Raw genomic sequence first — 72,089 nt, 5'->3', positions numbered from 1 at the left:
ACTAGTTCATTTGAGTCATTCGAACTAGTTATGGTGAAGAAGAATAAGGTTGATATGAAAGTGCTAATATGGCTAACCATTTGGTTAACTATTGTTGAACCAACAAATGTACATGTTTGTGTACGGTTACACAAACCTAAAATCGTGCATTTCATTTGTGTGTAACAAGCTAAGTTTTTGATATAACGGTTGAATATATTAGCTTGAATCTAATCAGGTTTTCATCTAACGGTGAATATTGAACGCTTTGGTACTAAACTAACATTGATTGCAAACCCTGGTCTGGAAGACTATATAATGGAGAACTCTAACAATTGGGAAACATAATCCCCACACCTCATGTGTGATACGAGTTGTATTAGCTAAAGTCGATTCTACTTTAACCTTAGGTTTCTTCTCGAGACCCTGTAGGTTAACGACTTGAAGATTTCATTGGGATTGTGAAGCCAGACCGATACTACTTTCTCGTAGTTGTGTGATCTGATCTTGATGATTCTATCCTGTTGAGTACAATCGTAATCATTGGCTTGAGATTAATATCTCTGATAGGAAAGATATAAAAGTAGTCACAAACATCTTTGTCTCATGGTTTGTGATTCCAAAATATCTTCTTTCGCCGCGTCGATTAAGATTATTGTGAGGTGATTGATAATTCCGGGTTATCAATTGGTTCATGTTCGCCTTGATTTATCAAAAGACGGAACAAAACTCGTAGGTATTTCTGTGGGAGACAGATTTATCTATAACCATAGACTTTTTTGTGTAATAGAGATTTGTTTATGTAAGTCTTCGACTTTGGGTATTGGAAACTCTTAGTTGTGGGTGAGATCAGCTAAGGGAATCAAGTGCGTAGTATCCTGCTGGGATCAGAGACGTAAGGAGCGCAACTGTACCTTAGATCAGAGTGAGATTGATTGGGGTTCAACTACAGTCCAGACCGAAGTTAGTTTGTAGTAGGCTAGTGTCTGTAGCGTCTTAATACAGTGTGTGTTCAATCTGGACTAGGTCCCTGGGTTTTTCTGCATTTGCTGTTTCCTCGTTAACAAAATTCTGGTGTCTGTGTTATTTCTTTTCCGCATTATATTTTGTTATATAACTAAAATATCACAGGTTGTGCGTTAAGATAAATCAATTAGAATATCCAACCTTTAGTTGTTGATTTACATTGATTGACACTTGAACATTGGTATTTGGTACCGTTCAATTTATTTCACATAATAATTAGGCTCACGGATTCCTATATGTTCCAATTGGTGATTACATTGTGAAACACAGATATTAGAACTCTTTGATATACTTTGTTAAGATTGAGTCTAGTTGATTCTCTTGAAAGTATATTAGACTTAGTCCATACAGATTGGTAATCGAAATATTGGGTGTGGTTGTTAGACCCCCGCTTTTTCAATAAGTTTGTGTCCATTAATCTGAAGGGGTCATCCGTATGGCGATATGGGGTAACGATCATCGCGCATTTTTCCAATGATCCAATGATATTGCCCCCATGACTTGCCGCCCATATTCCCGCTATGACTAATGGTTGATATTTGTTTGTTGTCTTGTACAACAAAAGGACTTACGGGTCATTACGATGTTTCTTTTAACCCCTAATGGTAGAGAGTTCCTTAGTTCGCCAATATCAAATGGCACGTCCATGCGGGAGCAATATTAAAAAAGCCCGTCCCTGTCTGAACCATTACAACTTCTTAGAATCATATTTCGAGACTTTTAACAAGACAATCTTGACTTGAAATTTCTTCTTTATAAATATACTAGTAGAAGTTATATGACATCGTCTCATAAAGATAGAATGGTAAGATAGTGAGTAAAATAGAATGGTTTAGTCTTCACATACTTGATACAGAAGTTCTCCAAATATCTTCGTCGATCTTTAGTCTTCATGGGTGATGTATGATACTCAACTACCAAATTCTAACCTAGTCCAAGACTTGACTTAGTAGACTAGAAATCAAGATATAGATTTGATCATCTAATATTATCAACAAGCTTTATATATCAAAACTTGTGGGTTCAACCGAGCGTTGCTCTAATAATAGCTTCTTTAACCAGTTTTTGGTTTCTTTAGTTCATCATTTTTTCCTTCCCTTAAATGAATACAACCATTATTTCACAATATCCTTCAATCCAGAAGTGTTTCATCCCTTTATATCTAGCCCATTTAACTCCTTGCAGTTGAGCTAAGCTTCAGGTTTTTTTGCACATGAAGCCTTGTGTATTCCAGACTTAAATCCTCTTCCATTACTTGCATCATCTCGTAAAACTAGGCCAAACCCAACATTCATGGTCTCAGAAATCTAAGAAGCATCATAATTCAGTTTAAAGCAATTAAAAATTGGGGCTTTCCAATGGACATTTTGTATGGAATTTGAGATACTGCAAGCATTTTGATGATTCATGTTTTTGCCGTTGTTACTATAGAAATTCAAATATCTCTGAATTATTACAGAAGTTTGAAAAGAAGATGCAGTTTATTTTTCTAAAACTTTGTTGCATCTTTCCTTCCATATGTACCAACATTTAGTTACACTGATTTCAGTTACATCTTCACCTTGTACCTGCCAAAAATCATAGTGATCTTTGAAATACATAGCTACTGCATTATTTTGCCCACCCCCATAAAATGATGGAATCATCCATATTGTTTTAGCAAACCAACAATCAAAGAGTAAGCGTTGTAAAGACTCTATATTGTTTTTACAGTAAATACATTTATTATCTATGCCAGGCATATAGCGGTTCAGAATCTGAGTTACATGAACATCACCATTTAAGCATTTTCATAAGAAAAGCTTAACTCTTTGAGGCAGCTGTGCAGTTCAATTTTTTTTTCCAGAATAATTCTTTTTTAGTCTTCAACATTTTTTCTTCTACAAAATATTTCGTACAATGACTTAAATGTGAGATACCATCGTAGTTAGATTCCATCTAGGTTTATCGTGTTCTTAGATATCATTCCTATATAAGAACAACCTAATACTTAAAATAGATTGAGCAACTATGTGAGGAAAAGATGTTATGATTATTTTATGGTTCCACTTAATCGTATTAGGATTAATCATATCTGATAAAAGGGTTAACATATTGTTCTTTTCAGAATATAGTTGATCTAAAGTGACATCTAGATCAGGTATCCATTTATCAGTCCATATGTTTATGGGTTGTCCACCTCCTACGTCCCAACAGATATTGGGTATTAAACTGGTTCTAGAACATAAAATTGTATTTCCTCACATACCGGTTTGAATACTTTAACCCGGTTCCCTTACCACAGTTCCAAAATGGTTTGCATGCGAATATGCATACCTATCTGGATCACGAAATGATGGCTGTCGTAAGTGAAATCAAATTAAATCACTTATTTCTACACACTTAACTGGTAATATAATGGAAGCAAGGATGGTTCCCACGAAGAGCAGTGACTTTTAGTTGTCAAAGTGTCACTGAGGGAGGTTTTGATTTAGATTTGAAACTAACAAATAATAGCAATTAAAAATATTAATTTGTAAGTAGTAGAGAGAGATATGATCGAGGAATCCTTCTTCGTTAATAAATATTCATTGAAGTAGTATATTCATGTATTCATAAATAATCATAGATTATCACCAACCGTAGAATAACAGGTACGCTTAGCTATTCTCAAAATTCCTTAAGTCATCGGATAGCAGGTACGCTTAGCTACCATATTCTATCCGTCTGAACCACCTTGAGGTACGCTTACAAGATGTAATTCAGTTGAATGCTTTAGGGTTTGTGAATTTATGGTTTATCATAGTAGTTAGACTCAATACGCTCGGTCTACTTGCTAGGGTTGTGTTTACCCATGATTGCTTTACAGAATCCCTCTACAAGGTCTCACATTATCTACTTGTGTAAGGAATTATTCAACAATTACGGATATACAAACCCTTACTAGAAATATATTAAATCAATAAATATATTCAGTTGGCCACCTAAAAAATCTATCAATCTATCATAAATATTCAAAATAGTAAACACAAACGATAATCATATGAATAAATCAAAATAGATTCGTATACTAAATAAAATCTTGTTTAAAACTTAGAATTCATCCTCAATTAATAGGTGTTTAGCTACTCATGGATGTAGAAACATTCATGATATACATATAATAAAAGTAAAGAGATATCGTTACGATTGATGAACCACTCTGAAACCCTAGCTTTCGTTCTGTGTGTAGTTTCTTCTCTTCAACACTTACAATTTCGTGACCCCTTGATAACTCTTTTCACATGTCCTAATACCTATTTATATAGGTTTACATTGCTTGGCCTTCAAGTATCTAAGTCGGTTCAAGAACCCGATCTTAAACTACGAAAGAAAGGACCTAACAATAATTCGTGAATTTTAGCCCTCATGGTTCGCGAACACCATTTTCGAACTAATCTTAAAATAAAATTCAAGGACTTTGTTCCCGAAATGGTGATTTCACAAAATCCAGTTACGCCCGTTCCCGAATTGGCCTGTAGACGTCGGTATTTGATAAATTGGTTTGGCAGTAACTTCTTCGTCCGAACTTAGAATGACCTCATTCTTTTTGAATTCTTTTTGTAATTGAATTCTCTTCAAGATGGTGATAAGAAATCCTGAATTTGAATGAGTTAAGATTGGTATTTGGCCCATGTCTTGATTCCGAACACTTGGAACACTTATCTTCTTACATATTTTTAGCACTGTGTAGCTTCTTTTTGGATGATTTACTAATAGAGACACATAAAAGAAAAAAAAACGAAAATATGCAAGAATAATAGCTAAAACAAGTATGGAATGGACACTAAAATCATATGAATTATGCACTTATCACGAACAAACATATTTTCCCATGATATGCATACGAGTATGCGTCTCACACAAATATGAAAGTCGATATATAGATACAACACTACATGTACAAGTACACGTAATACGGATTTAGGCATCTAACTATTTTCCCAGTTTGTAAGACTGATAACATTGTCTTGTATTATGAATATAATAGTTCTATATTTCTCTAAATTAATTCGAAACATTCCTGAATAACATCAATGACATATATCATTGTTTTCGAGAAATTCGTAAACTAAATAATTAGTTCTCGACTTGAAATTCTTTAATTTCTATGCAAGCTAGTCTATTTAGTTATGTGACAATCGTCTCAAGGATAGAAAAGTGAAAACAACTTGAGAAATAGGTGGTTCAGTCTTCACTTACCTTTTGTTGATGAAGTTCTCCAAAAGCTTCGGTTGATCTTCGCCTTCATATGGTAGCACGCAAATGATGACTGGTTCGTTTCCCAACTACCTCTATGCTAGACCCAGACTGTAGGATCAGAATCTCGCAGCTGCAACACTTCAACGAAATTATTAACAACATAACACAACAATGTCGCAAAGCAATTTCAGAAACGACATAATAAACGACATCAGCTAAATCATGAGAAAAATATGATGGACTTGCGGAAATTAGGAAGTGTATGAGATTAATATTTGTAAGGTTGCGAGAATGTCGCAAACCATATCCGAAAATAAAGGACAGATTAGCTGTCATCCACTATGTAATTCCCTATAAATAGACATTCAGTTGTAAAGGAAAAGAGAGAGATCTTTTTAGAGAGAGAAAAAAGCAATTAGGAGAGAGAAAATCAAGAGTGGTTGTTGTTCTTAATCCCTTTATCTTTTCTTGTAAGATTGTTCAAAGATTCATCAATAAAATTAAGATTGTTAATCCAAAAATGAGTTGAATGTTAATGATATTTTGTGAGGAGTGTAGTGTAGGATTTCCTGCAACTACATAATGACGCTAGAAACATGGACTGAAGATTGAAGATTGTTCTAAAAAGAGTTGAAGATTAATATTATGATTTATTAGAATTGAAAGTAATTGGTGAAAAAATTTACATAATCTCTTACAATTTGTTAGTATTGAAAGAATAGCTAGAAGGAGAAACGTATCGGAACAACCAACAACTGCTAGAAGAAGAAGTAAAAGACTTGCTGGAAGGGAGAGAAGTGAAATGGAAGAATCTACTAGAAGGATAAATAATGGAGAAAATCAAGTTCAACCGCCAGTTCAGCAAACACCGGTACAAAATGGAACAATAGATTATGATAGAGTGAGTGTACACACTTGGAGATCAAATTCAACAGAAGAAGTAGAAGAAAAGCAACAAACCGGGAACCATAGACAGGTAGAGAGAAATCAAGAAGCAGATGAAGGAATAATTCATGGAGATGAGGAAATTGGAGCGTTAGAAACGTTGAGACGAAGAATACATGAAGAAAGAAGAGCTGAGGCAGAAGAACGTGCAAATCTAACAAGGCAAAATCACGAATTGAGGATGGAAAATATGAGACTACAAAGTAGAAGATAGAGAAGTACTACAAGATCATATTCAAGATCGACTAGAAGAGAGATGAGGCGAAACTCACCCACAGTTAATGCTGGAAATAATATTCGAGAAGAAATACCAAACCTAATGAAGAACATCGCGAAAATAGAGAAATGACTGATGATCGTTACGTTCCACAAAATGAACCTTTTGATGATAGGAAAAATGATAGAAATCAAGAGAATGGACAACGTCAGGGACAAAATAATCAAGATGGCGAAGGGAATCGAGAGGAAGGAAGAAGAATTTTACATGAGAGAGAAGATCAAAGAAATCAACAAACGATTGAAGAAGAAATTGAAAGACACTATGCTGAACAAGCACGTTTAACTCGCGAATGTGAAAGATTGAGAGCCGAAATGGAAGAACAAGAGCTGCAGGAGGCGATTCGCCAGAATAATCACGACAATCGAGAAAAAAGACGTACACAAAACCGGAATAACGGTAATCTCAATGAAGAGTATGATAGAGTACAGATGAGGGCTGAAAGACAACGAACGGAATTGAGAAGAAATGAACAAAATCATGAAGGGGAAAATGAGAGACATCATCATATACGAATTCAAGATAGAGATGAGGAAGAGAATCGCAGAAGAAGACGAGATGAGGATGATGAAGAAGAAATGCAAAATTTCGCGAGAGAAGAAAGACATGAACGCAGAAGAAGGGAGGCGAAATTAAAAGGCCAATGGATCAAAATTTAGGCGTAAATGAACAAATCTTAAAAGAATTGGAAGAAATGAGAGGAATGCTAAATAATAGAGGGGAAGTAGGCAGAAGACAATTAGACGAAGCTATAGAAGAAGTTGCGAAAACTCCATTTACAAGAGAAGTACAACTAGGAGGAATACCCCCGAAATGCAATTTGCCTGCATTAACCAACATCTTTGATGGAACAACTTGTGCAATTCAACACATCAAAGCCTATGTGAGATGCGTGTTACAGTGGGAAAATCATGATGTCGTATTGTGCAAGTATTTTGCATCCAGTCTAACATGAGAGGCGTTAAAATGGTTCGAAGGTCTACTAAAAAATACAATAACATCTTTCAATCATTTGCAGACCACATTCTTGGGGGCATATATAAGTAACAATTCTTCGCGACCTGGTATTGAAGATGTGTTTGGATTAAAACAAAGGATTGACAAAAGTTTGAAGCATCTAACCAAAAGGTGGAGGACTATGTGTAGTGAGATGGCTGGACGTGTGGATGAGAGATATCTTATCTTGTCATTTATCAATGTTATGTTCTCAACCAATCTATTGTATGTCCAAATTTTTAGAGTCAAGAAAACAATCACAATGACCGAACTGCGAGAACTTCAGGAAGAGTATATTGCTCTAGAGGAAAGGAAAAATGAGATGGAATCATGCCCAGTTGCGAATACCAGTTCACAAACAGCGAATGCAAGATTATTACCCAAACTAATAAACACAATGGCGAGCACTTCACAAGGACAACAAGAAAAGGTGAGGGACAACAATCAACAGAAACTGGTGGCTATGGGAAGCCGAGATCAAGAGAAGTATGAAATAGAAAGAAATTTCTACAATCATGGTGGAAATAACAAAATTCAAAGACTTGATCAGCCGCGAGAAACTTATGGAGGTCAGAGGCAAAACTATCATAGAGGACAGGGAAGCCACAAGATAGTGTGAGAGGAGATCAAGATGCCACCTCTAAATGCAAGCGTGGAGAAAATATGGGAAGCTATAATTTTGATGGAGAATATACCAACACCATGGAACATGGGAATTGAACCACCTCCAAGCAACAGAAGTCACGAGTTCTGTTCTTATCATCATTTCCATGGACATACTACAAATGATTGCAGAAATATAAAGATAATTATTCTGAGAATGCTAGATCAAGGAAAGGTAAACCACTTTCTGGTAGGGCATCTACAATCTCAACCATTGCCGCCACCACCACTAGAGCATTACAGAGTAAACACGGTAAAAGAAAAGGAAACATTCTTCGTAGAAGTTGGTGCAAAAGCAAAGAATCTATTCTGTCACTCTATCGTACATTCATACAAGACAATTGAAGATTTTCATGATAATGTTTTTAGTAGAGTGTTCGCAAGAGACAATGATGGAAGAGAAATTATGAATATTGCGAAAATCTCGCCGCTAGAGGAATGACAGAAACAGACTATTTATTTTACCGCAGAAGAAGTCCCTGAAGGTGGAGAAGTACATGAAAATCCATTGGTGGTAAAATTAGAAATTAATCCAAAACCTAAAGAAGATGAAGATGATGAAGCTGAAGATTCATGAGAAATTAATAGAATTCTGATCGATACTGGAAGCTCTGTGAATATCTTATTCTATCATACTTATAAAACCATGGGAGGGAGAGATGATGATCTTATACCATCAACATATAAGATATATGGTCTTAATGGTACTGCCAACAAGCCTAAAGGGGAAATTACTATGCGAATCCCATTGAAGGGGATATCTTCTGAAATCATGTTATGTGTCGTTGACATAAAATCACCCTACAATGCATTGAGTGGACGACCTTGGCTACATGGGATTCTAGGTGTAGCTTCAACTTTCCACCAGTGCATCAAGTTCCCTCACCCCAGCGGTGTAGGAATCATAAAGGGAGATTGGGTTGAAGGAAAGAAATGTTACGAAACTGAGGTAGAATCCTGCGAAGGAAGAGCAACCAAGAAGGAAAGTTGGCGACACAAAATCAGAGAGACACAAAGAAGTGAGAGGTTGATGGTGGATGCCATCGAACAAAAAGAAGAAGAAATGTTTGAGGCTGATGCTAGTTCATAGTAAGAAATTGTGAACATTTACATCAATGAAGCAATAGCAGAGAATAACAAAGAGGCAAAGAATGGCGAAAGTAATAAAAATAAGAAGTGTATGAATGATTGATTTGTTGCGACACTCTCGCAACAAATAAAATTCTCAAAAATACATTTTATTGAATGAAAAATTGAGATTGCGAAATGCAAATACAATATGATGATATACGAGAACTTCGCAGAGATAATAAATTCTACAAAAGACAATCAGAGAACAATGACAAAAGAGAAAGGGGCGAACCTTTATGGCGTACACCCTAGTTCGTGAATAAAATTTCGCAAGAGGCAAATGTAAGACCTAAAGTACGTCATATAAGGGGGTACCTGTTGCATGGCTCAGGGAAAGGCTACACCGCCACCGGAACCTGAGTCATGGAGATTTGGGGTCAATAAAGCCCATCCGGGAGAGGCACCTTGGATTCTCAGCTTAAGCATATGACTTAGGTTGGGCGACTAAGGTAATAAGGACTCTCCCAAGGAGTGCAGAATCTGACCAAGGCGCCGAGGTACACGGTTGAGTCAAGAGTGCCAGGGGCGTCTGGAGCGTACCTTGCCATTCTTGACAAGTCTTGGCTTATACTGCACTCGGCCCGAAGAAAACCCCACTTAGGGTGCAGTCTCGTAACCATAAACCCTATAGGTAAAAGGGATAAGAGGCTGCGAAAACAACTGGTTGTTGTTAAGACCGGATGGGAGGAGCCAACCTTGTATGGTAGAGGTACGCCTCCTTGAAGGGGCAACCAGGGGGGAGATAAGGGCGGCACCCTCCATTAGGGAGCTGATAAGTGTCTTAAGACGCAAATGTCATGAGGCTTTTTACTCGCAAGGGTATTAAGGCTTGTCATATTTGTGCGACAATCCTGAAGAGGCAATAATACTAAAGAGAAAGATAAGACGAGATCAATGGGTTTTCGCATGAAAGTGCGAAGACGTCCTGCGATTTCGTCGCAAGACGACAATGTCATGGGGCTTTATTTTCGCAAGAATATTTAGGCCTGTCATATTGTCGCAACAATCCTGAAGAGGCAATAATACAAAAAAAAGTTAAGACAAGATCAATGGGTTTTTGCATGAAAATGCAAGGACGTCCTGCGATTTTGTCGCAATGACAAGAGGTGGCATAATAAGACCTTTAACTAGGAAGGCAAAATAAGACCACACAAGAATGAAATTTTGAAAAGAATCAAAATTCACTTCGCATATGATTGCGAAATTATACAAAAACAACTGCGAAGCTGAGGCACAAAATAAGAGAAATCTGCAAAATCTCTCATTTGAATACAAATAACAGAGGCAAGTATGGGAATGAATGAAATAAAAATGTTATTTGTCTCCACATGATAAATTTACGCAGAAAGTTAAAAATTAATGATTATATTGATTAACTATATTGCAAGGAAGAATTGTTTTAATGAATGCAGGTCAAAATAAAAGAAACTTATATATTAAGGAATATGGGGAACCAAGAGAATTCGCAAGTATACGAAAAGAAGGAATAAATGTACAAGTGTTACAGAAGATCAAAGAAAGAAACAAAGACTACTTCTTAGTTGATTCTTCATCATCTTCATCAGAACCTTTACCTCCATCAGAATCTTCATCACCATCAGATTCTTCATCATCAGCTTCACTATCAGAGATGATCAGACTAGGGGTGTTCTTTGGGATCTCCTGAGAGACAAGGATAATCAGAGTGAGGAATACTATGGTCATTGCAAACCATTTGAATAGTTTGATTGCGAAAATGCAGAGCGTCATTCTTAAAGTTCGCAACAGTGATCTTGAATTGATTCTTCAATCTAGAATATTTATGCGGAGAAGAAAGACTCTTTGCGAGTTCCCCTTTCTCAGCTTCAAGTTCTTCAATTCTGTGGCGATATCTACTCTCAGAACCTGCGAACAAAAGACAATCAATTAATAATTTAGTGAGAACTCAAAAGAGAAAAAGACTAGTAAAAAAGAACAGTTGGTGACCTTCTCTGTCAGAAATCATATCTTAATCAAGGCTGTATGCTCAGCTTGGAGACTAATATTTACGCCTAAATCTTTCTGGCATCATCTAAGATTTTCGCAGCCCAAGCGAACTCATCATCATTATTTATGAGAAGACGAGAACGAACTTGGTTTTCTCTCTCGCTAAACACATTTTGACGATTGGCTTCATCTCGTTCAAGTTGAACCTCAAGAAGGTCTCTTGGAATTTCGCCAAAGCCTTAACACCTTGATCAGAGATACGATCTTTATCATCTATAAGTTTGCTAATCTTGGTTCTTAATTTATTGATCTCTTTAGAATTGAGATAAAAACGTTTAAATTGGTTGGCTAAACCTAAACTAGATCTATGATCAATCTCTAAGAGGCGAAATTTGGATTTAAGTTCATTCAAAGACAGATGAAATTTTATCATTAGAGAAACTATTCAAAGATTTATTAAGATGTTCAAGAAGAGTGTCATTATCTAGGGCATCGGGAAATGAACGAAGAAGAGTGGCTTCATCAGAAAGACCATAAATGTCTGCAAAAAGGATTAATCAAATAAGATAAGACAATAGGATGAATGAATGAAAGGAAAGGAGAAAAATTGCATACCATAGAGCTGATCATTAGCTTTTTGAAGAGTAGAAATTTTGTTCCTTTGCGAAGAAGTGTCGGTTTCCAGTTGTTTGTTCTTCTCGCGAAGACCTTTAACTTCAGCTTCTAATTGTTCGTTCTTCTCACGAAGACCCTTAGCTTCAGTTTCCAGTTCTTCATTCTTCGTACGAAATTGAAGATTCTTCTTTTCAAGAATTTCGCGTCTCCTCTCCAAATCTGAGGCAACAGCGAAAGAAGCTTTTCCAGCCTGCGAAGAAAATACAAAAAATAATTAAAATAAAAAAAATTTTGAGTCACAATAATGAAGAAGTAAAAAGACGAAGGCATACCAAACTATTGAGAATTTAGGAAGCTAGGAGTCACTGATCTGGAGACCCCACGAAGAGAACTATCACCATCCAACAAAGGAGTATCGCAAATAGTTGCGAGAGCTTTGCATATACTGGCGAGGCAATTATCTCCATCCCTTGCCAAGAATCAGAGAAGATACCAGATAACTGTGCCATAGAGGATTCAGGTGGAGAATCTTTATTCGCAGCAGAGTCGTCATCATCATCTTTGTTGTCTTCATCATCTTCAGAACCATCAGGGAAATGAACATCTGAAGGAGGAGAATTCCCTCTTTTTTTCTTTGAAGAGGATGCAGATGATTTTCCTTTGCGAAGAATATCTTTACCCTTATCACCAGCCGTCGCAGCTTTGGTGGGTTCTTCTACTTCAGCAATAACCTTCACACACAAATGAACATAAGAAATAGAGGCAACAATATATTGTTTAAAATCATAAAAGAATATTTCTTACCTCATCTGTGTATGAGCGAAGAGATAGCAAGGTATTGGCTTTCCCAGTCCTGCGGCAGCTATCTTTCAGTTTCTGGATCTGTAGAATGTCGCAAGAATCAGTGAACAAAAGAGTAAATATAAATAAAGAAACATAAAGTGGGCGAAATTGGAAGAAATATACCTTTTTCACTTTATCAGGCCAAGAGAATACCCAGGGTCGATAAGCGGTGAGATTCGCAGGAATGACATTAGAACCAACAATATAGGGTCCTTTCAGCATCAAGGGGAAGACGCACCATTTATCATCTTTAGATTGGAGAGGGGTTTTATTTATTCCAGATTGCCAATCAATGTCATGCATGAGCATTTTAACTTCAGCAATAACATCCTTCCTTTTTAAGCGAACACCCCAGCGAGTATTCTCCTTCTTCATAGATATTAGTTCATAATTTTCGAAGAAATTCTCTACTGTGTACTTCTCAGCGACTATCTCCAAGTCTGCGAATTTAGGATCCCTAAGCTCTTTAGGATAAAGAGATCCTTTACCAGCACCGCGATTAGCAAACTCCAATATCAGACGGATGCAATCCCCACTTAATTGGAAGATAGCTCGCGAAAAATTCGAATGAGCAAGAATTTCATAAAATAGAGGAATGTCAGGGTTATAAAGAGGAATAGGGAGACCTGCGAGAATTTAACCCAGCGAGACTATGATTGTCTGATCATCACAGTGATGATCAGAGAAAAGTTTAATGGAAAGAATTGATTTGGCACTTTCACCAGGAATGGTAGAAAGTGTGAAACCTCTCTCGGCAAGATCTTTTTGAACTTCCTTCAAGGTTTTCTCATGTTTTTGACTGCTTGGAGGCATATTTGAATATAGATTATGGGAATGAATGAAGAATTAAGAAGATTGAAGAAAGAAGATAGAAGTAAAATTACAGTAGAGGAATTTACGGAGAAAATGATGATGTTGCAGAGAAGATAAAAAGAGAGTAAAAAGAGAGAAAAGGAGAGTAAGAAAGAGTATATATAGAGGAATTTTTTTCGAGAAGATAAACACAATTAAGGCGAAAAGACGTGAACGGTTGAGAAGCAGTGGTTACAGAAGACGTGTCAAGAAACAAATAAAAGAAAAGATACGTGTAATAAATGCAGGATACGAAGAGATGGATAACTGCGGCATTTATCATATCATTCTGTTCTTCGCAGAGACGACATGAGAAGAGGAAAGATGTAGGATCAGAATCTCTCAGCTGCAACACTTCAGCGAAATTATTAACAACATAACACAACAATGTCACAAAGCAATTTCAGAAACGACATCAGCTAAATCATGAGAAAAATATGATGGACTTGCAAAAATTAGGAAGTGTGCGAGATTAATATTTGTAAGGTTGCGAGAATGTCGCAAACCATATCCGAAAATAAAGGACATATTAGTTGTCATCCACTATGTAATTCCCTATAAATAGTCATTCAGTTGTAAAGGAAAATAGAGCGATCTTTTTAGAGAGAGAAAAAAAATAGGAGAGAGAAAATCAAGAGTGATTGTTGTTCTTAATCCCTTTATCTTTTCTTGTAAGATTGTTCAAAGATTCATCAATAAAATTAAGATTGTTAATCCAAAAATGAGTTGAATGTTAATGAAATCTTGTGAGGAGTGTAGTGTAGGATTTCCTGCAACTACACAGACTTAACTAATTGTAGACTAGAAATAAAGATATAGTTTTGGCAACAAGCTTGATATACCAACACTTGTGAGTTCGACCGAGCAATGCTATAACAAAAAGGACCCCCTCCCTTCTCATGGATATGTCGTAGGGATACTTATATCACTCATGAGGTGATTAGAAGGACTCACGATCTCAGATTGATAGTTATATCGCGGGTTTAGACACCCATCATCCGCAACTTGTTTGCGGACTATTATATTCTGCCAGCATTGGAAGACTTCCTATTGGGTACCGAAGGAGATCTATTTTTTTTTAAATTACTCAATATTTACTTTTGTTTAGATTATAGTGAAGCTTGTTTGAGCAGTATCTTTAACTCGGATTTATTGCATTGTACTATTTCTTTGTCAAGGTTTTGTCTCCTTGGGTTTTCCTTGATGAGGTGACATATGCGTGTCTAACACCAGAATCCTCTAGGGATCTCGGTGGTTTATATCTTTAGTTTTGTTTGCTTTGTTTCCCTTCCTTGTAATAACTCTTAAATATCAATTAAATTTTCTGAATAAAAAAAGTAAGAAAATAAAATGTCGAAAAAAAAATAATCTTTTGTAAACATTATGATTCTAAAGATGCAATAATGAAAGGAAGCGTCGCCCGTGAAAATAATTTTTCACAAGGCAGATGTGCATGAAGAAGGAAATAAATGAGTGAATCTTTTTTTTTCTTGCCAACTATATTACATGATATACTAATATGATTTTATTAAAATAAGATTTGTGATGAATAATGATGAGGCATTCCAATGACGCCCCAACCGTGTGCAAATATTGTTACAAAAAAAATAAAAAAGAAACTTGTGTAGATATGTGACATGTGATTGGTGAAATCCAATTTATGGAAAATGAGGAATAGTTATAAGCATATGTCTCCAAATAACTTTTTAAAGACATTCCTAAGTTATGTTTTTTAGGGCTTAATTTTCTTGGCGGCCAATCTGAATGTTTGTCATATATCCATCCTAAAATAGAGTCTAATTTTGTACACACTCCTTTAAAGAGTGTGCTCGAAACAAATTGATCCATTGGTTGGTCAAAAACCTATGTCAAATATTCATTGAATTGGTTTTTTTATTTTATTTTAATTCTAATAAAACTCAGAAAAGGAAGATACCATATATCTGTCCTAAAATAGAGTGATAGGAAAACAAAAAACGAGGTAATTAGCACATGATGTATATTAATTGTTCCCAATTTAGTCATAAAACTCCATTCACCTAGAAATATAAATCAATAAGATTTTTGATCTCTGGTGGAATTTTTTCTTTATAAGTATTAAAATAACCAAGATGAGTATGTATATCTTTGGAAAGATTAACTATTAATAGCCCACACGTGTTATTGTTGTACGATTCAAGGATTTCCAAGTAATGTAAGCTAATCTCATAAGGATGTAATTAAGATGTTATTGGATAGATTCGACTAATTAATTTGGTTACGATGATCAAGTAAAACAGGAAAAGACCTTGAAAAAAGAGCCACATTCGCCGTAGTTTCCTTCTTCTTAGTTTAACCTAGCTATTTTGTTGGTAAAGTTTTCGGTTTTCATTTAACTTCTTTTTTTCTTTTTCATTTGTTTTTTTCTCCCCGATAATTTTAATAATTAAGATGATAGGTTGTTAGATTTGTTAATACATCGTGTTCATTTTTGTTTGTTGATGGTCAATTTTATTAGAAACTAGGTTTTTCATTAACTCTTATTTTAGTTACAGCGTATCTTCTTGCTCATATTCTTTTTATTTCATATTACTATGTCCACTGATCGATTTAATGATTCTGTTGTGTCTGTGAATTTTGGTTAAAACATTTAGGGTTTTGGGATGGTTTGATATACCTGTAAAGGATATTTTAGTTTTCGATTGATGATTGTATGAATTGTGATAAATTAAACATAGTATTTACACATATTACAAATGAAACAAAAATATTATGAATAATTTGAAAATTTCTAGATAAATATTTGTTTATCATAATTTTTTTTATAGCTGAGTTTTTATTTTATCTTTTGTTAATCCTTACAACCATACTGGATAGAAAATAGGGTTTTACAATTCAAAGTTCATTAATTCTCACTGCCAGCCCCACCTAAATTAGTAGATTCTCAAGTTTACGACTTAGGCCACACCTTATATGCATGGGGTGTGGGTTCTGCATCGTCAATAAAGATTTTCTTGAACCTGATCTTGGATGCAGTTTGGATGAATAGGTTGATGCAATCCGGTAAGATCGAATTACATATGTATAATGCTTTTTGGAAGCTTACCACAGAGCATGTGGAACCTGGCATATCAAAGGAGGAAGAACTGGAAACTGGAGAATCTCTTTTCTTATTTAAATGATGATCTTTCAGAAAAAGTCTTGAATGAGGGTTCTGATTGTACACAGTCACGTACTCGACAAAACTACAATTATCTTTACGATTGTTTGAAGGCTGCTGGTGTTGATCAACTTTGAGTTGTAAACCCTAGTTTCTGGACTGTATGGTTGTAAGGATTAGCAAAAAATAAAAAACAACTATGTTATTATAGCACCCAGTTAGTCATATACTTTATCGAAACTGATCTAATCAGTGTCGATTTCATATAGAAAAAATTATTCAAATAGAAACCCTAGTTGTTCTAACCGAAAACCTTTAACATAGCAGAATTACTACTGTACAGAAGTATTGAATTGATGAATAAGTATAGAATCAATCTAAGAAAGACAAGTTAACAATAAAAAACTAAATAAATGAAAAGACAAGAGAGATTGAGTATAGTGAAACCTCTATATAAGAATATCAATGGGGACACATAAAAATATTCTTATATAGAGGTTACTTTTAGATAGAGTTTCACTTGGAAAAGATAAAGGTTACTTTTATTAACAAATTTGGTAATAAACACAAGTAAAAAAAATTATGATAAACAAATATTTATCTAGAATTGTTCAAATAATTCATAAGATTTTTATTTATTTTGTTATATGTGTAAATACTATGTTTAATTTATCACAATTCATAGAATCATCAATCGAAAACTATATATCCTTTACAGCAATATCAAACACCCAAAACCCTAAATATTTAACCAAAATTCACAAACACGGTAGAATCATTAAATCGATCAATTGGACATAAGAATCTTATATAATAAGAATATGAGCAAGAAGATATGTTATAACTAAAATGAAAGTTAATGAAAATCTAGTTTCTAATAAAATTGACCATCAAGAAACAAAAATGAACACGATGTATTAACAAATCTAACAACCTATATATCGTCTTAGCCATTAAAATTACCGGGAAGAAAAAAAACAAATGAAGACGAAAAAAATAAATGAAATGAAAGAAACTAACCTGATACAGTGATCTTGATTCTTCACTAAAAAGCTTCGTGTGCTACAGACAAAGAGAAAACCAAAGACTTTACCAACAAAATAGCTAAGTTAAACTAGGAAGAAGAATACTACAGAGGCTATGGATCTTCTCTAGGGTTCTTACAAAATAGGTTTGATCTTGAATAGGAAACCTACAACGATAAAGATGAGAGTCGTCGGTTGAAAATACAAAAAATACGGCGGATATGCAATTTTTTTGTTTTAGTTTATAATTTGTGGGGGTTATAAGAGTCTTCGTTGAAAAATGAACTTGAAAAGGTAGGAGAGGAACTTGTACATGGTTTGGAATGATTACCTACGTCAAAGGGGGTGAAATCGAAATCTTATTATGTTATCGCACTTTTAAGTCACTCGATTAGACTATGAATCTCTCAAAAACAATTCTTAGTCTTTTCTTTCCTTAATCTCATACTTACAGAACATATCCTCTTTCTCAACTTTGGATGTGAATTTTTCCTCCCTCAATATTGTTTTCCTAAGGAACAAACTATTTAAATCTCATCAAATCATCACTACTACACTTGAAAAAGTCGTTCGAGCTTCTTTATACTAGTGACTATGAAAAATCTAATCATATGAAAAATAAACACAATGACACAATTTTCAGAAGAAGATCCAAAGGATTATGTAACTCAATGGGGAGGTAAGTTTACTACCAAAAAATGTTTGCTTAAACATGTTGATGGTTTTATGTCATCAATACAAGGATTCAAATGCAAGTTTGCTATGCAAATACCAACTACTAGCATCCCGCTCGTCTCGATGAACTTGTTTAGCTTCAGAAAATATCAAATATACCTTGGAGCTTCAAGATCATCTCTCCACGGTACAATTTACCTAAAATCTTTCTAATAAGAACTATAATACAAAAATTTTAAGATGAAACTTTCTACAAAGAAAACATGGTGTTCAACCCTCAACACAACGGTAAACTTTAAAATCGAGGATCAAAAGCACTCTCAATCGAATATCCTCGCTCATATCTAAAATATTTTTTAACTTCAACAATGATCAAAGATGCCTTCCTCGCTCATGTCGAAAATCTTTTTTTAGCTTCAACAAGGATCAAAGATGACTTGGAGCTTCAAAGACATTCTGAACTGTAAAGCAACGTACTCGGCATCAAAATTTTAAAAAGATAGAGACGGAATTTCAAATCCAAACCAGTTGTTTGTTTTTGACCAAGTACTCTCAAGCATATCAAAGATCACAAATATTCATCATGTAAAAGATATTTTCTAGATCAAACAAAATCAAAGATGTTTTGGAGCTTTAAAACCTATTCAAGTGATGAAGAACGACCACAAGGATACTCAACCGATATAAATCTTCCCTGTTCCTAGCGCCAAAATGTATTTGTACAAAATCTAACATCCTACATATGATATTCAAAGTGAAGATCATAAAGCAAGACAAGTATAAAGAAGTATTAGATCAACGCAAATATGTAAGTGGTTCGACATGTGATTACCTACGTTCACGTAGGTGAAAGATGAATCTTATTATATTATCCCACTTACAACTCACTCGATTAGGCTATGAATCACTCAAGAATAATTCTTAGTCTTTTTACTCCTTACTCCCACACTTACGGGACCTATTCTATTTCTCAACTCAGCCTGGTATTTATAGGAGAGCTTACACATACAACGAATCTACAGTGTAAATCATATCCATCAAAGTTGTTATGTTCCTGTTCTTGAGTTGTGACTCGACCAACCCGATGTGTAAACCCCCGATGTCTTCTTTGTATATCCCGATGTAATGGTCGTCCCAATATGTGGCGTGAGTTCTTTGCGAGTTTTCTGACATCGAGTCCCACATTGTTTTGATATCCCGCTTACCTCGCATGTCTTTTGTTAGCGTTCATTTAATGCTCCGTCGGTCCTCAACCGTTGGTTCTCCCTCCACCTTCCACATGTCGTACTTATGGATACTTATGGTAGGTATCTAAATTGATGTGTCCGCACCATCGAATATATTCTAGACCTCCGGTGATTCGCTCTTATCTTTGTTTGATGCTCCATTCCTTCGGATATATAAACGTATCACTCCAATATTTTACCTATACAATATCGATCAACATATCATTAAGAAAGGAAGTTTAAAATTGATGTGTCCGAACTATCAGATATATTCTAGACCTCCGGTGCTTTGCTCTTATCTTTCTTTGATGCTCCACTCCTTCTGACATAGAAACATGTCACTCCAATATTTTACCTATATAATATCGATCAACATATCATTAAGAAAGGAAGTTTAAAATTTTGGTTTTTGCGATTCAAAATCGATTTTTTTACTAACAAAATCATGGTGGATTACACATCTACCGATGGGTTTTCATCACTCGCATTATCTATGATTCATCCCATCAACAAAAAGAATTCATGGTATATATATATCTCAAATGAAGGTTGCATTTACTTTCAAAATATTTTTAAGAAGATCTATACTTCCTCAAATCCTGGGAATGGTGATATAGAAGAGGCTTTAAAGTATGTCAGACTTATTATTTCCGATGAAGTTAATTCTTGTTTAATTGACATCCCTTCGATTAGCGAAATCAAGGATACAGTTTATAATATGGCTCCTTGGAGTTCTCCAGGCCCGGATGGTTTCCAGGATGGATTCTTTAATGATAATTGGGATATTGTTCATGCTGAAGTTGTGTCTCATGTACAAAGTTTTTTCAGAAATAATTTTCTCCTTAAACAAACTAATTTCACCTTTATTACTTTAATTCCCAAAATAAAAAAATTCTTCATCCCCTCATGATTTCAGGCCTATTAGTTTATCTAATTCGATTTATAAAATTATCTCAAAATTTTTAACTAATCGTTTGAAACCTCTTTTGGATTCCTTAATTTCTCCTTTTCTATCTGCTTTTGTTGCCAATCGGCAGATTCATGATAATTTTTTTTATCACTCATGAAATTCTTCATGCTTTTAAGGGAAAAAAAAAAAGAAAAACTCAAAAAATGGTCATATAACTATTAAGTTGGATCTTTCCAAGGCTTTTGATAGGTTAGAGTGTCCTTTTATTCTTGTCGTTTTTAAGAAGCTTGGTTTTTCTGAAGCCTGGTGTCAACTGGTCTTTCAGTGTATTACTACAGTTTCTTATTCAGTCTTGGTTAATGGCTCGCCGGGTGAGGCATTCATTCCTTCTAGGGGCATTAGACAAGGTCATTGTCTGTCACCATATATTTTTATTCTTTGCATGGAAATTCTTTCTCAGTTGCTTTTAAAAGCTGAAGACGACAAGCTGATTCAGGGTTTTAAGTTTAAGAAGAATAGTCCCACTATCTCTCATTTATTTTTTGTGGATGATTGTATGTTGTTTGCTAAAGCCTCTATTACTTATGCTAGGAATCTCATCAATATTATTAATGTTTTTCTTAAAGCTTCAGGTCAGTCTATCAACTTTGAAAAGTCGGGCTTCATCACCACTGGTAAGATGCAAACTCTGAAAATGAAATTTCTTAGTAGCTTTGAAAAATACCTTGGCACTCCTTTATTTATAGGTAAAGATAAAACTAAATCTTTTGACTTTCTCATTGAAATTTTTTATTCTAGATTAAGTTCTTTAAAGAAGTCCAATTTAAATGTTGCTGGTAGAGCAGTGGTTACAGAACATGTACTTTCTAGTTTAGATGTTTATCATATGGCTTGCTTTCCTCTGCCGAAAACTATTACTTCTAACATTCAAAGAACTATCTGGTGGTCTAAAAAGAATCCTAAAAATTCTGCTTATTTTTCGGTCTTGAGGTGATATAGCTAAGTCTAAATTGAGTGGTGGTTTAGGCATCAGGATCACCTTTGCTACTACTAGAGTCTTTATCTGCAACACTTGGATGTAGAGTTATGAGTAATCCGAACATCTTGCTTACAATTTCTTAAAAGACAAATATTTCCCTAATCAGAATTTGCTTGAAATAGATAAAGCTGCCGCCACTTCCTCGTGGATATGGAAAGGCATTATGAATGGTTTATACTTCCCTAGAGCTAATTCAGTGGTACAAATTAATAATGGGGAGTCCACCAGGATCTGGTGTTCTTCTTGGGTTCCAGGTTATAGTATTCCTCCTATTTCGTCTCACCCTAATCATAGTAACTACACCTTTGTTAAAGATCTTATTCGTACTCAAAGTAGAGATTGGAATGTAAATCTATTATCGTCATTATTCTCGCATGAGGATGTTATCAGGATTAGGTCTATTAGGTTAAACCTCAATCATAGTGACAAGTTAATGTGGGATCATATAAGAAACAGTAAGTTTACGATTAAGTCAGCTTACAGAGTCTATATGAATGATTTTAGTTCTTCTGAAGACTCAGCTTTTTGGAGAAAAGCATGGGATGTTGATTTTTTGCCAAAAATTAAGTACTTTTTGTGGAAATTTTTTGCTCATATGATTCTTGTTAACTCTATGCTTCAGCTTTATAACCCATATTTGGATGTAACTTGTCCTCTTTGTCATCTTGGTGAAGAAACAGTAATACACCTGTTTGTGAACTGTTTTATTGCTTCCCATATTTGGTTTGGGGTATCTCTTCAACATTTGGTTTCTACAGATTTTGATGGGTTGGATGATATTTTTCTGTATTGGTATAATTCTGCTTTTGGTATTTCTCCTTTTAAAGTCTCTTGGTATTTTTATAGTATAGGTGCTATTGTTATGTGGTCTATCTGGAAGTTAAGATGTGATGTGCTCTTCTTTTTGAATCATAAATTCTCCGATTGATCTGAACAAGGTCATCATGGAAACCAAGAAAATGATTAACACTTATATTTCCCCTAAGTCATGCTCTGTTGGTTTAACCAGGGATTTCAAGGTCCCTATATATGAAGTTGATCATTTTATTTTTGTTGATGGTTCTTATAAACATTTTAAAATGGGTTTGGGTCTTATTCGGTGTGATATCGCAGGAAACATAAGAAGGTTTCGCTTGAACTTTGGATTGATTCAAAATGCAGTGGGTCCCTATAGATGAAGTTGATCATTTTATTTTTGTTGATGGTTCTTATAAACATATTAAAATGGGTTTGGGTCTTATTCGGTGTGATATCGCAGGAAACATAAGAAGTTTTCGCTCGAACTTTGGATTGATTCAAGATTCAGTAGGTGTTGAAGCTGCTGCTCTTATTTTGGCGTTCTCTTGGACAGAAGAGATGAATCTTTCTAAAGTGGTTTTCGTTAGTGATTGTCTCCAACTGGTAGACTTTGTAAATGGAGACAGTTCAAACATTGATTGGAGAAGTAGTGACCTTCTTGTTCAATGTCGGAATTTATTTTCTAACTCCGTGTCATCTAAAATTATGTATATTAAGCGTGTGGAAAACCTTCTAGCAGACCGGATTGCACGTCGGGCTAGAAAACTCAGTCTTAAGGGTATTTGGGTCTCCTTTCCTACTTTTCTCAACTCTCCTGTTAGGAAGGAGAACTTGAACGATGTTTGTAACTCTTTTCTTTGTTAATCCTGAAAAAGCAGGGGTCTAACAACACCACCCAATATTTCGCTTAGCAATCTGTATGGACAAACTCGAATACACTTTTAAGAGAATCAACAAGACTCAATCAATTAAAAGTATATCGACGAGTTTATATCTTTATCCTTATTTGATTTCCTCAAATAAAAACTGTGAGTACTAATCAAATACAAGGAATAACTTGGATAATACCAAAGACCAATTTCTAAGGATCAATCAATATGAATCAACAACCAAAGGTCGGATTTACAATTGATTAGATCAAACACACAACCTGTATTATTTCTATTATATAAACAAAATATAATGCGGAAAAGAAATAACACAGACACCAGAAGTTTTGTTAACGAGGAAACCGCAAATGCAAAAAAACCCGAGACCTAGTCCAGATTGAATACACATTGTATTAATCCGCTACAGACACTAGCCTACTCTAAGCTAACTTCGGATTGGACTGTAGTTGAACCCCAATCAGTGTCCCACTGATCCAAGGTACAGTTGCACCCTTACGCCTCTCATCCCAGCAGGATACTACGCACTTGATTCCCTTAGATGATCTCACCCACAACTAAGAGTTACTACGACCCCAAATCGTAGGCTTTAATAATAAACAAATCTGTCTTACACAAACAAGTCTATCAAAGGATCAATTTGTCTCCCACAGAAAAACCCTAAAGTTTTTGTTTCGTCTTTTGATATATAATCAATGTGAACATAAACCAATTGATAATCCGGTCTTATATTCCCGAAGAACAGCCTAGATTAATCAATCACCTCATAACAATCTTAATCGTATGGTAGCGAAACAAGACGTTGTGGAGTCACAAGCGATGAGACGAAGATGTTTGTAATTACTTTTATATCTTGCATATCGTAGAACTCTCACGACCTCAAGCCAATCAATATGATTTTACTCGTACGATAGAAGATGCAAGATCGGATCACACAACTACGATAAAAGTAGTAGCGGTCTGGCTTTACAATCCCAATGAAGTCTTTAAGTCGTTAACCTGGTTTTAGAAGAAGAAAACCAAAGGTTAAAGGAGAATCGATTCTAGCTTACAAACTAGTATCACACGGACGTGTAGGGAATAGTTTGTAGAGTTTCTAGATGTCCCCTTATATAGTCTTTCAAATCAGGGTTTCGCCTTGCTCACAAAGAAAACGCTATCCACCGTTAGATGAAAACTTGATTTAGATTCAACCTAATATATCTCAACCGTTAGATCGAAATCTTAGCTTGTTATACACAAATGAAATGCACGCTTCTAGGTTTGATGATCGTACCCAAACGTGTGCATTCGTTGATTCAATAATATTCAATCAAAAGGTTATCCATTTGAGCATTTCATACCTACCACTTTCTTCTTCATCATAACTAGTTCAAATGACTCATATGAACTAGTTAGAGAGTTTTTCAATTGCAAGGAAATCTCATGTACTACACAAGACACAATTGAAGCAAAGATGATTTGATTCACGTGAATCGGTTCATGAACTTTATATCCACGGTTTGCAATAGCATTCCTTAGCCTTTATGAGTTAAGTTCAGAAATCATCTTTAGATATATAACCTATACAAGTTCCCAGACTAGGTTCGCGGACTTGAAGTACTGGAAAGAGTTTTCAAACTCCAGTAGAAATTCTCGGGTTCGAGAGCTTCGCTGGTTCGTGTACTTGGTTCGCGAACTTGGCTCACACAACATAGTTTGATAACTCAGCAAAAATTCTCGGGTTTGAGAACTTCGGTAGTTCGCGGACTTGGCTATTAGCCGATTTCCAGTATGGGACTTATGTATATATGTGTTTTCATAACATACTTATGTCCACTATAGATATGTAATCTAAACTCTCATTCCAATCATTGAAACATTCTTAGAGGACGTTAGATAGTTGTTACATTATTTCTCGTCAAAGCAATTTACAAGATGACTGAAACATACATGACTTGCGTCACTAGGTAAAGAAAACATGGTCGAAGCGAAACGCTTACCAACACATATTTCGAGATATAGATAGGAGAGGTATACTCGGCTCGAAATACCAAATGTGTATAATCTAAGTTTATATACATAGCATACGACCTTTGTCTCAAGAAGTAGGAGATAGAATAGATATACTTTTGAGTGACAGATAAGTTCAAGTCTTCACATACCTTTTTGTCGAGAAGTTCCACCGGCTCCTTGAATAGTTCTTCCACTTGTATGATGAATCGCCATGAAGTCTTTGAGCTCAACTACACTTATTATCCTAGTCCGAGACTTAGCTATAATAGACTAGAAATCAAGACTTATAGTTTTTATCACTAACATTGACAAACATGCTTGATATAGCAATGCATGCGCGTTTAACCGAGCAGTGCTCTAACAATCTCCCCTTTGTCAATTTTAGTGACAAAACTATCAATACATATGGAATACAAAAGAAATAATGAAACTTTACTAGCTCCTATTCCATAAGTCTAATCTTCAACATTCCTTGAAATCTTCGTCCTTCCAAGTACTCCAATGATCCCAAAGGTTGTAAGTTTAGCATCATCGTTGTTGAAGATCCGTAGCTATAACAATGAGAAATCATTGGTCTCGATCATTTTTATACAGTGTCATAGTATTATTACACGGTGTCAAAGTCCAATTGTATCACAACTTCAACAATAATACTATGGTGATATGTATTACTCCCCCTTAGTCAATACTCCATCTCGATCATGGAAGCCACTCCCCCTTATACAATGATCCGAAAACCATATGTATTTTTAGTGTGAACTACATATTAATTCTCCCCCTTTTTGTCAATAAAATTGGAAAAGGTACAAGAACGGGATCATAATGAAATCTCCACAAGAGACATTTCATGACTAAAAGAAAGGACTCACATCATATTAATTTAGATGCAATCATATAGTTGAAGCTAATAGCATTCATCAAGGAGTTTAAAGATACAAGATAACCCCTCTAAAATTCCACAGCCGCACACCCCTCAAGATATGACTATTAAGCACAAGTTCAAAAGAACTCTCCCCCATTTGATCTCATTCCAAAGGGAACAACAAGAGCGACCTTAATTTCGAGAGAAAAGAAGGATTTTTGTTGGACACCAAAAACCATGATAAATGATTTTCTATATCCAAAAAACTCAATCAAATTAATCACAAGTAAACCCATGATTAATTTAATCAAAATACGCAATCAAATTAAACACAAAAGTGCTCAACTTAATTTTTTATGCTCAACATAAATAAACTTAAGGAACATATGACTAGCATAACCATTAGACAATGATTAGGATAGCCGTTCATATACTCAACACAAGAAGAATCTCATGGAATATATGAATACTCAACTAGAATAATTACAAGAGAACCCATAATTAATCTAATTGGAATACAAACAACCAAACTAATCACGAAAGTAATCAATTCAATTGTCATTTGTTTTGCTCGACATAAGAGAACTTACGGAGCAAATAACTAAATAACCAAACAAGATGATTAATTTAGTTCACAAATGCTCAACATAACATACCTTACGGAACAACCAACCAAACTAATAAAAAATAATCAACTTAGTCTTATCGTGCTCAACATAAGACATACTACGGAGCCTCACAGTATTTCATAAGATATGAATCAATGAAGATCAATACTGTGGAATACACAAGGATCTACTCTATTTTCAATCATAACAATAGTAGACTTTATCCTTGTTCACAAAAATTTTTAACCTATCTTCCATCAAAGATTTGACAATATAGGCTTAACTTTTGTGTTTGTCAAAAGTTTATTTATCCTTAAATCAATACATGAATAATGATCATGAACGACTTTACTTTTGACAAAATATGGGACAACATAGTTCACGGATGTAAACACCAAAATCCCATAACATATTGCAATATAACAAACCATAAGATTAAATATTGCAAACCATTCTCCTCCAAATATTTTTAGAATTTAAAACCAAATAAACCTAAAAAATAATACAAGAAGATGAAATATAATAGCTATGTGTAGTCACAATCATCGTTATTCAAAGCACTAGTTATTCTTCCAACTAATCTAAAAAGAAGACATACTAGGCAACAAAAGCAAAAACAAGCTAAAGAACAGACCCTAGAACAATTCCGAACACGAGCTAAGAGCACATGGACGACTCATGATCCTCACGAAGTGTAGGGTCCTCGAGCTTGTGATCAACATCCTTCTCTGTATCATCGGAAAGATGATTCTCTTTGCGAAGATCCTTGATTTGAGATGTTATGAGACCAAGGTCAGAGGTAACCTTTTCCAACTCAGTTTTTAACTTATCAAGATCTTTTAGAGTATAAACAAGCTGTTGTTTAGCTTCCCCAAAGTACTTAAGAAAATGAACAACTTCAGCAGAGATCGTATCATCCTTCTCGGCATCTTCATGAACATAGGCAAAGAAATATGAGGCATTAAGATGATCTTATTCTACAAGCGTTCTTTTCCTCTTTGATTCAATAACAACGGCTTTGTCAAGGAATCCTTTTGCAAAACCACCATAGCAAGACGAAGAGGAAGACATTCTTGAAAAAAGAAAACTAACTTTGAGTATGCGTACCTGACTAGTAACTCAAAGGGTCGACTATTTAACCTCAGGGAAGGAAATCTAGGGTTTATTAAAACCGTTGGCTCGGGCAAGAATAGAATCCATTCGAGTGCAACATTTAACCCATAAAAATAATAGCCCAACACGTTTGCGTACAACCAAACAACCACAGAGGTTGTAGCAAGATCTAAGAGATGACAGAAGAAATAGACAAAAGCTAATACTTTAAGTATCGCAGGTCTGCAAGCCATAGTTTAGCTATAGACGATAAGAATATAGCTCAACATATCACATGTGAATACATAAAGTATACCTACTCATTAACACATCTTACTCACAAGGATTTTTATGAGTAAGCTCCTTAAACCTTGTGATTAATTAGCACAAGTATGAGCTATATGCTCATCAAGAGATTTGTGTTTATGATCAAGTCTCATTTTCCTCCTGAACCTAGAGAGGGATCTCTTTTTGTGCGATAAGTTATCATAAAACTTACCGTCATCAAAATATGAGACATAGTTTGAATTCTTACCAGAAAAGTTTTTGTTAGAGGAGGAAGATATCCTGTTGACGAAGCCTTCAATTACCCTTTTCAAATTATCTCTTATTTCATCAATTTTCCTCCTTTCTTCTGAACTTCCTTTCTTCTAGGGACGTCGTAATTCCCAGAGATCATAATACTATCTTCCTTTAGATGATGTTTGTTAGGACGTCTGCTTTGTTCTTGAGCGTTCGAGGAATTCACTGAACTGACTTTCATGGTAACATACACAGGGTAAGTACGAAAACCAATGGGTTTAGTCATACGAATGTCAGTTACACCTTTAAGAATTAAATCTAAGATGTGTTGAAGATGAACAAAGGAGTTTTTCTTCAACCTAGAGGATCCTTTTTGCTTAACATAACTTTTTGTTTCACAGACAAGACATAATTTTTGATCATCTGAATGATTAGATAGTGTAGTCTTAACAACATCTTTAGAAGACTTCTTCCCTCCATCTGTTGTGCAACATCCTTTGGTGATAGGACCTACATGCACATTTGTTTTATCAGAGGGGGTTCTTGTTTTTACTTTTGAGCAAGGAGCTACCTTAGTCGTGTCAGAAGTTCTTGGTGCATTAGACTGCTTTGAGCATCCTTGAATAGAGAGCTTACTCAAGCGATGTTCAATTTCTAAGGCATCCCTTTTGAGACTAGCCTCAAGAGTCGTGCATGAAGGCTGATCTTCAGCATTACCATTGGATTTGCAAATAACTAATAACACCAAGAAGAGTATTGATATGATGCTTCAACCGATTGAATCTATCATCTTGAATTCTAAGCAGGTTTGGAATCAATTCACTCTCTCAGCTGATTCTCGTTTATTTAGAGAGAAGTTCTCTTTTGAAGGGTAATCGGGATCGCACATGTCAATGTTAGTCTGTCTCGTCAAAGCACTAGGTTCGTCTATATTCGAGATTGAAGAACCTTTCTCTTTAATAGGATTTGGCGGGATAGACCTTTTATTTCTGGTGACGCGTTTATCAGAGATAGCACTCTTGTCCATAGAGTCATATCGCTACAAACACAGACTTGTAAGGTCTTAAACGTGTTTGCCTTCTCTGATACCAATTGAAAAAGCGGGGGTCTAACAACAACACCTAATATTTCACTTAGCAATATGTATGGACAAACTCGAATACACTTTTACGAGAATCAACAAGACTCAATCAATTAAAAGTATATCGACGAGTTTATATCTCTATCCTTATTTGATTTCCTCAAACAGGAACTGTGAGTACTAATCAAATACAAGGAATAACTTGCACGGTACCAAAAAACAATGTCCAAGGATCAATCAATATCAATCAACAACCAAAGGTCGGATTTCCAGTTGATTAGTCAAACGCACAACCTGTATTATTTCTATTATATAAACAAAATATAATGCGAAAAAGAAATAACACAGACACCAAAAGTTTTGTTAACGAGGAAACCGCAAATGCAAAAAAAACCCGGGACCTAGTCTAGATTGAATACACACTGTATTAAGCCGCTTCAGACTCTAGCCTACTCCAAGCTAACTTCGGATTGGACTGTAGTTGAACCCCAATCAGTGTCCCACTAATCCAAGGATATTACGCACTTGATTCCCTTAGCTGATCTCACCCACAACTAAGAGTTGCTACGACCCAAAATCGCAGGCTTTAACAATAAACAAATCTGTCTCACACAGACAAGTCTATCAAAGGATCAATCTGTCTCCCACAGAAAAACCCTAAAGTTTTTTTTCGTCTTTTGATATATAATCACGGAGAACAGAAACCAATTGATAATCCGGTCTTATATTCTCGAAGAACAGTCTAGATTAATCAATCACCTCACAACAATCTTAATTGTATGGTAGAGAAAGACGTCGTGGAATCACAAACGATGAGATGAAGATGTTTGTGATTACTTTTATATCTTGCCTATCGGAGAACTCTCACGACCTCAAGCCAATCAATATGATTGTACTCGTATGATAGAAGATGAAAGATCAGATCACACAACTACGATAAAAGTAGTATCGGTTTGGCTTCACAATCCCAATGAAGTCTTTAAGTCGTTAACCTGGTTCTAGAAGAAGAAAACCAAAGGTTAAAGGAGAATCGACTCTAGCTTACAAACTAGTATCACACGGACGTGTGGGGATTAGTTTGTAGAGTTGCTAGATGTCCCCTTATATAGTCTTTCAAATCAGGGTTTCGCCTTGCTCACAAAGCAAACACTATCCACCGTTATATGAAAATCTGATTTAGATTCAAGATAATATATCTCAACTGTTAGATCGAAATCTTAGCTTGTTATACACAAATGAAATGCACGCTTCTAGGTTTGATAACCGTACCCAAACGTGTGCATTAGTTGGTTCAATAATAGTCAACCAAAAGGTTAGCCATTTGAGCATTTCATACCAACCACTTTCTTCTTCACCATAACTAGTTCAAATGACTCATATGAACTAGTTAGAGAGTTGTTCAATTGCAAGGAAATCTCATGTACTACACAAGACACAATTGAAGCAAAGATGATTTGATTCACATGAATCGGTTCATGAACTTTATAGCCACGGTTTGCGAAAGCATTCCTTAGTTTTTATGAGTTAAGTTCAGAAATCATCTTTAGATATATAACCTATACAAGTTCGCAGACTAGGTTCGCGGACTTGAAGTACTGGAAAGAGTTTTCAAACTCCAGCAGAAATTCTCAGGTTCGAGAGCTTCGCTGGTTGACGGACTGGATTCGCGGACTTGGCTCACGCAAATAGTTTGATAACTCAGCGGAATTTCTCGGGTTTGAGAACTTCGACAGTTCGCGGACTGAGTTCGCGGACTGGGCTACTAGCGATTTCCAGTATGGGACTTATGCACACATGTGCTTCCACAACATACTTATGTCCACTATGGTTATGTAATCTAAACTCTCATTCCAATCATTGAAACATTCTTAGAGGACGTTATATAGTTGTTACACTATTTCTCGTCAAAGCAATTTTCAAGATGACTGAAACATACATGACTTGCGTCACTAGGTAAAGAAAACATGGTCGAAGCGAAACGCTTACCAACACATATTTCGAGATATAGATAGGCGAGGTATACTCGGCTCGAAATACCAAGTATAATCTAAGTCTATATATATAGCATACGACTTTTGTCTCAAGAAGTAGGAGATAGAATAGATAGACTTTTGAGTGACAGATAAGTTCAAGTCTTCACATACCTTTTTGTCGAGAAGTTCCACCGGTTCCTTGAGTAGTTTTTCCACTTGTATGATGAATCGCCATGAAGTCCTTGAGCTCAACTACACTTACTATCCTAGTCCGAGAATTAGCTATAATAGACCAGAAATCAAGACTTATAGTTTTGATCACTAACATTGACAAACATGCTTGATGTAGCAACGCATGCGAGTTTGACCGAGCAGTGCTCTAACAAATCCTATGGTGTGTTTCTTAGCAAAATAAAATAAAATTATATATATATATATATATATATATATATATATATATGAAGGTTTCATTTATTCAAAAAAAAAAAAAGGGTTACTAGTCGCTGCCTTTACGAATAAGTTCCAGAAGTTGCGTAATAAAAATCAATCAACAAGTTGCGTGATAAATAGTGTAAAATCATCAAGGAGCCGTTTAATTAGATCACCTTTTTGATTAAATTGTTGTACTCTTAAATGTTTTTAGACTTTACAATGGAAGACAATAATGTTATCTCCAGTTTTCCACCTCCCTATAGACAACGTGACCATGTCATACAGAAGACTGAAGTATTCTTCTTTTATGCAGAGATTTTTGATGTTGGAAGATGAGAACTGGGAAGATTGAAACTCAACATGGCACATGATGAGTCACGCATGTTAGCTGGCTGGAGTCAGGGCTCAAGTTGATGAACTTCGTGGTTTCAACCATGATGTACCTACAGCTAAAATAGCTACTTCGAGTAGCGTAGAACCTTAAAACTCAAGTAGGAAAACGAGTGTCAGATTTTATAAGTTGATCCACATTAGAGACTTGGTAAAGAACAACTCCGTTTGAAAGAGTAAGTACACCTCACGTCGACCTTGATCCTCATGATTTTCACTAGCACTAGATTTAAACCTTAGGAATCTGAGGTTGAAAGAACTCAACAACACCACCAAGAGCAGATAGCTCTAGGAGGAACAAGTGCTTCTAACTAAACGCCTCGGCGACGCCCTACATGAGAGATGGCATACTCATCTTCCATCATTTTAACGAAAATTATCAACTAACCTTAAGTTGCAAAGCTCTCTCATCTACCTTTCAGTTTGACAAATGTAAAAAACTAGAGTTTACTGTTACAATTACCCAGTTCAGACCTTCTCCTCAGAAACACTTTTAGCAATAAGTGAACTTGAACATACCAGATTCAAGTTGACTTTTCATTTATCAATATAATGAAGAGAAGTTGCTACTACCTATGAGACAACGTAGTAGTACCTTAATAACTGAACCCAACATAAGCTATCAGTGAATTTGCTGCAGTACTATACCAAAATGCCAAAAATAATTTATGAAACTAGCAGGAACAACAATTTCCAAAGTTTAGTTAGCATTTACCGGTGTACCTGGTCGACAGATGAGGAGTTTCTCAACGGGGTATAGAAAGACTACCGGTTAGTTCTTTTACCCCCCAGATTTGTTCTTTTGAGATTTTTGGTTACCCATAGCCTACAGCTACACTGCCTACCTCCCACATTGGCTGCTAACTTGATATAACATTACTACTATGAACTGTACTGAGTAACCAGGTAATCTATCAGCACAAGCAATTTGATACACATCTGGCATGAAAAAAGTGAAAAGTTACCAAACTTACTATACATATCAGGAGTCCCATCGCTACTGGTTTAGTTCTATTAATAGCATACGCTGCCTGCCTCCTCCACCGATTCACTTTTTTGTTATCACCCCCTAAAAGGAACATATTAACCAGTCTCTAATCTTCTCCGCAACCCATGAAAACTGCCTCATTATCAGCCAAACTTTCTGCATCAGGTAGTTGTTGCATTTTACACTGGTCCTTATAAAATCCACAATGACCACTATTTCCTGTCTCTTTCTATACGAGTTTATTCACATTCTTATCTTCCAGAATTTATCATCTGTACAAGAAGATGCAATTGAATAGGTTTAGATCTTGATTCGATGACTGGTCTCTAGTTCTTGTCTTATTATATCAGCAGTATCATTTTCTGGCGCAATACAAATTGGATTTAGGAGTGGTTCAAAAACACACTAGGGCGGAAAGATACTACAAGATCCAGAGCTGACACTTTGTAAATGATAATGTGCCTGCCAAGTCGAACCTATCCCAAATAATGTCTCTAGCATTGGCCATAAACATACAACTGGAGCATAAGGCACCAATGATCAAAGCCGACACCACTAACACTACATCTAACCTCTAGGTATTACTTAAACATACCAGATTCATGTTTACAACTTTTTCACCAAAAACCACACATCTAAATAATAGAGAAAAGATTCAACTACTGAACCTGCACATACCTCGGTAGTTGGTCCATTTCTTCCATGCAATCAAAATTGCTTCCATTATTGCAATTTCTCCATGAAAAGATCTGGTCCCCATCTACCGATGAAACAAAGTAATAACAACAGTAGGAGAAATTTGCAATCAAAGACAAGCAAAACATGATATATTCAGGTAAATAATCAAACAAAAGCAAGTGGCTCGATGTACTGATGAAACTGAACGCTTCTTTGACATGATATACCCTCCTGTGTCTAATGTCGTGGTGCTACTTTACCGAGCTCTGATTTCAAGATCATTCGAGATACCTACTTCACTCTCATTATCAGTAGTAACAACTTGGGTGCTAAAGAAAAAATTTCTCAAAAAGTAATGGTATCCTGACAGTTAAAACAAAACTTTAACTCTTAAGACCTTAAGTTACCATCTGTCACTTAGCTAATCTAGAACAAATTAAAAAAAACTATGAAGTGATGATTTGTTAGACTTCGTTATTTAATCTCCCTACCATGACAATGTTTATCAATTTTTTATTCTATCCTTCATATTAACCCATGCAACCCAATTGCAAACATCTGTCTTGATAGTTACATTAGGTCCGAAGCAGAGCAGTCAGATAAGGACATTCCTAAAAGTGAGTATAGCTTTTCAATTGCTCAACTGGTAAATACTATTAGACCAATTGAGCAACGAGATACCTTGTTATTAGTATAGGATGCTTTTCCACACCAGGGATGAGTTTATTTCTCCCTGCCACTATCCTATCTTGCTGATCTTTGTTTTCATTTTTGGGTATCATGCAAAGATAACACTTGCATCTATGCTTCCATATGAACCAAATAACCATAAATGAAACTGCAAAGTTGTCCGGTTCAGGGCATAAAGCAAAATCGAGAAAAAGGATAATCTTTCCATGCAGTTCAGTAAAATTTATTTCAATCGCCTAACTAACCTATTCATATATAAAAATAAACAGCCAGTACCAATATACTAATACCAAATAAAATCAAAGGCACCGAGGCACCTCGACGACACTCCAGGCAAACATAGCATGGAGACAATATCCGAAGTTTTTAATGGTCAATTTCAAACTTAAGTTAAATGGTCTTATCTATGATCAGATGAATAAGGTTTAGCCCCTCCAAATGGCAATAGCAAAACCACATTCAGGAAAAAATATCACCAGTTTCAGTTTGATAGTTATGACATAGTAAACAACAGAGGGTCAACTGGGACAATTCACCCTGATGCTGGCATTCATGAGTAAGCAAACATCCACGGAACAAATAATCTTACTCTTACGTATTTCACCAACTACCAGAATTTCTGTCATTCAACCTTTTTCTATGACAATAGTTTTTATACACCGACTAGACAAAGGTCAAATCTCTTTGCGCAGATTAGGGTTAAGCAGTAGTATGTTCAAGGTAAACTAGTAAATATGCTTTCTTCTAAAAAGGTGCACAGAATATAAAAATCGTGAGCTATTGAGTATTAGCAAGCTTGTATGAACGTGCCTGGCTTGAAATAATCGGCCGACCTCAAGAAACTACAAGCTGCTCGGATAACAATTTGGCCACGCTACAAAAAGCACCAATATGACTGCTTCCTTTATAAGACAAGATGTAATACACAAACAAACAAATGATTGCTTCATGGAAGAGGAAGTTACTCGAGTTGATAAAAGATAACATATGTGATGCTTGGTTTGTTCATTCACTTGCATACAGATGTTCCAAAAACTAATAAAAAATACTTAAAAGACACATGAGTTCAAGCTGATAAAGAAAATTAATTAATTTCTACATCTAGTCACACACGAAAATTTCAAACACCAAATAAGCAAAGTGCATAGAACTTGGTTCGTTTAGAATTTACCCAAAATGCCGTTGCATCACCACTAAAATTGGTTCTTGCTTAATCCACTGCTTCATAAGACAAATTACCTCCCGCAATGAACCATTTCTGCTTCCATATTTGTGGTGCAAAAAGATAAAAAAGATTGACACCATCCCTTTCTACCATATTTTCATCCTCTTTTATCTACTCCCTTACTTCTTGGTTCATAGATTCTGATCAGCATCGGTCATCATTATCTGTTTCTTTCTCTTTTTGGTTTTACTTCTGGTACTCTTTTTGGGATAGTCCACATAAGTACCGGAGCCAAGTGCCACTAAGGTCTCAATATAAGGCTCCGCATCAGACATTTCAGGGAAACCATGTATCTTTAGAGCTCTACCTCTTTCAAGATTAGGGTCATATGAAACTAAACCAATATAGCCGCTGTCCGTCAATGGTCCGCCTTGAAATAAGATCTCACCATTATGTAAAGTTTGAATTGGTATGCCATATTCTACATCTACATCGGGCACAAATGACGTAATCTTCAAATGCATAGTCCACATGTTATCCATCATCGTCCACAAATCAACATAAGTATGTATATCATTATCCTCGTTGAGATACCTACAAAGTAGGGAAAGTTTCCCTTCCCAAACGCCCAGCTCTGAGATGCAAGGATATCCATCATCATTTTCATTTACGTCAGGAAATGGCACATGATGGAATGTCTCATCAGAAATATCATAACAAACAACAACATAAGGTATGAATTGGCCGGTACAAGGACCATCAGCAATCCAATGAAGAACACCATCGAGAAGAAACCCCTTAGTCGTACTCGAAGAGAACTCGTAAGGAATTAAACCAAGATTCTTCCATGAATTCGAAGTTAATGAGTAAACACTGGCTTCAGAAACTTTAGACTTCTGATTCACAATTCTTAATATCTTATAATCATCATTCTTCCTGTCAAAACCAAACCCATGGAAAGTGCCATCAAAATCAAACCCTTGGAATGTAAGATCAGGATTTGAGTCGACTGAAGGTGGTTTTGGTACCCGTTTATATTCTCGAGTAGCCGGGTTCCAAATGCAAATACGTTCGCGTGGTTGTATGCAAACCAAACCATTAGAAGAACCTAGAATCTTAGGCATATAATTTCTTGACATAAAAGGATAGTCAATATTACGAGCATGACCTGAAAACGGTGATGATGCTGATGGTAACGATGACAGAACATCATTATCTACAATGGAAAGTAAAGGTTCTGTATCTTCAAAGGCATCAAACTCTCTGCTGGTAACTAAGATGTTGAATCTATTCATGAGAATAGCATTTTCGAGATGGTTTTTGATAAACTTAGGGTTTTGAAATAAACGACACCAATTTTTAGAAACACACCTGAACCTCGAAAGTGATTTAACAGGTAACCTTGTGAGTATATTTTCTTCTATGATGTCTTCTGTCAAGACGCTTGACATTGCCGCCTTTCCTCTTCTTTCTTTCATCTTCTTCCTCGTCGGCGGGGTGACTTGAGTGTGAGAGTGCGGTAGGGCAAGATTCCAAGTCTTTTTATCAGTCGGCTGTTTTATTGATTACCCAAAATAACCTTCCGGTATGTACGGTACTTTTTTTAACCTAAGGGTGGTAGCTTGGGGGCCTCCGAATTGGAAAGTCCGGTATCATTTAAGGAATTGGGGGCCGACTTGGATAAAGGACCAATGTACTGTAATTCGAAGATCCGCCGGGTCGTAATAATATGGTTTCTCTTAAATATAGTCCACATATTTATTAATCATAGTCCATTTAAAATAGGGGAAGGATTCTTTTACCTGGTTATAGTGACATAATACGTTGACATGGTTACCATTTTTTCTGCCAAATCCAACCTGCAATGAATTTGAAACTAATCTTTTGATGATATGTTCTTTTTATATGTTTCTAAACTCCCACAAAAAATGAGAGCATTCCGAAATGTATAAGACCTTCATCTACTATTTTGAATATCAACCGTCGAAAATTAACGGCTGAAATTAAAATTTGTGGATGGTAATGTTTCGTATTTCGGAATGCTATCATTTTTAATATGAATGTAGAGTTTTATATGAGGAACATGTCACCAAAATATTAGTTTTAACATCATTTCCGGTTGGATTTGGTAGAGAAAAGGGTAACCATGTTAATGCATAGTATTCCGCAATGCGTTTCATTAATTAAATTTTCCTATAGTTTCCCATTGTGAAGGGATATTGAGCATGTAGCACATACGGATTAAGCACGTCTAGACGTCTAGCATTCAATTGTGTTTGTAAAACGTTTCTGAAATGTGCAGTTGACTCCACTACGCTAATTAAAACGAAGCAGCGCAATGTTGAAAAGGAGTTGGCTAAAAAAATCTATTCAACTGCCATAGGAATAGGAAGAGCCCGTCAAGGTCAAACGAAGCACTATACATGTGTGGCGTAGTCTGAAGTTAAACAGAAGGTATTTACTCTTTTTTCTCTCTTTGTTTTCTCTCAAAGAAGTTGTACAGCTTTTGAGTATTTTCATGTAAATTAAACAGAAGAGTTGTGTATCGTCTCATCAACTTAATTGAAGGGAAAATCAGTGAGAAAAGGAACTGGCGTACCCAGCGTCTTGTCACTACTCAAGGGACATATAATAATAACTACAAAGTGTCTTTAGGGAATTAAGGATAACCGCGAGGTGGTTCTTAACCATGCATATGAAACTACGCACAAGTCCTTGGGGGAGAGAGATTTTGATGATCCATAAATTTGAGCAATAATCTCAAGTGTCATACACAAATCCTCGGGTGACAACCGACTCAGTCCCAAACCAAGCTTCCTTTTCTCTTCTCCAGATAAATTCCTTGGAAAGGGAGAAGACAAGGAAATTGAAAGAGTTAAACACAAAGAAGAGCAGAAGATAATAAACCAATCTACTACTTTGACGGCCTTCAATACTATGACGACTATGTCAAAAGAACAAAACCAAAAAGTACAGCAATAGCCTGTGAAGACCATTTAACTATATGGTGCCCGGCGCATATATATACTCCAAGTTCTAAAATGGACTTGCTAACATGTGAAATTTGCTTCAACATCCACTTTTTTTTTCAATTAAATTTTAGTTAATCTTTCAGGGGGATCTTTCATTGACTATATGGTATATCCGTTACCACATATACCATATCTTAGTTGTTTGGCTACAGTCATTAACAACCACATATACGATATCCGTTACCGCTGTCTGTTACGACAAATCGATTTGCCGTAAACAATGCATAATCCAACCCTATTTGTTGTGGGTTTCCAATGTACGAGAAGTAAGGATAAATATTTACAAGGAGAGGAGCCCCGTTATCTTCCAAAAACCTTACTATTGATTGCCTTATGTCTCGGGAGCCATCGGAAAATCGACCGTTGGAGGGAGGAAATGAATCTGCAACCAAACCAAAAGAAATAGTTGTACTAACTGGAATTGTTCTCCCAGCAGCTCTAAGTGCATTATGAATATTTTTGATACCAGGAAGAATGTCATTTGACTCTGCAGCACCAGGAATATTGACTTCATTTCCAACTGAAATGTATCGAAATTGGACGTCACTGAATTAAAGCACATTCTTATAAACCCAGTCTCCAGCAAAATCTGGATCAGTCATTCTTTGCACCATATTGTTTTGGATAACAAGTACAACTTCGATTCCTGACCCTCGTAGGGCATTTAGAGCATCCGGATTCGGACTAGTAAGACAAACTTTGTCTATATTTTTCGATCTTAAGAGGTTAACGACTGCAGTCGGGGACGGCAGGTTGTCTCCTACCGTTCCATAATAAACACCAACAACTGCCGCTTCTGCATGCATATAAACAAATTAAATATTATTACATATGCTTTGGAGTAAATCTCCCATTTTAATAGTAACAAGGGATTAAAAAATTTAAGAAAATATAACCATGAGATCTCCAAACTTTAAAATTCCACTGTTAAATTTCACAAATAAAATTCCGTCTGAACTATTATTATTGTCGTTAGATTATTGGACTTCCTCTTTATTATCAGCCAGTAGATTTTAAAGAACTGGTATAAAGAATATTTACAGGGACATAAAAGTAAAAACACTTTTTATATATTTAAAATCTCATATTTTTTAAACTACATATCGGATTTTTGTAAACTTTATATATTTGAAGAGCCCTTTAAGTTAGCTACGCAACGAGTAGACATAGCTTAAAATAAGACATAACTTAGAAAAAAATTGCAAAAATCTACAAAGAAAAAAAAAGAAAACAAACGATTGATTCTTAAATACAAACAACGGATAATTTTTAAATAAAAAAATATGGTGTCGAATTACCACCAAATTATTTGGAAAGTAGAAAAATAACATCGTGTAAGTAAAAAAATAACGCACGTACTCACTACTTGTCATAAGTTAATGAATGGAAAGCATACAAATGTACAATGTACATAAGCACCGCAAACAAGGAAATTACGTAAAACATTTTTGGACTCATTGTTCTGAAAATGTTCCAATAGAATACTTTTGTTATGAATGTTGTATTTGATACCAGATCGATGCATGAATATACATGCAAAATTTGAGTAAGATTTTTCTACCAAAAAGGATGAAATCAATCCATTTTCCACATATACCATATCTTAGTTGTTTGGCTACAGTCATTAACAACCACATATACGATATCTTAGTAATTTCGTACCCATCCAGTATATTCAATATTTGGATTTTGAGGGGGCCATACTGCATAAACCACAAAAACAAGAAACTTTAATTGGAAGTTTCCTAATTATAAATAAATTACTTACTATTTTAATCTTTGTGGAAAAACCACTGTATTGAGTTTAGTCAGACACGCAGCAATATATTTACAGAATGAAATGTCATAAAACTCAATGTTATAGAGCAAAGAAGCAAATACATGCATGACCAAATCAACACCTGGAAGGTTAAATTGATAAATTCCCATGCTGCTACATCGGCACATAAAAGGATACCACTTGAAACTTCTCTAGAAGATGTCAATACCGTTTCCCTTGCAACCTATGAAACGACAACAGGACACTAACTCTCAACATAATTTATCAACTCTTATATGAGCCACCACTCACATTGTTATAATAATTAACCCACCTGTTTCGTTTTCCCATGAAGATGAATAATGGAGCGATCTTTGACAGCAGCAAATTTTGGAAGAAAAACTCCCCAATAATCAACACTAGCACATGTCCTGAAGTAGCTGCAACAAAGAAGTAATTAGAGATTAGACATAAAACAAGTGAATAACGCTATCAGTGAGAATCATATACTTTACATTTATAGGAATTATAAGAAACAACTAGAACATGTATTGTTTAGGAGAGAACACGGCTAGAACACAACGGGAAGAAGAGAACTTTGAACTTGAATGAAATACGTTCTTTGATTAACTTTTGCATACTAAATTGATCTTTATAAGATGCATATATACAAACTCTTCCTTGGATTCCAAGGCAAGGTAAATTCCCAAACTAGAACAATTTTCTAAAATATAAAAGACTTCCAAACCTAGAATAGTTTCCTAGAAAATACAAAAGACTTCCTTAATAAGACAATACGTGTGTTATGCCTTAACACCCTCCCGCAAGCGTAACGGGTGATCTTGAACCGTTAGCTTGAACCTTAATAGAGAAAATCGATCTTTAGACAAAGCTTTTGTAAAAATGTCGGCAATTTGATCCTTGGAAGATATAAACCTGACATCAAGAAGTTTCAAAGCAACCTGATCACGCACAAAATGATAATCAATCTCAATATGTTTCGTCCTTGCATGAAATATAGGATTAACAGTAAGATATATGACACCAAGATTATCACCCCATAGAACTGGAGGTGATTGAGTAGAAACATGAAGTTCAGATAGAAGTGATTGAATCCACATAATTTCAGCAGTAGCAAATAGCAAGACCTCTATATTCTGCTTCAGTACTAGAACGTGACACAGTTTTCTGTTTACGAGCACTCCAAGATATAATATTACCACCCAAGAATACACAATAACCACTTGTTGAACATCGATCTTCAAGAGAACCAGCCCAATCGGAATCAGTATATGCACTAAAGGATAACTGTAGAGAAGAAGACGGTCGAAGAAGTATACCAAACGTAGATGTTTTAAGATAACGAAGTATGCGCTTTACTAAGCCCCAGTGAAACTCAGTGGGTGCATGCATAAATTGACAAACCTTATTAACAGCATATGCTAGATCTGGACGAGTAAAAGTCAAATATTGTAAAGCTCCAAAAATACTACGATATTCAGTAGCATCAGTCAACAAGGTACTGTGATCAGAAGACATGTCCCCAGAAGTACTAAGTGGAGTGTGAATAGGCTTAACACCATCCATTTTTGCACGAATAAAAAGATCATGAGCATACCTTTGTTGAGAGAGAAACAAACCAGAGGATGTACGAACTGCTTCAATGCCAAGAAAGTAAGACAGGAAGCCAAGATCTTTGATTGCGAATTCTTGTTGTAAACGATCAATGATAGACTTAATACTTGTAGAATTAGAACCGGTAATAATAATATCATCAACATAGACTAGTAAATAGATAGTACCAAGAGAGCCATTGTAAAGAAATAAGGACGAGTCACACTTCGAAGTGACAAAGCCAATTTGCAACAAAAAAGTACTAAGTCTGTGATACCACGCACGAGGATCTTGTTTGAGACCATAAATAGAACGATGCAACTTGCAGACATGCGTGGGAAAACGAGAATCGACATAGCCAGGTGGCTGTTTCATATACACCTCTTCTTGAAGTTCTCCATGTAAAAAGGCATTTTGCACATCAAGTTGATGAATTGACAAATTGGAAGACAAAGCCAATGTAAGAATAATACGAATAGTACATGGTTTAACAACCGGACTAAACATTTCAGAATAGTCAATACCCTCTTGCTGATTGTAGCCTTTTGCGACTAAACGTGATTTTCGACGGGCAATCGTACCATCCGGATTACGTTTAATACGAAACACCTATTTACATCCAATAACATTCATAGAAGAATTATATGGTACCAACGACCACGTACCATTCCGAAGTAGCGCATTAATCTCATCATCGGAAGACATACGCCACTGAGGATCCTTATGAGCCTGTGAAATATAAGTAGGTCCGAGAAGAGAATCACATACCAAGGCATATTTGAAATTTGGTTTAAAAACACCAGCTTTAGACCTTGTGACCATTGGATGAGTGTCAGCAGCAGAAGCAGTAGTCGACGGAACAGTGGCAGAGACAGGAGACAGAGACTGCAGACGAAGAACGAGAGAAGAAAAATCAGTGGAGGTTGTTGCGGATGAAGCGGGCTCAATAACGGGAACTGTCGGCGGTTGTGACGGCTGAGAATCATTAGTATTGACTGCTGATGATTGGTTCTGACGGCTAATCATTGGTGCTGGTGGCTGTGACGGCTGAGGATCATTAGTACTGACTGCTGATGATTGGTTCTGACGGCTAATCATTGGTGCTGGCATCTGTGACGGCTGAGGATCATTATTGTTGTCTGCTAATGATTGAGGATGATGGTTAATGATTGTTGGAGATGGCTGATGATTGATGACGGCTGATGATGACTGGCGGCTAATGATTGGTCTTGGGAAAACGGCACGGAAGCAGGGGACGGAAGAGAAGAAGGCAGAGAAAAAGTGACAGGAGAAGAAGAGGAAGTAGAAAAGGGTACCTGTGAAGTCGTCGACACCGGAGAAGGCTGTACTGTGGCAGCGAAAGGAAAAGATGTCTCATCAAAAACAACATGACGACTAACATAAATCCGACCTGTAGGAATATGAAGACACTTATAGCCTTTTTGAGAAGGACTATAACCAATAAAAACATAAGGAGAAGAAAGTGATTCCATTTTATGAGATCTATATGGACGTAAGTAAGGATAGCACAAGCAACCAAACACTCGAAGCAAAGTGTAATCTGGTGAAAGACCAAAAAGAAGTTCATACGGAAAGGAGTTATAAATGGAATTAGACGGAACACGATTCATTAGAAAACAAGCGGTGTAAAAAGAGTCGTACCAATATGAGGATGGTACAGAAGCCATGTTGAGAATTGTAAGACCAGTTTCACGAATATGACGATGACGTCGTTCGACTAAACCATTTTGTTCAGAAGTATGCGGACACGAAAATCGATGAAAAATACCTAGTTGTTGAAGATGCGGAGTAAGTTTTCGATACTCCAGTGCATTATCAGACTGAAAGATTTTGATTTTTCGATTGAAGAGATTTTCAACATGCTTTTGAAAAAAAAAATATAGAAAAGACATCAGATTTCTGAGACATAGGAAACATCCAAGTAAAGCGACTAAAGGCATCAATAAAGATGACATAGTATTTATATCCTTCATTAGATAGAATATGAGAAGGTCCCCAAACATTAGAGACAATTAAATCTAACGGATTCAAATAAGTAGTTTTACTGGAATAAAAAGGGAGTTTATGACTCCGATGTTCATGACAAGACGAAAAAAACTTAAAAGTTTGACTAGAAACCGGAAGTGAAAACTGGGAAACAACTTTACGCACTGTGCGTATCATAGGATGTCCTAATCTAGAGTGTCAATCTTGTAAGTTAGCACGCTCTCCTATGTAGGCTTTAGAAGATTGAGACGAATCATCAAGTTGATATAAACCACCCCTCTTACTGCCACGAAGAAGAACCTTCCCGGTACATCGATCCTTCACAAGACAAGAAGTTGGATGAAATTCAAATAAGACATTATTGTCAGTAGTAAACCGAGAAATAGACAGAAGATTATGTGAAATTTTTGGTGCATGAAGAAAATCACGAAGCCACAACTTACGGTTGGGAGTTCCCAAAAACAGGGGATCCAACATTAGAGATTGGAATAGAAGAGCCATTACCCATTTGAATTTGATCCGGACCAGTATATTCATTAGAAAATTGGAGACGAGAAAGATCATTGGTTATATGATATGTAGCACCACCATCAGGAATCCACGGAGGTGTAGATAACAAACCAGTTTGAGCAGCATAAGCACGAGGAGCATAGGTAGGTGGCTGACGGTGAGGAGGATGAAACGAGCGATCAAAACGATTCCAACAATCAGGAGCTTCATGATTCTTGCGACCACAAAGCTGGCAGAGAAGACGCGCATCTGTGCGGGAATTGGAAGGTTGATTCAGTGCTGGGCCGAGAAGAGAGGGATGATTCGGAGTGCTAGAAACAGCTGGACGAGCTGGGCTTGACAGGAAGGAAGATTGCTGGGCTGAAGATGGGCTGGACCGAGCAGGCGGACGAGAAAAGTTCTAAGCTGCTGGACGAGTAAAATTGGAAGTAGCCTGACGAGTTGAGCCGGATGCTGCGACGTTAGCTACAGGTTGGGAATGCAGTGACTTTGCTTAGTTCTCAATACGAGATTCAAACGTGAGAAGATAGGTGATGAAATCCTCTAGTTTCATGGCTCCCATGGAAGTTGTAAGAGAGGTAACAATGGCATCATATGCGGTATCTAAGCCAGCAAGAATGCAGTGACGTAATTCTGACTCAGTGACAACAGTATCGGCAGCTGCAAGGTTGTCAACGATATTGCGAGCTCGATCAATATAATCTCGCATAGAAAGAGATCCTTTGCGTAAAGCCCGAAGTTCACATTGCAAGTGATGAATATGAGCATCTGATTTGGAAGAAAAAAGGGATTCAAGAGAGGACCAAACAGCATGAGAACTTTGGAGATGATGAACTTGTTGAAGAACAGCAGGAGTTAGGAAGGAAAAAATCCAGCCAAGAAGAATACGGTCTTTCTTTAGCCATGGAGCATATACCGGATTAGGTGTATCACTATTTGGAAGAGTTGGAGACGGACAAGGATTGTTACCCGTGACAAAACTGTCGAGTTCATAACCTTGAAGATATGGAAGAAACTGAGCACGCCAGAGAGAATAATTAGTGTCATCAAGTTTGACAGTGATGATGTGATGAGGTTGAGAAAAGATAGAATAAGCCATCATTGATTGAGAGGAGTTGAGTATGGTTGAAAGAACAGAGGAAGAAGTAGATGCAGCGGAAGCATAGGATCGATAAGCTGATACCAAGCTAGAACATGTATTGTTTAGGAGAGAACACGGCTAGAACACAACGGGAAGAAGAGAACTTTGAACTTGAATGGAATACGTTCTTTGATTAACTTTTGCACACTAAATTGATTTTTACGAGATACATATATAAACAATCTCTTCCTTGGATTCCAAGCAAGGTAAATTCCAAAACTAGAACAATTTCCTAAAATATAAAAGACTTCCAAACCTAGAATAGTTTCCTAGAAAATACAAAAGACTTCCTTAATAAAACAATACGTGTGTTATGCCTTAACAGAAACAACCACAATACATGATAGGCAGTTGAAATTGAATAACCTACATGATGATCTTTTCATTCATGTTCTTGGTTAGGAAATCAACAAGCTGTAATGACTTCTCACTGCAAGATCAAGGATATAATAGCAAGGTGTCAGATGAGAAGTTCTCGGTCAAACCATAGGATAATATAGGCGCTAAAATTGCTAATTGGAGAGAGACTCTGATAAATGGTCTTAATTTCTGATAACTTAACTACAATTACTACTTAGCCATATTAATTAAGTAGGATTTTTGGTGTCATCTGTGGGTAAGTTTTGAGGATGTGCATCTCCAAAGAGGGAACTCACAGACACCATTTTCCATGATCTTAAAAATGAAAAGAGAAGTGACTTCTCCAATGGTGGAGGGTTGAGTCTGCGTCAGCGCCAAAATGTAGTTGATAATATCAAGACAATTTACATCCGAGGGTAACTCAAGTATAGATCAGGAATTATGGAAAGCATAAGTAAAGAACAAAGTGAAGTGACAAGTAAAAGCAACGTAGATTATGCATTAGAAAACTATGTTACATCGTCCCCTCCCTCAGTCATACTTTAAAACTTAACGTCTGAGCATAAGAATGCTTCAACAAATTCAACCAACCTGTTGACTGCAATGGTTCAAAGAACATAATAGCTTCGTTAAAACTTTTCCAATTTCCAATACAACAAATATAAGACATAAGAGCTATTTATATTGCTTACTTCTTTGATAATTAGCCAGGTTCATAGTCAGCTTGTCTTGAGGCTTCAATAATCATCTCTCTTTTCTTAAAAGTTGATGAAAAATATCAGAAGCCATGTACAACACATGGACAAAAACAATAATCATCAAAATCTGTTACTACAAAACAAGTAGCTTCTAGGGACGGCTATTTTGAAAAAACCGTCCCTAAAGAAGGATATTTGGGACGGTGATGGCCTGACCGTTCCTAATAGTCATAAAATATTTAAATCAAGGCTAAAATATGTCCGTCCCAAAAAAAAAAAAAAATGGTCAAATAGTATTAGTGACGGTGGAACAGGGGACGGTACATAAACCGTCCCTAATACTTCTTGGGACGGTTTTTTGTCCTCTTGGGACGTTTTTTGGCCGTCCCAAGAGGCCTTGTGTTTTGTAGTGTGTTCTCAACTAATTCCAGCATGACTTCAGGAAAAAATAGTTTTAGACGTTTAGTAAAACCATACTAATGGCAACAGTTGTTCCCCAATTCATAAGCAAACTAGTTGGTACCTAACTAACATACGCCTCTCCTGAAGCAACAGAATAAACTCAATAGAAGGAGAGTTTGGGGGAGAAAATTTTGAAAAATCGACACATACCTCCATTTCGAGGCCCAGAGGTGTTTTGAAAGATGCAGGCTCTAGCTTATCTTTTGCTTCTCTTCAAACTTCAACCCTTACAGGAACAGGATACCTCAATCCTGCTTTGGCAAGCTCCTCGACTGCCTCAGTGTGAGTAGCTGAGAAAATACTAGTTCTATGCTGCTTCAGTCAGCGAGTTACAATGGGATTTATCATTTATCTGCTTTTCCGACCCCAGGAGCCGATCAGCCTCGTCTAAAATCAGAATCTGTCCCAAACAAAAGTAGATAATCAAATAAAACTTAACAAATATACTGAATCAGAGACCTATCCAGTGTTTCATTCAGTGGAAAAGATGTTTGCAGATGCATTCCTTTACACTGAGAAGAAGAACGTCGAAGGATCTCAACAAGTGGAACAACAAAAGCAAGGGTTTTTCCAGAACCGGTAGCAGCATCAATCTTTATTTTCACAAAATGTGGTATCGTGGCACTTTGAACTGGTGTATAATAGTTGAATCCAACTTCAGTTACGGCATCAAGAGTAGGTTGTGAAAGAGGGGGTGTCATAGCCATGAGTTTTACAGACCTGATCCAAGGTGGTATAAAGCTCCAATAAATCAGATTCACTACATTTCAATATCCTCTGCAACAAAAAAGAAACAATATCAGTTGGGATAGTGAATCGCCATATCGAAATGATTGCATTTAAATATTTAAGGCCAATAGACGAATCAAAGAAAAGAAAAAAAACTGAGCCATGTATTGTCAAAAATACTAGAACATGGTAGCGAGTCAACAATCCAAAAGACCACAAATTATTACTAAATGGACCAGTTGCCAATAGAAAGAAATACTAACTACAGAATCTAAACATACAACACACCTCTAGGACCGATTTGTTCAGTTTTCCAGTCTGTGACAAGTTTAACTGAGAATCTCATCTATGGTCTGTCGAATATTATTTCCGCACCCACCATTCCACCTGACTAACCAATTTATATGCAAAAACTTGAAATGTAAGTTAAATTACTTTGGATTGATTGGGGTTATTACTCGACTTGAAATGTAGGTTAAATTACTTTGGATTGATTGGGGTTATTACTCGGACATAATGATACGGTATGGAAGATACAAAGGTTCCATCTTGAACGAAGAGTAATGATGAGAGTTATTTGGTTAACCACGACTCTGTCAAGTCTGCAACCATAACATACCCAATTATCATGCTTTTCCCCACTTCCAATTGACGCAAAATCTAACAAATTGGATGATATTTTAATGATAGATAAAGGGCATTCGTGAAGCAAACATAGCATTGAACTAATACCTCAAAGCTTATGTAATCTAAAATCTGCATGCGATTCATACTGTCGTAAATCCTCCCAGGCGTGCCTATAATCAAGTTTGCTCCTTCCTCCCCAATTTTCTTATTCGTATAAGCTCTTACACTTACTTCACCTTGTCTAACATTTGGTAACTTAGCACCATAGTACATCTGTGATGCCAACTCTCTTGTAGGAGAAAGATTTATCCTCACAATCTGCATGTATAAAGATCCCTGAAAAAGCGGGGTACAAAACCAAACCCAATATATTGGGTTAGCAATCTGTATGGACAAACTCTAATATATTTTCTAGAGAATCAACTAGACAGTCAGACTCAATCTAGATAAAAAGTATATCAAAGAGTTTTTATCCCATTCTCTCGATTTGATATATATACTCAAGGAAATAGAAATCTGCGAGTCTTTATCAAATACTAGAGAGATAACTTGGATGGTACCAAAGACCAATATCCAAGTGTCAATTAATTTAAATCAACAACCAAAAGGTCGGATATTCTAATTGATTGAACAACGCACAACCTGTGATATTTCAATTATATAACAAAATATAATGCGGAATAGAAATAACACAGACACCGGAATTTTGTTAACGAGGAAACCGCAAATGCAGAATAACCCCGGGACCTAGTCCAGATTGAACACATAGTGTATTAAGCCGCTACAGACACTAGCCTACTCCAAACTAACTTCGATATGGACTGTAGTTGAACCCCAATCAATCTCACATGGACTCAAGGTACAGTTGCGCTCTTTACGTCTCTGATCCCAGCAGGATAATACGCACTTGATTCCCTTAGCTGATCTCACCCACAACTAAGAGCTGCTACACCCAAAGTCGAAGACTTCAATAAACAAATCTGTACCACACAGAAAAGTCTACGGTAATAGATAAATCTGTCTCCCGCGAATATACCTATGAGTTTTTGTTCCGTCTTTTGATAAACCAAGGTGAACAGGAACCAATTGATAACCCGGACTCATATTCCCGAAGAACATCCTAGTATTATCAATCACCACACAATAATCTTAATCGACGCAGTGAAAAAAGATATTGCGTAATCACAAACGATGAGACAAAGTGTTTGTGATTACTTTTATATCTTGCCTATCGTAGATAGAAATCTCAAGCCAATTATTACAATTGTTCTCGTACGATAAAAACAGCAAGATCAGATCCCATAACTACAAGAAAAGTAGTATCGGTTTGGCTTCACAATCCCAATAAAGTCTTTAAGTCGTTAACCTGGTTTAGAGAAGAAAACCCAATGTTAAAGGAGAACCGACTCTAGATTATGCAACTAGTATCACACATAAGGTGTGGGGATTAGATTTTCCAGTTGCTAGAGTTCTCCCTTATATAGTCTTTCAAATCATGGTTTGCAATCAATGTTAGCTTGGTAACAAAGCATTCAATATTCTACGTTAGATGAAAACCTGATTAGATTCATGCTAATATTTTTCAATCGTTGGATCAAAAACTTAGCTTGTTACACACACATGAAATGTTCCATAAGGGAAATGGTAAAAACATATAGTCTGTATAAGTACATGAGTTGCCCTTTGATAATCATTACACAATTAGGCATAATTGCGTTGTTGTTTGATTATAGGCTTGCACATAGTATCATTAGAACCTTACCATATAAAATGAGCAGTTTGATAAAACCCCAGCCACTTCTAAGTTGTTTCCAAGAAGGCATGCATTGGTAACTTGCGTGAGATATTATCAGGACGAAGAAGAAAATCGTTATGACTACGCACACACAATATAATGGTCAACTAACCCTTGAGTTGCACATACCTGGACTGCCAAAAAACATTGAAAAAAAATCTTAGTAGTTTGAAGCCAATTGGCATTCCGATAAGCAATTTACTGAACACGTCAAAAAAACTTTGATAGTTGTTTTCCTAATCGACTTTTAGCAGACCTACTGTATTCATAGTAAACCCGATTTCAAAAGTCTGGCACCCTAGTATTACAATTTTCACATTTAACCCATTAATCCTTCCATGGAAATAATGTACATGTATACATTCAGTTTCCCTTATACTTCATACATGGATGTGCAGTATCATTTTGAAAATGAAACATCAAAATATGGTTTCCATGTTCAGGTAAGTATCAAAACTGAATCAACACAAAATGAATTCATGAATTGCATTTTATATACCATTTATATCCAAAATCTACTACAAAATTAAGTCACAGAGTAAGAAAACCCAAAAGGGTACATAAGTTTTTATTCGGAAAACATGTATTTGCATGTTTTCCTTCCTAGTACAGTCTTCACTGGTTCGTACTGAATTTATTGTCCCATCACTTGAATCCCAAAATGGAAATCCAATTTTTTTTATTGATTTGTTGAATGAATAGAATTGCACAGATCCATCTAGAACTAAATTGCCAAAACCAAGTGAAAGTTAACAATAAGCTTAATTCAAACAAAACCAAATCAAACCTAAAAGTTGAAATCATCAAACCAAAAGAAAAGAAGAAATAATCACCTAAATTTTGTCATTAACATTCTCAATTGTTTCACAACTGAGAACCACAATCAGCGTTTTCTTGTAATGAACGATGAAAAGATTGAAAGAGAAAATAAAAAAAGTTATGAAAGGGAGCGGATAAGTTTGAAAATTTGTGGTGAAGGGGTCGAGGAATTAGGGGTTGGTTTTAGTGGAACGGAAGTGGGATAAGAGCATCTCCAGTGCTAGTGATCAGGGTCTTACATTGATATGACACGTATGATTTAAGACATTTTATACCAACTCTATGTGTCATATCAAGGTGTTAAATTGATATGATACATAGAATTTAAGGTAGAAAATCTTATATTTATTATTTTTTGTCATGTAATGAATGACCCACACCAAAAAAATCTTAATAAGACCTCCACATAGGATGACCTTAATCCCAAACTCTTTAATCCAAGCCATTGATATATAATCCTCTTGTTGTTGTTCCAAGTTATGATCATCATCCTTCATTTTCAATAGCCATACCTCTTCTCCTTGGTGGTAACCCAAACGAACAGAAAACAACAAATAACCATCTAGAAATCTGATTGTGTTGTTATCCCACTTATTGTTAGGTGGCAAAGGAGGTGGTGAAAGATGTTGGCAAAACTTTCCCTCGGCCAAATCGAAAGTAGTGATCGTTTTTGATTGTCCATTCAGCCAATAAATTGCTCCATTAACGAAAATGCTTTTATAATTGATTAAATCGCCTGAATCAAAGTTTCCAATGTTTTTCCAACCATTTCCACTTCCTATAGTGTATACGAGGAATTCTAGAGACATGTATAACCTAACCGTACAACTTTATACTCATCGGTGGGAGAAAGGAAACCCAAACAAAAATCGAACAACCAATGACCAGAATGTTTCTTTATTTGTGGAAGTACAACAGATTATTTTGCGATTGGGTTACAAATATAAACAACAGTTTGGTCGAGTCCGGTAAGACAGATTAAACCATCACAGCTACCACGAGTCCAACAATCCCAAAGGGTTACTTTTATAATTTTCTGAATTGGCTGATCTTGATCCTCATCATATTCAAAATAGTACCACTTATCATACTCAGTACAAGCAAAAAAAAGCCAACTTACCAGAAAGAGAAGAGAGACGACGGAAATGCCTTGGAGAATGATGGATGATTAGAAAGATTATTCCAGGTTTTGCATACTGATTTACAATTACAAATCGACTCAGTTTCTACCCGAGCTAAAATTTCCAATGTGATTTCTGCAGGTAGGGATTTGAAACACTCCATGAAAATTCTTAGGGTTTGAGTAGAAACTGGAAAGAGCAAAAGCAAAAAAAAAAAAGGAGTGACAAAATGCAACCCAAGATATCACTATTGAAATTCTAATTTACTTTACTTTTAAAAATGACTAAGTGCAACCTAAAAAAGTCAAGTAAAATCCAACTCATAATCCAAAATAATCACCCAAACCGTTTACATCTTTTGTCAATTGTCAGTATAGTCTGGTGCAATTGTCTTTTGGTCGACCCTGGTAACTGGTGTCAGTCTAGACCGGTCGACCAATAACCAGTCTATCCTGGTCGACTTCAAAAACAATTCCTGACTCACTATAAGAGAGATTCCAAAACAAAAAAAGTGGTCAAAGATGTATGCAGTACCAATATTTGGAGATATAAATGGAAGCACCAGAGGTTAGGATCATACACTTTAAAGAGTTTAGGATTATATTTGGAGATATAAATGAGGTTGTGGTAATGGAAGCACCAGAGGTCATCCAGTTGACTAAAGTGTATGTTTTTCTTCTATTATCGGCACTTCTCTTTCCATAGCGAAGCTGTTAGAGCACTGCTTGGTCGCACTCGCAAGCATTGATATCTCAAGCTTCTTTGTCAACGTTAGTGATCAAAACTATAATTCTTGATTTCTAGTCTACTTATAGGGTTGTCTCGGACTAGGATAAATTGTGTAGTTGAGCATTAGGCTTCACGACGTTCATCAATTGAAAACGAATAACTATTAAGGAGTTGTGGAACTTCATAAACAAAAGGTATGTGGAGACTAAAACTCATTTATCACTTGGAAAGTCTATTTATACTATATCTCATATATTGAGACAAAAGTCGTATTACCATATAGTATTCGATTATGCACATTTGAGATTTCGAGCCGAGTTTAACTCGCTTACATATTTCTCGAAATATGTGGTGGTAAGCTTTCGCTTCAACCAAGTTCATCTTATATTTTTGAAGAAAGTCAAAAGATGATCATGTGAAAATTTCCGAGTAAAATCTTGTATGGTTTGTGTTATACAATCATTTGGTATAAACTTGGAATGTTTCTTTATGATTATTTCAATAACATGAGAATTTCTTTGATGTTAATAGTTCGTAAAAACAACTATTATCATCCTCTAAGAATGTTTCAATGATTGAAGTAGAGTTTAGAATACTTAACCCTCATTGGATTATAAACATAATAGGTGATCCATTACCGATACTATAGTATGCATACCCGTATGCGTACCTGTTAGTTGTGAAATTCGGAGTACCTAAGTACACATATTCATACGCGTATTGGCGAAGGGTTTGGGTCCGGGCGTTTCTGTTGTGTTTGGAAGTATGCTTACCCGTTGGCATACTGGAGAACCCAAACTTAGACCGGATACTTAAGTATGCGTACCCGTTTGCATACTTGAGTGGTTAAAGTTCAAAAATCGGTTGCCTCATGAACTAATACATTTATATATTAAGGAATGCATTCTTTGCAAACCGTGGCTATAATTTCCATGAATTGATTTGAGCGAATCAAACTGATTTTTCTTCAATTGTGTTCTTGTTTACTTCTATGAGAATATAGCAATTGAACAACTCTTTAACTAGTGTCATTTTAGTCATTTGAACTAGTTTTGGTTAAGATGAATAAGGTTGATATGAGAGGTTCATATAACTAACCTCGGTTAACTATGGTTGAGCCAATATGGTGTACACGTTTAGGTACGGGTACATAAACCTAAATGAAGGTACATTTTATTTGTGTATAACAAGCTAAGTTTGATCTAATGGTTGAAAGATATTAGCTTGAATCTAATCAGGTTTTCATCTAACGATGGATATTGAATACTTTGTTACCAAGGTAACTTAGATAGCAAACCCTGATTTGAAAACTATATAAAAGAAAACTTTAGCAGCTGGGAAACCTAATACCCACACCTCATGTGTGATACTAGTTATATAAGATAGAGTTGATTCTCCTTTAACCTTAGGTTTTTCACGAAATCTTGTAGGTTAACAACTTAAAGACTTCATTGAGATTGTGAAGCCAAACCCAACTATTTTATCTGTATTTGTGTGATCTGATCTTGTTGAATCTATCGTATTTGAGTACTATCTTCTCTAAGATTGGATCGAGATTTAATCTTCGATAGGCAAGACAAAAATTAGACACAAACATTTTCGTCTCATCGTTGTGATTCCGCAATATCTTGATCCGCTACTATACGATTTAGATTATTGTGAGGTGATTGATATTTCTAGGTTGTTGTTCGGGAATATAAGTCCGGTATATCAATTGGTTATTGTTCATCTTGATTTATCAAAAGATGAAACAAAACTCGTAGGTATATCCTAGGGAGACAGATTTATCTTTTCCAATAGACTTTTCTGTGTGAGACAATTTTTTTTATTAAGTCTTCGACTTCGGATCGTAGCAACTCTTGGTTTTGGGTGAGATCAGCTAAGGGAATCAAGTGCGTAGTCTCCTTCTAGGATCAGAGACATAAGGAGCGCAACTGTACCTTGAATCAGTGTGAGATTGATTAGGGTTCAACCACAGTCCAGTTTTAAGTTCATTGGTAGTAGGCTAGTGTCTGTTGCGGCTTAATACAGTATGGTGTTCAAATCCGAGCTAGGTCTCGGGGTTTTTCTGCATTTGCGGTTTTCCTCGTTAACGAAATTTTGGTGTCTGTGTTATTTCTTTTTCGCATTATATTTTGTTATATAATTAAAATATCACAGGTTGTGCGTTGAATCGATCAATTGGAAAACCCAACCTTTGGTTATTGATTGAAATTGATTGATCCTTGAACATTGGTCTTTGGTACCATCCAAGTTAATTCTCTTATATTCAATCGGGCTCGCAAATTCCTATTTGTTGATTGCATATTAAATTGAGAAAGAGAGATACAAAACTTTTTGATATACTTTTATCTAGATTAAGTCTGACTGTCCAGTTGATTCTCTTGAAAGTATATTGGAGTTTTTCTATTCATATTGCTAAAATAATTGTTGGTGTGGTTGTTGTACCCCCGCTTTTTCAGGTACCATTCAAGTTGTTTCAGATAATAATTAGGCTCGTGGATTTTTATCTTTTAGATTTACTGATTACATTGGGAAACAGAGATATCAACTCTTTGATATACTTTTCTATAGATTGAGTCTGACTATCTAGTTGATTCTCTTGAAAGTATATTAGAGTTTGTCTATTCAGATTGTCGAAAGAAATATTGGGTGTGGTTGTTAGAACCCCCACTTTTTGAATTGGTATCAGAGCACGCAAACACATTTAAGACCTCATAAGTATATGTTTGTAGCGATCTAAATAGGAATAGAAGTACTATCTCTGATAAACCCATCACCAGAAACAAAGTTTTGTTTCTATACAATCTATTAAAGAGAAAGATTTGTCAATCTCGAATATAGACGAACTTAGTGTTCCAACGAAACAAACTTCCAATGACAAGTGTTACCCGGATTATCTTACTGACGAGTCTGACTCCGAAGTCGAAAGGGAAGCATCTAAAAAGAGTGCAGTGATTCCAAAACTTGTTAGAATCCAGGTTGATGATGTCAACCGGTTGAAACAAAAATTCAATTTCCTTTTTGGTATGGTAAATGAGCGTGACTCTCTTCTAAAGGTCCTTTGTGAGGAAAATATCTCAATTTTTTCTTCACGAACTCTGCTTGAGGAAAAACTTAAAGAGGATGCTTTGGGAATTGAACATCTTTTGAGCAAAATCTTTGTTCAAGAATTTTCCAAAGAGTCTACTATACCTATTTCTTCTGATTTAACTGTAAAAAATTCAGTTCCGGAAGCAAAATCGAAATCCCTTCCTGTTAAAGGAGATGTGCCTGTGTCTTTCTCTAATCAAGGAATAAACGCATCACATGGAAGAAAGACATATCCCAACGATAGTGTTAAGGCTGTTATGTCTAATCACTCAGGTGATCAGAAAGTGTGTCTCTTTTGTGATTCAAAAGGACATGTTGAACAAAAGAGGAAATCGAGGTTGAATGACAATTCTCTTGTTCGTCTTCAGCACATCTTAGATTTAATTCTCAAAGGTGTAACCGACATTCGTATGTCTAGACCAATTGGTTTTAGTACTCACCATGTGTACCCTACCAGGAAAGTCAGTTCGATGTGTTCCTCAAATGTGAAAATACGAAACAGTCTTCCTAAACCAATTCGTTCAAGAAGAAATCATGGATCTTCTTCTACCAAAAAAGGAGATAATGTTGTTTTTGATGTGAAAAAGGTACCAGAAGAAGGAAGCAAAAATGAAGAGATGGAAGACAACCTAAAAATGATAATTGAAGGTTATAAAGAGATTATTAACAGGCTATCATTTCTCTATAGTCAGAATTCTTCAAGTAAGAATACATACTATGCGTCGTATTTTGATGATAGTAAGTTTTATGATAACTTTTCGTATCAAAATGGTTTTCCTCCGAAGATCAAAAGAAAGAGGTTTAACCAAAAACAACGTTCATTGGATGAGCTCAAGGCTCATACTTGTGCTAATTAATCACAAGGTTGAAATATCACTCACAAAAATTCATGGTTGAGTGAAATATAATCTGGTATACTTGATGGCAAAGTGTTTTCTGATGCTCTAGCTATTTTTTTACCGTCCATAATCGGATTATCATTCACAAACATTTTTGCATAAGCATTTGTGCTTTTGTTTTGTCAAGCATTTGATTTTTAATTTCTTTGAAATTTTATTATGTCAAAAATTGCTACTCTTATGCTCTAAATTTTCTCTTGTAAGAATATAAAATTTATTGAGCTAAGAATTGTAAATTTTTCACTCGGCAAAACACTTATTTACAAACAATATCTTTGGATTGCATCCGTCGTTGCTATGGTTCTTTTCTCTTATGGGACAAGTTTTCGTTCATACGGATACCCATGGTACATATCACGAACCAACTTTGAAAACCCTAAAATTTGTTTTCCTGAGAAACCATTTAAATAACATCTTTTGAAGAGTACGTGTATTCCAGGTTATTTTTCTTGTCGAGAATGGCATCTTCTTTGGGATCTTGTAACTTTGCAAAAGGTTTTCTTGATAAGGGTTTTGGTTTTGAAGAAAAAGGAGAAAATATCTCTTGTGGAAGCCAATGACACTTTTACTCTCCTGATAATCTTTCAGACATTGAGGATGATGAAGAGATTTCTGCTAAAGTTGTTCAAGATTTTATCGTCCAGTTTAACGATGCAAAATTGCTTCTTGTTAATACCTTAAAAAACCTTAATATGTTAAGAACTGAGTTGAAAAATGTTAACTCTGACCTTGCTCTCATGAAGACACATGTTAAAGATCGTCTCAAGAAAAGTATTGTGTCTGAAGATGTAGTCGATACCATCTGTCACAAGCTTGAAGGTTTTGAAATCCATGAAGTTTCCATACGTGACCGCTGATTCTAGCTTGTGATCGTTTTTTATTTCAGAGTTTTTTTTGTTCTTATTATCTAGGAAACTTCTAATGAGAATTTTTCTCGTGTTTTTAAGAAGGATAACTAGGGTTTGGAACATCCATTAATGTGAGTAGACATAGCTATTTCCAACGTTTTCATCTTGCAATGTTTTTAGATTTATTTATTTAAAATCTAAGTTATTTGGAAGATGATTTTTCCAGTATTAACCTTTATGGTTTTATATATTGCAAATTGTTATGGGATATGTTGTTTACGTCCGTGAACCTTGACTTTCCCATATTTGTTCAAAATTTAACGTTATTACATGTCAGTATGAAAATATTGATAAAAGATATAATGAACTTTTGATTACAAAAGTTAAACCTTTTATGTCATTCTGCAAATATTTATGGAAAAAAGGATGAAATTTTGTTTATAAAGATTAAGTCGTTATATGTCATCGTGCAAATAGTGATGAAAATTAGAATAAATCTTTGATTAGTCCGCAGTATTGGTCTTTTCATGATCCACATCATTGTGTATGTATTGTGCGAATCCGTAAGTTCTCTTATGTTGAGCATGTCCAATTGAGTTGATCATTTTCATTGTGGTTAATTCAATTGATATTTTTGGATACAAATTCATGTTTCATGTGATTTGTTAATGTCCAAAGAAATCCTTCTTTTCTTGTGAAAGTAAGGTCACTCTTGTTGCTCTTTCGGGAATGACATTTTATGGGGGAGAATTCTTAATTGAACTTTTTCTTAATTGCCAAATATTTGTGGGGAGTGTGGATGTGCAATATTGTAGGAGTTATCTTGTATCTTTATAAACTCCTTGATGAATACACTAAGTTTTGACTATGTGAAATGATCGAAACAAGTTGGTATGTTGTTCTCTTCTGGTCATGAAGTATCTCTATGAAAATTTCATGAGGATTATATTGACAAAAAGGGGGAGAATTAATATGTAGTTCACATTAAAAATACATATGGTTTACGGATCATTATGTAAAGGGGAGTAGTTTTCATTATGAGATGAAGTATTGACTAAGGAGGAGTGATACATATCACCATAGTATTGTTGTCAAGTTGTGATACAATTGGACTTTGATGATGTGTAATAATACTATGACACTGTATAACAATGATTGAGAACAACTGTTTTCTCATTGTTATAGCTATGGATATTCAACAACTATGATGATGAGTTGAACACGTTTATAATCATTGGAGTACTTGGAAGTGACGAAGATTTCGAGTAATGTTGAACAACCAGGGAGATCAAGCATTTGGATGAGAAGCTACAAAGTTTATTTATTTTGTAATCCATATGTATCGATAGTTTTGTCACTAAAATTGACAAAGGGAAGATTGTTAGAGCACTTCTCGGTCGAACTTGCAAGCGTTGCTATCTCAAGCTTGTTTGTCAATGTTAGTGATCAAAACTATATATAAGTCTTCATTTCTAGTCTACTTATAGTGATGTCTCGGACTAGGATAGATTGTGTAGTTGAGCATTAGACTTCACGACGTTCATCAATTGAAGACGAATAACTACTAAGGAGAGCTTGTGGAACTTTATCGACAAAAGTTATATGGAGACCAAAAATCATATATCACTTGGAAAATCTATTTCTACTCTATCTCCTATAATACACATCCGTGCGGTAAGCACATAGAGAAGGGGGATCAAGCATTTGGATGAGAAGCTACAAAGTTTATTTATTTTGTAATCCATATGTATTGATAGTTTTGTCATTAAAATTGACAAAGGGAAGATTGTTAGAGCACTTCTCGGTCGAACTTGCAAGCGTTGCTATCTCAAGCTTGTTTGTCAATGTTAGTGATCAAAACTATATATAAGTATTCATTTCTAGTCTACTTATAGTGATGTCTCGGACTATGATAGATTATGTAGTTGAGCATTAGATTTCATGACAGTCATCAATTGAAGACGAAGAACTACTAAGGAGAGCTTTTGGAACTTCATCAACAAAAGGTATATGGAGACAAAAACTCATATATCACTTGGAATGTCTATTTATACTCTATCTCCTATAATACGCATCCGAGCTGTAAACACATATCAAAGGGGGGATTGTTAGAGAACTTCTCGGTCGAACTCTATCTCAAGCTTGTTTATCAATGTTAATGATCAAAACTATAAGTCTTGATTTCTATTATACTTATAGTGATGTCTCGGATTAGGATAGATTGTGTAGATGAGCATTAGACTTCACATCATTCATCAACTGAAGACGAATAACTACTAATGAAATCTTGTGGAACTTAATCAACAAAATGCATGTGGATACTAAAACTTATATATCGCTTGGAAAGTCTATTTCTACTCTATCTCCTATATTGAGACAAAAGTCGTGTTACTACATAATATTCAATTATGCACATTTGAGATTTCGAGCTGAGTATAACTCGCTTACATATTTCTCGAAATATGCATCGGTAAGCTTTCACTTCAACCAAGTTCATCTTATTATCTTGACAAAAGTCAAAATATGATCATGTGAAAATCGCCGAGTAACATGTTACATGGTTTGTGTGATACAATCATTTGTGTATACTTGGAATGTTTCGTCATGATTATTTCAATACTTGTGAAAATTGATTTGATGCTAATAGTTCGTGAACACATCTATTGTCATCCTCTACAAATGTTTCAATGATTGAAATAGAGTTTAGAACATTTAACCATCATTGGATTATAAACATAGTATGCATACTTGCATGTATTTGATCTATGACCGGAACTATAGTATGCATACCCGTATGCATACCTGTTAGTTGTAAAATTCCGAGTACCCAAGTACACATATTCATATGCGTACTGGCGAAGGGTTTGGGTTTGGGTATTTCTGTTGTGTTTGGAAGTATGCATACCCGTTGGCATACTGGCGAACCCAAACTCAGACCGGCTACTTAAGTATGCGTACCCGTTCGCATACTTGAGTGGTTAAAGCTCAAAAATCGGTTGCCTCATGAACTAATACATTTATATAATGGAGAATGCATTCTTTGCAAACCGTGGCTATAATATTCATGAATTGATTTGAGTGAATCAAACCGACTTTGCTTCAATTGTGTTCTTGTTTACTTTTATGAGAATATAGCAATTGAACAACTCTATAACTATTTTCATTTGAGTCATTTGAACTAGTTGTGGTTAAGATGAATAAGGTTGATATGAGAGTGTTCATATAGCTAACCTCGGTTAACTATTGTTGAGCCAACCTAGTGTACATGTTTAGGTACGGTTACTCAAACCTAAATGAAGGTACATTTCATTTGTGTATAATAAGCTAAGTTCGATATAACGGTTGAAAGATATTAGTTTGAATCTAATCAGGTTTTCATTTAAATGTGAATATTTAATGCTTTGTTACCAAGGTAACTGAGATTGTAAACCATGATTTGAAAACTATATAAGAGAGAACTCTAACAACTGCGAAACCTAATCCCCACACCTCTTGTGTGATACTAGTTGCGACTAGAGTCGATTCTCCTTTAACCTTAGGTTTTTCACGAAACCCTGTAGGTTAATGACTTAAAGACTTCATTGGGATTATGAATTTAGACCCGACTATTTTCTCTATAGTTGCGTGTTCTGATCTTACTTTTACTATCATGATTGAGTATTATCTTTGCTAAGATTAACTTGAGATTTATCTCTGATGGGTAAAATTAAAAGTAGTCACAAAGACCTTTGTCTCATCGTTTGTGATTCCACAATATCTTGTTTCGCTTCCATACGATTAAGATTATTGTGAGGTGATTGATAATACTAGGTTGTTCTTCGGGGATATAAGTTTGGTTTATCAATTGGTTCTTGTGCCCCTTGATTTATCAAATTACGGAACAAAACCCGTAGGTATTTCTGTGGGGGACAAACTTATTTATCCAATAGACTTTTTTGTGTGAGACATATTTGCTTATCAAGTCTTGGACTTTGTGTCGTAGAAACTCTTGGTTGTGGGTGAGATAAGCTAAGTGAATCAAGTGCGTAGAATCCTGCTGGGGTTCAAAGATGTAAGGAGCGCAATTGTACCTTAAACGTGTGAGATTGATTAGGGCTCAACTACATTCCGGTTCGAAGTTCATTCGTAGTTGGCTAGTATCTGTAGTGGCTCAATACAGTGTGGTTTTCAACGCTGGACTAGGTCCCGAGTTTTTTCTGCATTTGCGGTTTTCCTCGTTAACAAAATTCTGGTGTGTTGTGTTATTTCTTTTCCGCATTATATTTTGTTATATAATATAAATATCACAGGTTGTGCGTAATTTCAATCAATTGTGAATCCAACCTTTGGTTGTTGATTATATTGATTGACACTTGAAAATTGGTCTTTGGTACCGTTCAAGTTGTTGCACATAATAATCAGGCTCGCGGATTTCTATCTGTTTGGTTTGATGATTACATTGTGAAAAAAAGATATAAACTCTTTGATATACTTTTCTATAGATTGAGTCTGACTATCTAGTTGATTATTTTGAAAGTATATTGGAGTTTGTCTATCCAGATTGCCGAAAGAAATATTGGGTGTGGTTGTTAGACCCTCGCTTTTTCAGGAACCATGTCCCCAACGAGTATAAGTTTTTTTTTTTGTAAGTTGACGAGTGCCAAATATTGCATATTCCTACACCTTTTTATTGGCAATTAACTCATATTTTGCGCTTTAGAATCATATATTATCCCAGATTTTGTATTTTCATTGTTTTCAAAATAAATACTTTTACTAATTAACTTTGTGTTCTTAGGTACTAAATAAAGCTTGGAAGAATTGAGGAGCCAAAAGAGCAAAGAATTGGTGACAACAGAAGAGAGGCGACAAAGCTCCCACTAGAAGGCAAGTGAAGAATGTTGTTTGCAAGAGCTAAAACTAGAAGTGGTCTTGAGATATCAGCTTTGAAGAAGACATGGGCTTAGAAAAAATACAAACCAAGACCCAAACCCATTTCTAATGCGAGCCGTTAGATTCTATGTAGTTGTTGAACATCCATTGTCATATCCACACAGTACATTAGATATCGCTACATATGGCTAACACACTAGCACCTACCACTCTTACCTTATTCGAACATAACCAAAAATCCACCTTCTCTTCGTACTCATCTTCTCCAACCTCTGCAAAACCATCATTTCACTTCCTCCCTCCATCACTTCCATCCCCGACCACCTCTGAGCATAAACACCCTATCATCCACCTTCTCAATATCCATCAATCAACCTCCTAGTCTCTATCTGTCTCCATCTTAGCTACTTCTCCCACACCGTAACCCTAGAAGCTAGGATTGAGAAATATAAGGCTAGGGTTATCTTCACAGCTGTAGAACATCAAATCAAGGAGCTGGAAAGTTGAATTGCAGAAGGGGTTTGTCAGAAAACTTGTTATGGGTAATATGGTGTTCTCTAATTATCAAATTTTAGTGATTACGAAGAAAATGGAGTATAAATAGGTTTATGTGAACGATGTAATCATCCGAATTTAGTTGGATCAATTGCTCAATTTGATATCTTTGTGTTTTAATTATGTTCATCATGTTATAATTCCATCTGCTAGGGGTTTAGATGAAGCCCTCGCTTTCTGCTATGTTGTTCATGCTATTTGTGTTGCTCTTGAATGCTTAAAACTGTTCTTGGATAGATTCAATCTTAGTGCTTCAATACTTTTCGAACACAGTGTATGTCAGGCATCCATTGTAGTTGGGATAACACTGTGTTCATTGTGCTGCAGCTCATGCCTTAGGGACTGTTGTTAATCCCTTGACCCGTTGTGCTTAATTGGACAGATAGTGCTCCAGATTGATACTTTAGTTTCGATTGGAGTATCCATTGGTTAAACACCTTAGGTAAGTGGCAAACTTGAATCTTCACCCTTATCTGTTACAAGGACAAGAGTAGTGTAATTAGTTGAATACAAAGTGTGAGTTAGTGGTGGATTTGACAATCCTAGTACCTTCATTCTCAGTTTTAACATCTTTGTTATTACATTTTTACTTTAATATTTTAATCTCTACCAACATCTAGTCGTATCGACACACAAAACAAACTCTTTTGGTTACTCTTGTTTGAATCATTTATAGTAAGACCTTGGATCAACTCTGCACCCACCTTTGTAGCGCCCCCTAATCTAGCAGATGACTAATCCAAGATATTAACTATAAAATGAGGCACTAACGATCTAAATCATTTACTTAAACATCTAATTTAGAAATCTGCTACAAAACTTGACCCAAAACTAAACACTCTGATATTACATAAATGAAAATCTCTCAAGTGATAAGAATACAATAATGTGTTGTTTAGCAAATAATAAACAATACAAATCAAAAATAGCGGAAGCTATCTAACTATCGTAATTAAATCGTTGAAGCTTTCATCGCCACGCGCATATCTTGATCTGTCTCTGAAAACTGAAGTGGGAATGGATAAGCACATCATTCCTATAAGGGGTTCCCAATAGGAATAACATTTAACTTTTAAGCAAACATCGACATGATTTGGAAAACAATCCATGTTTTCCCGAAATATTAAAAGAAAACCAACTCACTGAATTAAATAAACATGCATATGGAACTAACTCCTTCTTTATTTTTTGTGGTGACATTTACACACCGGATTGGTGACAATCACACACCAACCATAATTTATGTGGTGACATTTACACACCGTAATACTGGTGAAAATTACACACCTAGTCTGTGGGTGAATGTACACACCCGTAATATTGGTGACAATTACACATCTAGATAACCTTGGTGACAATTACACACCAAGATGTGCATGAAAGTATAAATGAAGGAGTGTATCATATATACCACAAACGAGAATCTTCATTTCCCAACAATTCATAATAACAAGATAAACAGTACAGGTCCTTTCCAAACCTGGAAAAGATTAAAAGAAATAACAGAACTTTCATAATTCAAAGATAAACAATGCATTCCTTTCCAAGCAATGGAAAGATTAAAAGAAATAACATAACTATCGAAATTTAAATTAAACAATGTACGAAAAGCACAATCAGACATGAGTTTGTAAAACATAAATCTTTGTAAAATAAAACATCAACGGTTACAAAAGAGTTAAATACAGATTCTCACCTCTTTTGATGACAAGCCACGCCTACTTCGAGATTCACGGTCCACTGGTTCATCCTTTGAATCGATCGTAGTTAATAACTAACTGTTAATCACACAAGTAATCTAAGAGATTATCCAAAAGGCTCATACAAGTCTAACTAATTGTTCTAAGCCCATTAACTAAGTCTTATGAACATCTACAACTTTGTAGAAGAAACCAAAGGATAAATCAGATCATAAGGGTCCAATTCATCAAAATATATACTCCCTTTGTTCCACTTTAGATGAGTGTTTAGGGATTTCTTTTGTTCCACATTATTTGATAGTTTCCATATTTTTCCCACAGAGCTACCAACAATACCCTCACAATTTGTCTTGGAATCATAAGTTTATTTTTAAATACACTGATAGTAATTAATGCTTGAAGACTTTTCTCAAGGGCATAAATATAATTTTTTTATATCTCTCTCCATTTCTTAATCTGCGTGAAAATTCCTAAAACATCATCTAAATTGGAACGCAGGGAGTACTAACTATAAGCCCAATCCCAACAAACCATCTTCTTAAACTAAGGCCTGGTCCTTCTGGGTCAACTAACGGTCACAGGTCAATTAATAGTCAACGTCAGTCAAAGGTCAAAGTCTAGGGTCAATGGTCAAAGGGTTAACTCGGTCAAAATTCACCTAGTCAAGTCTGGTTACTGAGTTAATTCAGTCAGATATACTGAGTCAGCTAAGCTGACTGGGATGACTAACACAATCAATGATTCAACAACAGACTTCCACTCTTTTCCATAACTAGACTGATACTAACCCACCTATTGATAAAACTACACAAGTCAAAGTACAATTCTATTATTCTTAAATAAAACTTCAAATTTCAATTACAATTACAAACTAGGTTACCTGCAATTGTAGTAGTTGCAATCTCACAAAGAGACTAGCCACTGAGACATACAATCACCTCACTCTTAACTCCAAGCTAAATCCTCACCGCTTCATCTAGACTCATGGTGTGCCAATGGAAAACACACAAAAACTCTTGCAAGTATACAAGGCCAAGTTTATAATATAGGGATAAGAAAGGGATCAGTCCACAGGGAGTAGGAGTGCTTAAAAGAAGTTTTCCTAAGCTATCAATGGGTGCAAAGCACTATGGCAGTGAGCAGTGATGGATGAAGGCAGATACAAAGAACTAAAACAGTTAACACAAGATGGCAGCACAGCAAGGATTAGATGGCAGATGATATAAAATAACAACAGCAAGGAACCAAGGCTGTAAGCCAAGGGCAGGGGTGAGATTTTGCACTGACTTCAGTGCACAACAGCTACAAATTGCAAGGAAAACAGGCAAGAAAAACAGTAAATTTAGCAGGGAACAAAATAGAACTGAAATTAAGTGACTGCAAAGGGATTTGTGGTTAAGCCAAGGCTTAGGATCCACCTTGTGTCCTAATCAAACAACATGTTTCTAGGTTGAGTTAAAAATCCTATGCATACATCTAGAATGGGAGGAAGACTAATTTGCTCACTAGGTTGCCCCTAGCATTGACTGTCTTTTGACAGTACAATCAATCACAGGCACTAAGAGCATTAGTCTCTTCCCATTGCTCAATCAAAACACACATCAGGATAACTATCCTAGCAACTTGTCAATTGACAGTGCACAAGGCTTCAACTGAGCCTTAGCTTAGTGCTACTTAGCTCATGCTCAACATAAGTATAACAACATCATTCATCAAACAAAATAGTTCAAACACAACACACATAGCATTCAACTATCAACTGTGATAAAGAGAACTGGAATTGAAATTGCATAAAATTTGTTCTAATTCTCTCCTGGCTAGTCCAGAGATCATACCCCCCCTTCTCTCACACAAAACATTACAAATATATACTCCCCCTATCAGAATTAGGGTTCCAACCCCTTTTCCCCAAAAACAGAAAATTAGGTAAAATTGATTTACCTAATGTGTTGAGATACTCACTCCATCTCGTCGACCCACTCTCCAATTACTTCTTCTCGTTCATCTCATGCTCCAATTGTTGCTTTAACATCACTTATATCCTCAATTTCTCACCTAGGGTTTCAGTGAGAAGAGAGATGAGAAATTGGAGAAATTAGTGGTTGATAAAGAGATAGCACGTGATGGTGATGATGGGCTTAGGTTTAGGGTTGGTTTGGTGGCGTAGATGGTGGAGTGATTTGGGGAGAAGATGGTGGTGATGGAGACGGACATGGTGGTGGTACGGGTTCTGAAGGAAGAAGAGATGGAGAAGAAAGAAGAAAGGTGCGTTTGGCTGGGTATAGGGTGTTCGATACTTGGGTGTTAGGCGGGTTCAGCGAGGTTTGATGATCTGCGACAAGGAGCGATGGATGGGAAGATGGTAGGTGGATCCAACGACGATACGGAGGTAAGCGTGTAGCGACCGTCGGATGAAGGGATGTAGCAAAACGGATGACCCAAGATGGAGATGGGCGTTGTGATGTAAAGCGGGGGCTTCGGAGTTTGATGTGCGATGATGGAGCGACCGTAGGATGCTGAAATGCTTCGATCTGACGGCTGAAATCCGAGACGGGCTTGGATATAGAAAATGGGTTTGGGTAAGGGTTTTGGGCCTTGGGTATGCCAAGCCCATATCTTCTTTAAGAACAATTCTTCCTCTTCAAGCCCACTTCTAGCCTTTTGGTCTTGTGCGCACCATTCTTTGCAGCTTCCTTGCGTAATTCCTCCCGGCTTTTCACTACTCTTCAGCTCTTTTCCGCTCCGCAAGTCATCCAGACTTTATTTATTACCTAAAAATGCAAAATTAAGTAAGAAAAATATTTATTCTTGAAAACAATGAAAATACAGAATATGGGATAAAATGTAGAATTAATGCACAAAAGATGAGTTAAATGCCAACAAAAAGGGATAAATATATACAATATTTGGCACTCATCAAATACCCCCAAACCTGAATTTTACTTGTCCTCAAGTAAAACAAAACTAAGGAAATCCTAACTATACCACTGTCGCTGGTCTCTCGAATGCATTTAGCGTATGCACTAAGCCTTTTAAACCACTAAGTGTCCCTAGTGGACGAGTTGAAGTCTCGTGAAGGTTTGCTTAGAACGTACCTACAAAGTTCTAGGTCAAAATATAAGCTCAGATTCCATCAAATGTGACATGTGCAAAACAGTTTAAGCTCACAGCAAAATGGAGATGTCAATCTAGCTATCGAAGGCACAATCCTAGCACTGATAACAAAAAAAAAGACATGTGATAAGAGTGTAAAGTGTATCTACACATGTGTAAAGAAAGATCTGAAGTTATGACTACTAATCACCAAGAGGTAGTTTCTCAGGCTAAGAACCAAGGTCGAAATCTAGCTAGCTGTCCGGACTTTACGAGAATTGTGAATGAGTTGGAGGTATTTCACAATTACTCGCGTTGTACATCAATGGCATACACCCTCCTTGCTTATTACAATGAAACAACAAAATGACTATTTACATGACTCTTATTTACATTGACTATTCTCTTTTTATTTTTGGAACAAGAGATGATGGAATTGATAAAATACTTGACTTTTTTTTTTTTTTTTTTTTGCACAAGGTAGCTCTTTTGATACATAACAAAAAGAAACAAAAGATTACATGACACTTTGCAAGAGGTAGCCCTTTTTGATGCACCCAGTTAAATTCGATGGTTGTCTTTCTTAATGTAACCTCCACCTTCTATCCCAACCAACCAAAGAACAAGCTAGTCAAGTTTCGTTCAGTATTCTAAAGTGATTGGCAATCGTGACTTCCTATCAAACACCTTGAAGATCGAGGCTATACATGTATTGGTAGATCGTGCGCGTGCAAATTTCTTATCACTATGTGAATTGTGCTAGAATCAGGGTGCCTAAATATCTAGACTAAGACTCCTAATAATTACATATTTGCACAAGAGTCAACATTTCAAGGTAAATGAGCTCCATTTTTTTATGTTTTTTCATTTTTTTAATTTTTTTTTTTTTTTTTGAATTTTTTCGATTTTTTCAAAAGAAGAAGGAGTTCGTTTTCAATTATAGCATATTATCGTGGTATCTACTCTATACCCCCAAACCTAAACTAAACATTGTCCTCAATGTTTCAAAATATGGAAAGAATTATAAAACAATATATGAAGAGGAACATGCTGAGTAGAGTAAAAGGAGAGAGAATACCCGATTGTACGACGGCAGCTCGATTAAAACTCCGTTATTCAAGGCAAAAATCCATCATATTAGGAGTCACAATGGATGAGCACAATATATACAAAAGGAAATTTAACTAACACATTATCTACAAGAAAATTTGGTTTTTAATGGGATTGGACTTTTTGGAAAAAATTTGGTTTTGTTGGGAAAAAGACAAATTTTGGTTTTTAGGGAAACATTTGGAAAACTTTTTGGTTATTTAGGGAAAGAGTGGACCAGTTTAGTCCACATAGACTGGGTCCTCCAGGTTGGTTGTTTCAATGTCGGGTGGAAATGGCTCAAGGAATGGCTTTAATCTCTGCCCGTTGACTTTGAAAACGTTCTTGTTGGAAACATCCTCCAGCTCTACAGCTCCATGAGGAAAAACTGTGCGTACTAGGTACGGACCCTTCCATCTGGAACGCAGTTTTCCTGGAAAAAGATGTAATCGGGAGTCATACAGCAAGACTTTCTGACCAGGAGTGAAGGATTTGCGTAGAATATGCTTGTCATGAAACAACTTCATCTTCTGCTTATATAACTTGGCACTATCATAAGCCTCATTTCTCAATTCTTCCAACTCGTTGAGTTGAAGTTTCCTTTGAATTCCAGCTTCGTCCAGAGAAAAGTTCAGCTCTTTGATTGCCCAGTAGGCACGATGTTCTAATTCCACAGGAAGATGGCACGGCTTTCCATACACTAGACGATAGGGGGACATGCCAATTGGTGTCTTATAAGCTGTTCTATAGGCCCACAAAGCATCATTCAATCTCAATGACCAATCTTTCCTGGACGGGTTGACCGTCTTCTCCAGAATGTGCTTAATTTCCCTATTAGAAACTTCTACTTGTCCACTCGTCTGAGGGTGGTACGGAGTAGCAACCTTGTGAGTTATGCCATACTTGCGTACTAAAGACTCAAAGTACTTGTTACGAAAATGTGAACCGCCGTCACTGATGATAGCTCTAGGGGTACCAAAACGTGCAAATATGTTTTCCTTTAGAAATGAAAGTACCACCTTGTGGTCATTTGTTCTGGTTGCTATGGCTTCTACCCACTTAGAAACGTAATCAACTGCGACTAGGATGTACAACTTGCTGTCAGACATGGGAAATGGACCCATGAAGTCTATCCCCCAAACATCAAAAATCTCCACAATCAAAATGGGGTTCAATGGAATCATGTTTCTCCTCGAAATGCTTCCTAGCTTTTGACAGCGCTCACAAGCAACACAATAATCATGGCAATCCTTGAACAATGATGGCCAATAGAATCCACACTGCAAGATCTTTGCAGCGGTTTTCTTGGCACTGAAATGGCCTCCACATGCTTGGTCATGACAGAAAGATATCACATCTTTCTGTTCAGTGTTGGGTACACATCTCCTAATGATTTGGTCTGGGCAGTACTTAAACAAATATGGGTCGTACCAAAGGAAATGTTTAACTTCAGCCAGGAATTTAGAGCGGTCTTGTCTCGACCAACGTGAGGGCATCCTACCTGTAGCGAGGTAGTTAACAATATCAGCAAACCAAGGAAGGTCTGAGATAGACATCAGCTGTTCATCTGGGAATGATTCTCTAATCAGCTCAAATTCATCAATAGACTCTAAAGTTAATCTAGACAAATGATCAGCAACCACATTCTCACAACCTTTCTTATCACGGATTTCGAGATCGAATTCCTGTAATAAGAGTATCCATCGAATAAGGCGAGCTTTAGCATCCTTCTTGGAAAGAAGATACTTCAAAGCCGCATGGTCTGTGTATATGATGATCTTAGACCCTATCAGATAAGATCTAAACTTGTCTAATGCGAAAACGACGGCAAGCAATTCCTTCTCGTTAGTTGAATAATTGAGTTGGGCATCATTAAGGGTTTTGCTAGCATAGTATATCACATATGGTAGTCTATCAAATCGCTGTCCTAAAACAGCACCAACAGCATAATCAGAGGCATCACACATAAGTTCGAACGGAAGCTTCCAATCGGGTGGTCGGACTATAGGAGCGATGGTGAGAAGGGTTTTTAATTCCTCCCATGCCTTCACACAAGTAGCATCGAAATTGAAGGCAACATCTTTGGAGAGAAGACTGCACAGAGGTCTGGAGATTTTGCTGAAATCTTTGATGAATCCCCGGCAGCGGCGCCAAAAACTTGGTGTGCCAATGGAAAACACACAAAAACTCTTGCAAGTATACAAGGCCAAGTTTATAATATAGGGATAAGAAAGGGATCAGTCCAAAGGGAGTAGGAGTGCTTAAAATAAGTTTTCCTAAGCTATCAATGGGTGCAAAGCACTATGGCAGTGAGCAGTGATGGATGAAGGCAGATACAAAGAACTAAAACAGTTAACACAAGATGGCAGCACAGCAAGGATTAGATGGCAGATGATATAAAATAACAACAGCAAGGAACCAAGGCTGTAAGCCAAGGGCAGGGGTGAGATTGTGCACTGACTTCAGTGCACAACAGCTACAAATTGCAAGGAAAACAGGCAAGAAAAACAGTAAATTTAGCAGGGAACAAAATAGAACTGAAATTAAGTGACTGCAAAGGGATTTGTGGTTAAGCCAAGGCTTAGGATCCACCTTGTGTCCTAATCAAACAACATGTTTCTAGGTTGAGTTAAAAATCCTATGCATACATCTAGAATGGGAGGAAGACTAATTTGCTCACTAGGTTGCCCCTAGCATTGACTGTCTTTTGACAGTACAATCAATCACAGGCACTAAGAGCATTAGTCTCTTCCCATTGCTCAATCAAAACACACATCAGGATAACTATCCTAGCAACTTGTCAATTGACAGTGCACAAGGCTTCAACTGAGCCTTAGCTTAGTTCTACT

At 36.1% G+C, this 72,089-nt stretch overlaps 1 protein-coding gene and 1 long non-coding RNA gene across 4 annotated transcripts; both read right to left on the bottom strand.

Annotated features, from left to right (window-relative positions):
* Positions 1-35,591: 35,591 nt before the first annotated feature.
* LOC113314411 (F-box/kelch-repeat protein At3g06240-like) lies at positions 35,592-37,177 on the bottom strand. The gene has a single exon (XM_026563208.1). It carries the CDS (start codon positions 37,164-37,166, stop codon positions 35,880-35,882), a length of 1,287 nt encoding a protein of 428 aa, XP_026418993.1. The 5' UTR covers positions 37,167-37,177; the 3' UTR covers positions 35,592-35,879.
* Positions 37,178-48,738: 11,561 nt separating this feature from the next.
* On the bottom strand, positions 48,739-51,378 carry LOC113308368. 3 transcript variants are annotated; one of them, XR_003339694.1, is made up of 3 exons: positions 51,256-51,378; positions 50,390-50,556; positions 48,739-48,963 (listed from the first exon to the last, which is right to left on the bottom strand). It is a non-coding gene; the product is annotated as an uncharacterized LOC113308368 (long non-coding RNA). The 3 variants fall into 3 exon arrangements; XR_003339695.1 differs by lacking the exon at positions 48,739-48,963 and adding an exon at positions 49,957-49,993; XR_003339693.1 differs by lacking the exon at positions 48,739-48,963 and having other exon boundaries at positions 50,194-50,556.
* Positions 51,379-72,089: the final 20,711 nt, after the last annotated feature.

Source organism: Papaver somniferum, chromosome 9, assembly GCF_003573695.1.
Source record: "Papaver somniferum cultivar HN1 chromosome 9, ASM357369v1, whole genome shotgun sequence".
Lineage (NCBI taxonomy): Eukaryota > Viridiplantae > Streptophyta > Magnoliopsida > Ranunculales > Papaveraceae > Papaver > Papaver somniferum.
This window is presented reverse-complemented; position numbering and strand designations above follow the sequence as displayed.

Excerpts from the sequence above, each read along its gene's own strand:
- LOC113314411 (XM_026563208.1), bottom strand. The coding sequence starts at position 37,166 with ATGAAAGAAAGAAGAGGAAAGGCGGCAATGTCAAGCGTCTTGACAGAA.